A 60,948-nucleotide genomic window follows, 5' to 3' on the forward strand; every position below is an offset into this window, starting at 1 on the left:
TCCAGCAAGTCATCAAACTTCCGGAAGCGTAGTAAGTCTATGAACTCGAGGGAAGCCAATCTGTCAAACAGCACTTGAAGGAAAGCAGAAAGAAAAGCCTCACCAACTCCACCAGCCATGATTATCAAACCAGATACCAAAAACAAGGATAAAGAAAGACAATGCAAAGAGAAGTGGAGATGAAACAGTATATGATGCAAGTTACCTTACACCCAGCTGCTCATCATTGACCATTCATAAATATCACTTACACCCAGCTGCTCATCATTGACTATTCATAAATATCAAGGCGGTCCAAACTAGGAAACTCTTCCTTTTGTTTTTTGTTGATGTCATTTTTGGATGCATTCAAAGTAAAAAATTTATAGGGATATTATATAACAAATAAATAAAAATTTAATCTCATTATTTTTTTTATTATAAGTGTGTGTTTGGTAAAAATTATTTTTGTCAACTTATTTTACTATTTAGTTTATTTTTGCTACTATTCATGGGTCCCACTGCACTTTTTGATACTATTCATGGATCTCAATGTACTATTTCAGCTAACTTTTACTTTTGTCTACAATACTTTCAACAAAAAATTTTCAGTTTCAACAAAATAAGCGGATTTCAAACTAACCTAAGGCTGCCAAGAAGCAAAGAGCTCACGCTTCTCTTTAAATAATTGAAAGATACCAAAAACAGTGACAGTAATCCAAAACTAAAGATATTAATTGTTCAATGCAAAATGAAGCGGCCAAACAAGACTATGTCTTCCAATGGTGGTTCAAAAAGTCTCAAGCAAACACAAAGTCTCATGCTTCTGTTTTTGGAGTTCTTGCCAGTATATATATATATATATATATATATATATATATAAAAACAGTGTTGAGTCTGTGTAGTCAGGACTAATACAAACTAAAACATGCCCCCCATGGATTTAACACCTTACAAGATGTATATGCACATTTTAACAAATAAGTAGTGGACACTTTCCCCAAGTTCACTGCCCAAAAACAATTCTTGCCACTTCTAAACTACCAAAGACTTACAATTGAACATGCCACAAGTCAATTAGGAAATTCAATTTCACTTTAGGTGCTTCCCATTTTAAAAATTTTAATTGGTAATACCCCAACTTAAGGGAAAATACCCTTTTAATCACAAACACAAATCATCAATATCAATATCAAAATATCATATACTAAATCAAGAGACCTCATGCGGAAGAACATGAGATTATGCCATGTAGCCTCCCTTTGAAGAGTTTACTTCTTCCATATCTCTCTTCTCTTCATGTCTTTTAGCATACCTGAACAGCTACCTTAGAGTATTTTTCTGTTTGACCTTTCACCTTTTACCTAAATGTTTATTACTGTGCCATGTGGTCATTTCTCTCTCTCTCATTTAAAAAAGGTGAATATCCTTTTCTTTTCTTTTTCTTAGAATGTTTTTCATTTACTCAGCCTTGATATAAGATTTGGGCTTTTCGTCTCCACCTTCACATCTAACTCTTGCATTGCCTAACTTCTATTCCCAATCTTCTTATATAAGTACTAGAACTAGAATACAAATGCAAAAGCATTAATGTGAAGGAGGCAATGTTAAAAGTATATTGAACCTTGTGGGTTGTGATCACGTTGGGAATCACCAATTTGCTGGATGGCACTTCCTCTGGTGCTCTCTCTCTCTAGATGTTGACAAGCATATGGCTGTAACTAAAATTATATTGAAAGCTAATACTCATTTTGACAAGAAAATAGTTGTTTTCCTTCTTTCTTTCTATTTGTGTGTACATCGTTGAATCACAACAATCGAGGATTTGAAGCTTGCATTGAAGAAGAAAGTGAACGTCATAGATGGAGTATTCCAAGATCAGTCATGGTGATATCACATGGCAATTGTTCTTTATTTGGGTTAATTATGGAGTGCATGAATTGGCGCCTATAGTGTTATTTCTACATTCCTTGAAATTCTTGCTTGTGTTAAGATCAATTTACTCATTGTACAATTTAAAAAAAAAAAAAAAAAAAAAAAAAAAAAAAAAAAAAAAACATCAAGGATTATAGTGGTAACAATTTGGCTTTGAAAATTCATATGATTTCTTTTTCTTTTTTTATTTACAAATTATTAGGAATTTGTGACAATTCACTCTTGGAACCATGTATTTATATATGTGCAATATATTATAATTCATTTTGTTATCTTCTCTTAGAGCGTCCACAGCCCAAATACCAAATGTAAGCATATTTTAGCATTAAGACCCAAAATCCCCACTCCATCAGAACTTGTAAAATGTAACTATTGCAAAAAAAATTTCAATTGTGCTATAGTGCGATTTGCATTGTAGCTCAATTGTAAAACCAAAAATATTATTTTATTCTCTCAACTGTCTCCCGACTCTCCACTCTCTCAAGTCTATCTCCCACTGATTGAGCTCTCTCATCCCATCTCTCTCTCGCCATCACTACCAACGCCAAGCTTCTCGTCTTCCCCGTGGATCATGGCTCCGTCACAATTCGTGGGTGCATCAAGTCCAACATGGGTCGTGGCTCTCTCAAGTCCGGTGTGGGTCGTGGGTTGTGGGTCTCTCAAGTCCAGCGTGGGTTTGATGAGTTTATAGGTCTCTCAAGTCCAGTTGCGTTGGTTGGGTTTTGAATTGGTGTGGAGTTGGGAGCTGCCATGGTTTAGTTTGATTTTGATTTTGATTTTGTGGGTTGTCGTGATTTTTATTATTTTTTGTGCTTGAAAATGACTTTGGTTTTCAACTGGTAAAAATCAGTTTGGGTACTGAGTTTTGGGGATAAAAATCAGTTTGGGTATGTTCTTCGTGGTGGTGGTGGTAGCAGGTGGTTGCAGAGGTGATTTGGGTTTTGGGTTTTTGTTTTTATTTGGGTTTTGGGATATATTATTTTATTGTGTAGAAATATTATTTTAATATGTTGTATTGTAAAATAAAAGTTGGGATACTGAAGTATTGTATAATTGATAAAGTAGTTTTTAGGGATGGTAAAATAGGATAGGATGGTATTTTGGGTTGTGGATGCTCTTAAGTTCCATAGCACTGTATTTGGTCATTTGGTGTTCTTCCACTCTTAAACTATTTGTAATAATGATTTTGTCACAAAGGAAATGTGCAGCCATAAAAATAACTTCATACATATTATTTTAAGGATTTGGTTTATCTTCAGTATTTTTTAACTGGAAGTCTCTTTTTATTTTAAATACACAATAACAAGTGGTAATGAATTTTAATCTCCACCTTTTATTTTGTTAGTGAGTGATGTAGTAGTTTCTCATCAATATATATATAAAAGTAGAGACCTCATGTGAGAATGCATGAGGTCCTACCATGTGACGCTTTAAACTTCCATTTAGTTTTTAAACCTTTTTTCATTAAGTTTTTAAACTATTACCCAATAACTTATAGTAACTTATTTTTACCATTAGTTGTTGATATGGACTGAGGTTGACAATTAGACCAAACAAATGTAATTCTTTAAGAATAAATGACTACCTTCTCAAAATAGACAAAAAGCCCAAGTCCAGCTATTATGATTTATGACCCAAGTCTGAACTCTCCACCCATGTGTAGCTCAAAACCTTCAAGGTCTGATCCACCCCCACAATTGTGTACATCAAATGTTAAACCTCTATGTCTGCCTTTTATCCTTAAATAAAGTTAAAAGCTCTATGTAGCTAAATTTTGTATTATTAAGTGGATTATAAATATTTAAGGTAGTAATTAGTATTTAGTGTAAACTATGGAGTGGTTTATCTTTATCTTTTTCCTTTTTTTTTTTTCGTGGTACTTTACTTTAAAGAAATAAAGTACGGTGTAAATTTTTTTTGCACATTTTTTTATTGTAAATTTTATATTATTAAGTGGATTATAAATATTTAAGATAGTAATTAGTATTTAGAGTGTGGATTGTGGAGTGATTTATCTTTATCTTCTTTTTTTTCTTTCTTTTTGTATGGTACTTTAATTTCAAGAAATCAAGTACTAGGTAAATTTTTTTTTCTTTTGCAAATTTTATATTATTAAGTGGATTATAAATATTTAAGGTAGTAATTAGCATTTAGAGTGTGAACTGTGAAGTGATTTATCTTTATTTTCTTCTTTTTTCCTTTTTCTTTTTGTATGGTACTTTACTTTGAAGAAATCAAGTACTGAGTAAATTTTTTTTCACTTTTTTTTCTTTTGTAAATTTTATATTATTAAGTGGATTATAAATATTTAAGATAGTAATTAGTATTTAGAATGTGGACTGTGGAGTAATTTATCTTTATCTTTTTTTTTCTTTTTATGTATTACTTTACTTTCAAGAAATTAAGTATTGGGTAAATTTTTTTCACCCTTTTTTTTTCTTTTGTAAATTTTATATTATTAAGTGGATTATAAATATTTAAGATAGTAATTAGTATTTAAAGTGTGGACTGTGGAGTGATTTTTTTTTTTCTTCTTTTTTTTCTTCTTTTTGTATGGTACTTTACTTTCAAGAAATAAAGTGTTGAGAATTTTTTTTTTTTTTGTAAATTTTATATTATTAAGTGGATTATAAATATTTAAGATAGTTATTAGTATTTAGAGAGTGGACTGTGGAATGTTTATTTTTATCATTTATTTTTCTTTTTCTTTTTGTATGGTACTTTATTTTCAAGAAATCAAATACTAGGTAAAAAAAAATTTTCCACCTTTTTTTTATTTTATAAATTTTATATTATTAAGTGAATTATAAATATTTAATATAATTATTAGTATTTAGAGTGTGGACTGTGGAATGATTTTTCTTTTTCTTTTTTTTTTTTCTTTTTTCTTTTTCTATGATACTTTATTTTCAAGAAATCAAGTACTAGGTAAATTTTTTTTTCACTTTTTTTTTGCTTTTGTAAATTTTATATTATTAAGTGGATTATAAATATTTAAGATAGTAATTAATATTTAGAGTGTGGACTGTAGAGTGATTTATCTTTATCTTTTCTTTTTCTTTTTCTTTTTGTTTGGTACTTTATTTTCAAGAAATCAAGTACTGCGTAAATTTTTTTTTCATTTTTTTTTCTTTTGTAGATTTTATATTATTAAGTGGATTATAATTATTTAAGATAGTAATTAGTTTTTAGAGTGTGGACCGTGGAGTGATTTATCTTTCTTTTTTTTTTTGTATGGTACTTTACTTTCACGAAATCAAGTACTAGGTAAATTTTTTTTCACTTTTTTTTTTTTGTAAATTTTATATTATTAAATGAATTATAAATATTTAAGATAGTAATTAATTTTTAGAGTGCGGGCCATGGAGTGTTACATGCTATAAGGACTAAAAACATAAGTAATCATATTCATAGCTAGCTGTAATTTGAAATTTTACTTCCATATATGAATAGTCATCGACTTGAGGGTGAGTGTCTAATAGAGTCCCTGATTGATTAGTTGATGGGTCAAGTGAATGATCAGGCCGTGATATGTCATATGATTAATTAGGTGTTGATGAGTCATGTGATGGACCTCATGGTTGGGATTGATTTTCAACCTCAACTAAATCAAAACATTCCATTGTCATATTTACTCACATATGTCAAATAAAATTAATGTTTGAAAAAGCAAGAGCGCACTACACATAGAATACTGTTAAAAACTCTATGAATGAATGACAACTTTTTAAAAAGAGGGAAAATTTAATGTAGTTAAATGACTCAACTCTTGAAACTAAAAATCACTTAATTTATTAAAATTATTATATTTTACCAGTGGGTTATTATGGTGCATTATTTTTTGTTTTTACTAAAGGTTTTATAGGTGACCAACAAAAGTCCCCAATGGAACTATGATAATATTCATGGAAAAAAACTATTGGGTCCCAACTAAATTTTTGAGAGTAAATTAGTGTGAGAGGATAATGATCATAGTCTAAAAATTGTTGTTAGGTGTGCCAAATAGTTGTATTAGGCTCCTAGAATTGTTCACTGTAATTTTTGGTGTCCCAAAAAGACATTTTGGTTTTTTTTTTTTTACAAAAATTTTTAGTAATTAATCTAGATAAAAGAATAATTTTCACTAATATTAGATTAAATTAGTATATACCTATGAAATTCAAGAATCACATGCACATATTCAAAGTCAAACTAAGTCTCAATTCATTCATTACTCATTTTATTAATATAAATGCTAAGTCTCAACTGCTCATGAAATGCATAAAAAATCTAATCAAATAACTAATTAATATTATCTTATTTTTTATAATATATGTAGGGACACGACTTTTTTAGCAGCCCAATAATGATGTTGGGCTCGTACATGAAAGATCCCTCACAATATGATTTGTAGAGAGTGGGCTTGAAAGGCTTGCCTTCGATCACGGGGCGATGGTCCGGTCTTGATTTTAGAGGAATTCATGTAGGAAAGGGAGTTGGGTTTGAGCCTTTAAACCTTATAGCGTCGTATCCTGCGAGGTTGATCTCCTCGGACTTGGTCCGAGGATCATTAAGGTTTTACCCCGGTTACCCAATAGTGGGTTTTTTCTATGATGTGCATGAGTTGTTAAGATGTTTTCATCCATGAAGTCTTTCCCCCCCCCCCCCCTGGATGGGAGTCCCTCCTTTTTCTTTTATACTAGCCTGCGTTCGCTGTCCTTCGTCCACGTGTAGGGTCAGCCTTTACAAGACTGATATTTGTCCCGTCAGTCTAATCCCAGAATTGTTGGGGATGGTTGATAAAGCTGAATAATACGGCTCTGTTAGGTGCAGAGTCTTATCTGGGAAGGGTAGTAAGGGTAACTTTCCCAAGATATTTTAGATCTCCTTACAAATTTGTTCCTATACCTCTTTTTTACCCCTCTTCTCAAGGGAGCTTTGGGTCTGCCGAGGACTAAACCGTCCTCGGCTGCATCTCTGGGCCATTTTTTGCCTTATATTTTTGAGCCTGGGCCATAACCTTTTTCGGCTTGGGCCTTCGGACTCCCCATGAGCAAGTGGGCCTGACCCATAAATTATTGGGCCCCACAATAGCCCCTCAAAACCCTGCTGTCCAACATCATGGTTGAAGAGGGGGGTTTTGGTAATACCGAGCCTTCATTATGGCTCATTTAATTTAGCCCTTGACTGACGCCGACGACTCTTCACCTGCCCAGGGAGTGTACCGGTCTACAAGATGTTCCCCTTAATTTGCGCACAATGCGTTTATACCGTTTGGTTATCCGAAGCGCGTCTTTAATATCTTCCCTTTACGAGACCTCCCAGATTCAACGATTTTTGATGGCGTGGGGGAATGAAACGGATGTATTCTTGTTTGCAGATTTCCTTGGAGATCTAAACGCATTAAGTACTCTCCTCTTCGTCCCCTATATAAAGAGAAGAAACAAGAGTTGTTTCTCCCACAAATGAATCCCTCTAATCCCCCCAAAATTTGAAACCCTTAGATTCCTTCCAGAGTTTACTTTTACTCTCCGGTTATACCTTAACCTGAAATACACTCACCGTAGTAATAAGCAATGAAAAAACCATTCCCCTCCCAGAAACACCATGTTCTAACGAAGCTCGAAATGGCTCGGTCAGGGCAAGGATGGCGGAGACTCAAGATTTGTCTCGCCTTCCTTTCAGCCAAAATCCGAAGCAGGAACTCGTCACGTCACACTTTCGGCGTGACTAAGCCGAGGAAGCACATCATCAGTACCACCCGCTCTCTCATGAGCATATCTAACATGGCACCAGTGTGTTAGGAGTCAGGACTGGGGCAGGGACTAAGTGCCCCTGCTTCTTCCTCTCTTCGTTCACTAGCGCCTCCCTTTGCCTCTCTTTCTTCTTCTTTCCACCACCAGGTCCATCCTGGTGCTTTTCCTTCTCCCTCTTTTGCTCCTTTCTCTTTCTCTCCATCTCTTCCCTCTTCTTCTCCTCCTTCTTTTACTCATGTCCTCCATCTTCCTCATTCATCTCCTCCATCTTCCTCATTCATCTCCTCCATCCTCTTCTTCCTTCTCCTTCATCTTCTTCTTCCTTCTCCTTCATCTTTTTCTAAAGCAGGTTCTTCTCTCAATGTGAGCAATACTGAGGCAGAGATTGGAGAGACTTTGAAGACGAGTTTAAAAGACACCTGAATGTTTACTTATCTGTATTGCGGATGTTATCGCTGCTTCGGCAGTTCACCTTTTGTATAGGCTTGTTCAAGCCCCTCTTTGTACGTTGTAATAATTTTTCATATTAATAAAAATTGTTGTTATCTTACTTCGCATGTTCTGTCTCTATGTTTTTACAAATTTGCAAACGCTGCTCGGCATAATAGTATAGCATTTGAATCAATGATAACTAAGGCCAAAATACTTGCTAACAAAAAGATATCACTATAACTTTAATAGAATTGTTTGACACAGCAATGCCTACCTGTGAATAACGATACTTACCCAAAGCAATGCCAAGGTTAGAACTGGATGCTCTATGCGGTGTAGGAAGTAATCATCCGAAGACATATCACCCGCAAAAATGAACAGCCCCCTTAGGCTACCGAATAGTAGGGCGTCTCGCTATCATCCTAACACTTTTATTGGCCTTAACATTTTACAGTATTTGAGCCGAGGACTTTCCCCATCCGAGTAGTTGGCGTCCCAATAGGCTTGAGTCCGAAGACTTCGCAACGCCTTGGCTCTGACCAACACCTAGTTTTGTCATCCAAGTAGGTGGTCTCCCCATAGGCTTGAGTCCGAGGACCATGCAAGGCCTTGGTTCTGTCCAAAACTTATGTTTTTTCTTTTGAGTACTTGGTTTCCCCATAGGCTTGAGTCCGAGGACCATGCAAGGCCTTGGTTCTGTCCAAAACTTTTTTGAGTGCTTGGTTTCCCCATAGGCTTGAGTCCGAGGATCATGCAAGGCCTTGATTCTGTCCAAAAAATTTTTGAGTGCTTGGTTTCCCCATAGGCTTGAGTCCGAGGACCATGCAAGACCTTGGTTCTGTCCAAAACTTTTTTGAGTGCTTGGTTTCCCCATAGGCTTGAGTCCGAAGACCATGCAAGGCCTTGGTTCTGTCCAAAACTTTTTTTGAGTGCTTGGTTTCCCCATAGGCTTGAGTCCGAGGACCATGCAAGGCCTTGGTTCTGTCCAAAACTTTTTTGAGTGCTTGGTTTCCCCATAGGCTTGAGTCCGAGGACCATGCAAGGCCTTGGTTCTGTCCAAAACTTTTTTTGAGTGCTTGGTTTCCCCATAGGCTTGAGTCCGAGGACCATGCAAGGCCTTGGTTCTGTCCAAAACTTTTTTGAGTGCTTGGTTTCCCCATAGGCTTGAGTCCGAGGACCATGCAAGGCCTTGGTTCTGTCCAAAACTTTTTTGAGTGCTTGGTTTCCCCATAGGCTTGAGTCCGAGGACCATGCAAGGCCTTGGTTCTGTCCAAAACTTTTTGAGTGCTTGGTTTCCCCATAGGCTTGAGTCCGAGGACCATGCAAGGCCTTGGTTCTGACCAACACCTTTTTTGAGTTCAGTTTCTCCCTTTCCTCAGGTATTTCACGAGGTGCCGAGCAGGAGGTTGTCCTCGGCGACAGCTATTCCTCGGCGTGGGCCATAGCCCCTGGGCCTCCATGTAGAACGGGCCTGGGTCGCGAATTCACTAGGCCCACAAATTAAGAGGTATTTCTGTAATCTTTGGTCACGCGATACTCTTTGGCGTCCCAGTGTTCGAGGTGCGCCTTCATGAGACTCCTTTAATCTCATGGTTGCAGGTGGCGTTGGAAATTGAGCCAGAGCCATTTTGTCTGTAGCCTTCCTTGGGACGCTGCGTGAATTAAATGCCACCACCTTGTCTTTTTAAATAAATAGGAGAGAAAGTTGCTTTACCTACGCACAAATCCTGCAGTTTCCTCCCAAATCACAACTCCCATATCCGGTGCTATCCTCCCTTAGTATAACATGTTTGAGGCGAGGATTGGGGAAAGGAACTCTCTTCGCCACAGAGGCGTCGTGTCCTCCTGAGACTCAAAATAGTAAGGTACGGGCAAAGGAGGCATAAATTCAAGAGAATATTCCGTTTCGACAGAGGGGAAAGGGTGTTTCTCCCCCTTTTAGTCAAAATCCGAAGCAGGTTCTGTTCATGCCAGAATTTTGGTGTGTCAGAAGAAAGACTCTCCGCCATCATCGCCTCTGCCTGGTTGCAGGCAAATTTTTGGTGAAGGCTCCTCAACTTCCGGCTCCCTGCACCTTTCCTTCAGCGGTGTGAGGCTCAAGTTGGGTTTCATGCACCTTTTCTTCAGCTACGCTAACCTGAAGTTGGGCTCTCTCTGCACCTTTTCTTCGACGGTGTAGGCCCCAAGTTGGGTTCTTTTGCTGCCTGAGTTATGGGCATGTAAAAGCATTGAGGAAGAACAAGGTCTTGAAGCAGTAGCCAACCTCTCCTCTGTGCCATCACCTCGGCTTTATCTTATTCTTTTGTATCTTTCCTTTTGATTATGTGGTTAGCTTTAGAAGCCAACCTCTCGTCTGTACTGCCTCCTCGGCTTTGCCTTATTCTCTTGTATTTTCCTTTTCAATTATGTAGTAAGCTTTGACATAAGCTGATTCCAGCTTTTCATTGTACGCTGTACTATTTCTTTGTTTTAGTAAAAAGGGGAGTTTATTTACTTGTTCTGAATACTATTCTTTTTGCAACACTATTTTGTGAAAGGGTGTGCTCTATGTGTGTGTTTCTTCAATGATACTTAGAGCAGGAAACCTTGAAACATAATCCAACTAATTTTGATTTACCAACACTACCAGGCATTACGACAATAATTCATAGTAAGTTAGACTTAGGAACTAACCGAGGAAACAACTGAATATTCTGTGATAAGTGCGAGAATACCGTCCGAGAATGATAATCTCAAAATAATCCATCCGAGGAGTTGACTGAGTAGTAGGGAACCCCGATCGCTTTTCAGGCGACACATTGCACTATATTGCATCGATCCCTTTGGTGCTGAAGATTCGAAAGCAGACTTGAGAATCCTCGCAACTTAGGAACTACCCCAATTGCTAGTGGAGAGTTTTCCTCGGATAAATCCTAAGGTCCCTGTAATGTAGTTTTTCCTTATAAGTAGTTGGTTTCCCTAGAGGCTTGGGTCCGAGGATCATGCAAGGCCTTGGTTCTGTCCAAAACTTTTGAGTACTTGGTTTCCCCATAGGCTTGAGTCCGAGGACCATGCAAGGCCTTGGTTCTGTCCAAAACTTTTTTGAGTTCTTGGTTTCCCCATAGGCTTGAGTCCAAGGACCATGCAAGGCCTTGGTTCTGTCCAAAACTTGTAATTTTAAGTAGTTTTTTCTCTGTATTTATTTATTTTTCGAAGGTTAGCCCCTAGACCAGGGCGAGGAGAGTTGGCTTGAGACCGGAAGCCCCTAGAGTTGCCCGCGCCATTGGCACTGCAGGGCGTAGCCCCTAGCAGAAGTTTATGTCGAAGCAATAACAGCATGTCGCCGGAGATGGAGGAAACTTCGCGGACCTCTGCTTGATATAGCCCTGACTCCGCCGCCAGCCGCACCAACACGCAAGCCTTCCCACAAACGGCGCCAATTGTAGGGACACGACTTTTTTAGCAGCCCAATAATGATGTTGGGCTCGTACATGAAAGATCCCTCACAATATGATTTGTAGAGAGTGGGCTTGAAAGGCTTGCCTTCGATCACGGGGCGATGGTTCGGTCTTGATTTTAGAGGAATTCATGTAGGAAAGGGAGTTGGGTTTGAGCCTTTAAACCTTATAGCGTCGTATCCTGCGGGGTTGGTCTCCTCGGACTTGGTCCGAGGATCATTAAGGTTTTACCCCGGTTACCCAATAGTGGGTTTTTTCTATGATGTGCATGAGTTGTTAAGATGTTTTCATCCATGAAGTCTTTCCCCCCCCCCCCCCCCTAGATGGGAGTCCCTCCTTTTTCTTTTATACTAGCCTGCGTTCGCTGTCCTTCGTCCACGTGTAGGGTCAGCCTTTACAAGACTGATATTTGTCCCGTCAGTCTAATCCCAGAATTGTTAGGGATGGTTGATAAAGCTGAATAATACGGCTCTGTTAGGTGCAGAGTCTTATCTGGGAAGGGTAGTAAGGGTAACTTTCCCAAGATATTTTAGATCTCCTTACAGATTTGTTCCTATACCTCTTTTTTACCCCTCTTCTCAAGGGAGCTTTGGGTCTGCCGAGGACTAAACCGTCCTCGGCTGCATCTCTGGGCCATTTTTTGCCTTATATTTTTGAGTCTGGGCCATAACCTTTTTCGGCTTGGGCCTTCGGACTCCCCATGAGCAAGTGGGCCTGGCCCATAAATTATTGGGCCCCACAATATATATTGTATATTTTTATAAATTTAATAAGCTTATTTTATTTATATGTTAAATAATATTTTATTTATTTATTTAATAAATAACGCATAATACTTTATAAAAATCATGATGTTTACCTGGGGAGTAATGGTTAAAAACAACATGCGGTCACTCTTTAATCTTCACTCTCTTAGATTTGGAGAAAACTCTCAAAGAAAACTGTAAAAAAAATTACTGGAGATTAGATTTGGAGAAAATAGCAAACTCTCAAATGTAAAAAATACTAGAGATTAAGAAAACTGATGATGTGAGAGAGAAAGAAAGAGAGACTCACCCGTGGGTTGTTGGTATGATTCCTTGATTTCCTTTTGCAAGATTTTTTTTTTTTTTTTTTTTTTAAAGATTAGAAACTTCTTATTAAAACAAAAAGAGATTCCAGTTAAAAAATAACGGGAGGTAAGCCAAACCCTTATTTTAAAACATGAGATTCTATTACATGGTGCTTTATTAGAGTAATTTTGTATTTAACCTTTAATCTCATATTTGCACGTAACTTTGAATGTTTGGCATTCAGCCCTTAAAGCACGTAACGTTGAGGTATCCAATTGAGAAAAAACTCGAAAAGGATTACAACCAAAATTGGATTTTGTGTTGTTTTGTATTGTTTTGTTTTCTTATAAAATGCACACCACAGTCATTGAAGTGTACTTCCAAATTAAGAGGTTTCATATCCATTTAGCACCAAAAAAAAAAAAAATTGTAATGGATATATGTGTGCAACTTAAAATCTCACTTTTTATGACAAACTATTTGCTTCATCTAATTTCTAATTGTTATAACAATTATGCTATAGTCTATATTTTTTATCACCTTAATTTGTGCAAATTCAACAAAAACCTTTATGTTATCGCAACAATAATTCATATTATTACTCTAATACATGTTCAACATTTTTCATAACCTTCTTACATAGAAGCTTACAATATTATCCGTACATCGCGTGAGCAATTCGCTAGTATCTATAAATTAGAGAGGTCCTAACTTAGTCATACTTCAACAAATTATAAGTGTAAATTAAAATTCTTCTCCAATATGATACATTCAAACACAATTTTACTGGAAAAGGAAAAGGATAACTGCTTTGGTTCTAAGAGCATAGGTTTTAGATACAATATAGGCAAACAATGTCAAAGGCGTGCAACCTTAATCATGACAAAAGTTTTAAAAAATAAATTAGATTAAATTAAAGGCAATCACACAATTGCAAAGCTGGGGAAAATTTAAATCAAATCTAGTCAAAGCTTAACAAAATGAAGATACTGAACCAGATAAACAAGTAGATAACACTACCAAGTACCAAGCTACATTATTCGAGGTCGATGAAAAAAAAATCATCTCTCATGCAGGAAAATTTTGTCCAACCATTAAAGGAAACACTAGTAGTACATGTTAATTGGATTTGTTCCAGATTCTAAAACAATGGTAAAGGCATCAAGGAGTTCTCTATACAACTTCTCAGGATCACGCACGAGCATGTGCAGAGCATGCACAAACTACTGAACAAGTGTAATGAGACATTCTTACAATCTCCAAAGAAAACTAAAGTTTTTCTGAAGCCATTCCATTGATCATCTCCAGATCCATCTTGCAGTTCTCTCTCAAATCCTTTAGCGTATTAAAACTGGCGTGCTGCCCAGAAAATTGACATATTCAACACATTTGAGATAAGAAAAGAAAACTGAAATTTCATGACATGAATAAAGGATGATCTTGAGACTTAGTCCGATCATAAGGAGCCATTAATGCTTGCAAATTGCAATGAAGCATTGGTTAGAGCAATGACTCACAGAACACATTCACATAGAGGGTTGAACACTAAGCCATAGGAAATAAAAGTTGCACTCACAAGCTGGTTGCTTTCATGAACAAAAATATCCTCCATTCGAATAAAGAGTGACTTCCACTGACTCGTGAGATCAGATTCTAAATTCAATGATTTACTGTTTCCTTGGCCATGAGTGCCAGTCTCCTTCAGCCTTTGAACCAAGATGCTTGCTTCTTTCTGACTCTTCTTCAACACTGGCACAAAATTAGGTGATACTAATGAGGGAAACAATATCACTATGAGAAGAAAACAAACCAAACATGTAAAAGTTCTAGACAAGTAATCTATCAAACACCATCCACAAACTTACCAGATATTCTACCCTTGATATCCTGGTAATGGAGGTCCGACCAAATATAACTAGCTGGTTCACAAATCGTAAAATCGACATACCCATTTTAGAATTCAATGCAGTATAAGGAGTTAAATTCCATTAACACAAGCAATGAAACATAGTTAGGTGTTATGAGCTTATGATTACCTGTCAAGCAAAATGAACAAGAGCAACCTTTGAGAATATTGTCACCAGCATTTAGATTAGCACAACCATCACCCTTAAGTCCAGTACATCTTTCCAATTTATGGATCTTAGAACCATGTGACTTAGGCAATCTAGACGACTCAATAGACCCATAATTGCTTGAGGTCAAATTACCAAGACCAAGATCCTTCTCATTATCTTTGAAAACACGCGTTACTAATCCTTCGCTTACTTGTGTAACACCAGAAGTGAGTCTCACTTCCTCATCTCGACACTTCCCTCCAACCACACGACAATCTTTCTTGCACGGTTCAGAAAACACAGGCATCGAAACACTAGACACACAACTATCTCTTGATGCATCACCAACCTCCACACTACTTTCACGTATTCTGTCATCTTTAACAAGATGGACAATACCATCAAAAATATTCAATGTCTCCTTACTTTTATCAGGTAAGTTTACAACAGCAGAGGCAACATTCTCCAGTGAAGTACCAACCTCACTACAAGTAGGGGACAAATCCTTTTCACTAACATCTACAACTCCAAACTTACTTTCACATTTGTTTTTGACTGAATTTTCAACTCCTAAACACACTTTTTTCGCAATCCGCAAATTCCCATCTTCACCATACACATTTCCACCATACCCATCACCAGATTTAAGCCCCAAATCACCTGAATCAAACAAAAACCCCCTTTTATGATTGGTCACATCGGCTAAAGCCGGACGGGTTTTGCCAAACCCATCTGTGAAATTATCTCCACTCATCATGAAACTCAAATCTTAAGCTCTATAGCAGAATAAAAAATAAAAAAACCCACTTCTCCAAATTTGACAAAAATTCAACAAAATCTAAACACACCCTTTGGTCCAAAACTTCAAGAATCCTCAATTCACTACACAACAACAACAACAAAAAACATCACCATTCAAATTCAACATAGATTCACCCAAAAAAAAAAAAAAAACACTAGTAGCACAAAATGACATATAATATTTGAACCCAGCAATAATGATTAACAAAATTTGATGAAATGGGTGTGAGAAAATACTGACCTTGAGAGCTGAGATGGGATGAGATTTGTGGAAAATTTTGAGTGTTTGGAAGTGAAAAATTACAGAGGAAATGTGGGTTTTGTTTGGTTCATGTGAATGTCAACATGGAATGGTCTTAAAAATGCAGCGGCTAATGGTATTGAATTTTTTGGTTAAGGCGGGAATCATTTTGTTTAAAATAATGCATCACCATTTTTTGCACATGGCATGCTGCAGTAAATAATGATATGATTGCTTATTTTGGTGGAATAGAATTTAAAAATGATATGCCATTATTATATACGTACTTAAATTTATACAAATTAAATACCAAATCTGAAATAAATTCTCCTTGTTTCAAAAAAAATAAATAAATTCTCCTCGTTTCCAGCTAAACAGAGAAGATCCTGTTTTTGCGGCGTGATTCCTTTAGGCTTTAGGTGTTTTTCTTTTTTATTTTTTGGGTCCGGATAACGGATGCTATTTATTAATAGATCATTTTATAAAAAGTTTTAAAAATCATGTTAATAAATGTTTTTAGGATAATAATTAACAATTCATTTTAGAGAATAAAAAAAATTATCAAAATATTAATTTTTTTTTCTTTTTTTATAAAAATTTTCTTAAATTGAAATGTAAACTATTGCTCTAAGGGCATCCGTTAATATTTCCCAAATTTTAATATTATTTTCATAAAAAATATTTAAAAAAATATCCAAAAAGTTTTTTTTTTCCCTCAAAAAAAGTTTCTAAAATTCCAAAAATATTTCCAAAATCAATGTCTTTAGGAAATCTGCTAAATTTTCTTCTTTTTTTCAAGTTTTCTCCCACAAAGGAGACAAATTTAAAATTTTCTTAGGTAAGTAATTCGAGAGAGCACTAACCAAACATTTATTAATAATGTCAAAATCTTATAAGAAAATTTAGGAATACAATTATAACAATACAAGAAAAAGTACTAGCCACATTTGGGCTAAATCTCAAAAGAATTAGTCACAATTAAAACTCTTTGTAGTTGTTAATAAAGTCCAGATCTACCCAATAAATACCTGATATGAGACTCATCATACACCCATACAACACACACAATCAATCAAATTGAGACATCACAACAATGTTTGCCACATTTTTTGAATAGATTGTGGGTGGTGGATGGGTGTTCATGTATTAGTGATTATCTACTACTTACAACCAACTACTTCAACATATTATACAAATTGTTTGTGACAAATGATGATATAATCTTAAAAGACGTAAAATATTATACTTGAACACAAGCCTTTTATTAAATTAGTGACATGATATCCCTTTTATAAAAAGAAATTTCACCATCCCCAAGAAAAAAAGGCTTTGTTGTTGCTAGCTTCTCTATTGGCTTATCCCCCACTATTTCACTAGCAGACTTTGATCTATGTTATTTTGAGGACATATCTAGTATTCAGAGTTTACCGCAATTTGGTACTGCTTTCACAACCCACGCCGAAATAGTGCCTTACCCCTAGATGTCCTATCAACTGTTGTGCCTCAGTGCATTTCAAGAAGAACTAGCTAGAGGCTGGGGATCTAGGTCACTGTACGAGAACCTATTATCCTAGCTCTTATTACCTAGTTATTATTGAGGTTCTATTATCCTTTTCCATCGAAATAGTCTAGGGCTCGAGAAAAAAGTTAACAAATGCCCTGAAAGCATTGATTCAATAAATGCATTTAAAAACATTTATAGAAAAAGAAAAAAAAAGTAACTGATTTTTTTTGGACAATTTTTTTATTTTCCATAAAAATGATATCAAAACTTTTTTAAAATGGTCCTTTAACAAATGTCTCCAAGGCACCCAGATCCTTTATAAAAAGGCTACCAACATGTTTTGACATATTTAATACATAAGTAATATTGCATTGAAATGAATCAATGAAGATCTCACATACTATATAATAGCCTATGACATTTTATCTAAATTTACAAACAAATAATCAGCTAGATAAGACCAAGTAGCTAAAGTGACGCAGAAAGAAAATAAGTCGTGGATTTTTTTTTCTTTTTCTTTTTTTTGGGGAGGGGGGGAGGTAAAGAATTTCATCTTTTTATGTGCGTTTATCATCATAGACATTTTTTTTTTTAAATTACTCACTTATTTCTTTAAAAATTAATTATATTAAATTAAAAAAAAAAAAAAAAGTCTTTTGATTAAACAAGTTCTTTTTTTTTTTTTTTAAATACAAGATAGAAATTCTACTCTATCCTAATCTAGTTGTCTATTTAGATTGAAGAGGATGGAAGAAGAGTAGAGTAAAGTAGATTTGGCTCAAAATTAGCCTATTTTCAGTCAATTCTACCATACTCCGTTCTACTCACCCTCCTTCCCCCCTTAATTCAAACAGACCCAAAGTGTATATGTGTGTAAAGTTCCCTCATGAAAATTTGAATCCCGACTCTTACTCTTCACAGCCCACAAGCATTTATACTTGTGGAGTGACCATCACACCAAAGATGTGCGATAGTTAAACAAGTTAAATAAGATGGACTATAACAAATCTCATCAATCCAACACAAATAATTAATTTGGTCTATTTGGGTTGATGCAAGTTAGACATGTCAACCCATTTATAAATTCCCTCTAAGTAGCTAATTTTATGTTAGGTTCAGGACTCGTAAAAATTACACCCAAAAGAAACCAGAGTTTTCAAAAGTAGCGTAGCAAAAAGTTTCTAAAAGAGTCCAATACCATTTTAGTTGTAATAGATCAAAAACTTGAATTAGTTACTTTTCCCATGAGATTTTATTAAACAAGATGACAAGTAGTTTGCATAAAAGTATTATGTCCATAGCATAGGCTTTCAAGCATTGATCTTGGCAAGTAAACAACTTAATGACCAATCGCCATGACTAAATACCCCAACTTGGTAGTGGAGCTACTCAACTTGCATAGAGAGAGCTTTCTAGCCTCAAGGTGGTAGTCCCAATATAATGATGTATATGGTTTGGATTGGACATTTATTTACTATAACTTATAAGGTAACACATGATCTAACATACATCCTCAACCTTCCATCAAGCCATGCAACCAAAAAAAAGTTGCTAGTTTTGAAGTTGGGATTTGTAAACGTCGGAGCCAGAGGTGGCTCGAGTTATTGGAGACAGCCTCATTGAGAATGAGTAGGGTACAGCAGGAATCAGATACTTATCATGGACACATGGGGACCAACTATCATCTCCACCCACTCCCATGTGCTTGTGATCAAGATGAACCTGTAACACCATAAAACAATGTAACATGGTGATGACAAAAACAATGACAGAATCAGGGAAAAAGGAGGAAAGCAGTAGAACAAGTAGCAATCAATTGCAGCTTGAAATAGACATGCAAACTTGTAAACCCGAGCTGGAGAAGAATTTTTCTCTTTTCTTTTCTTTTCTTTTCTTTCATTATGTATGCATGTAACTACAAAATTACAGTGGTAATGGGAAATCTGGAAATTTTTTTTGGGGGTAAAAATCAAATAACTTCCTTCTTGAAATTTGTTAGGTATCGAAATCCATATTGTTGTATCTTGTACGGGAATGAAGGCAGGCTCATGGTAGTAAGTAATTGTAGCTTCCCCTATGACTTTTCCTTTAAGTGGAAGACCATCTATATGTAGATGCAGCTTGAAAATTCTAATAATGCTTTACAATTATTTTTTTTTTACAAATATTAAAAATATTTATGGCAACAAATCCAATGCATAAATTGTCGGCTTACAAATCTTTCAACCCAGTCCATCTCCTCTACGTAATTTATAGAATGATGGTGAATAGCATTATTGCTAATGATAATGCTAATAAGTATAGTCTAGGAGTTTCAAACTTCAAGTCCATGGGGCATAACACACGCACATTTGCCCAAAAAAAAAAAAAAAATCATAGCAAGACCGCTAGAAGAATCAGTAGAAATTACCTCAATGTCATCTCCTTTAATAAGCTCTTCGATGCGTGTTGCCCGGTCAAGCTCTGCTGTAGTGTAGTAACTTGCACTCATTTGCATAGGAGGAGAGCTGCCATAGATGGAAGCATAAATCCCACATCCATCCTTCCTTTGAAATGTCACCCATCTAACATCTGCCCTACCTGAAGATTCCCCAGGAACAATATAAGGAACATGCATGTCACCCACTTCCTTCTCATAGACCCCAACATGTGCGGCTGCTTTTCTATCTGGATAACATTCAAATGGACCTCTTCCATACCACTTTATCTGGTCCAATGACTTCTCCAAATGGAATTCTAGACCCACACGTGGCAAAGGTGGAAGATTTGAAGAATTTGGTTTCACATTGCATTCAACAATGACATCCCCAGAACCATAGATTTGGTAAATCATATCAATTTTGAACAATGCATTTGATTTGTCAAACTCCGGGACAGAACCCTTCTCATCCCTTGGAACAGCAATAAAACTCACTTCTATTTTCACAAGGTTGTCTGTCATATTCTGTGTAGAACAATTTTCTGTAATATAGAGGAGACTATCCAAACGAGCAGTTTTCCACTTGGATAAATAACTTTTTGCCTCTCCTCCTTTATCATTATCAGTAGGTGCTCGCCAAAAGCATGGGAATATCCCCTTATTCATCACAGTCACTCCTTCAACCTATCATTAAAAACCATATCTTTAGAGTTGCAGCTGTCATTTATCATAAGTTAATATTCTTCTGTGTATCAGGACATGAGTACATATCAAACAACTTCTGCTTGAGAAGTTAGATATTTAAAATATCATATGAAGAGGATGTAAACTGAGACAAATGTTACCAAAAATAAAGGAAGAGAGAGAGAGTTCAGAATTATTATAAGGACATATAGAGGGAAGCTTACATCCCTCTTCAAAATATAATTTTGAAAAAGAAAATCTATCAAATGAAATCCTAATATCCTTAACAGACACTCCATCTGAAGTTAAACCAAAGGATATCCAAATAATTTTTCTATAAAAAATCTCAATTATGGCATGCTTCATTTCATCTTCCACAAGCATGTTTATTAAAGTTCTCAAAAACTTGAAATTCATAAGGAAAAATTTGTATTTTTTTTCAAAATTTTATATTTTTCCATCGTATCCTCTTTTTTTTTTTTAATAAATAAATCAAAGAAAAAAAAGATATGAATATAACAAAAAGTATGTTATACAGTTTCAGGAAAACATGATATTTGTAGAGAAGTTTCAATTTACAGTTTTTAAACAAGAAGTCCAAGACAAGTTGGTCATTCTCCTTTCCTAATAATGAAACTTCACAACATTATATTCCAACTATAGAGAGAATCTGGCTAAAGAAATCAACGTGAAGGTCTATCAGCAGAGAAGGTACAGCAGGAGGCACAAAGACTAACTTTATAATTTAAGGAAGCACTATAAAATACCAAGACTTTAGTCAATTCAACTAAACTGAAATTCCCAATTAAATTAGAGACAACTCTATAGATCCTGATAAACTAATAGACTTTGATCATATGTATCTTTTTCTGCCATTCTATACTATTTAAGCACATAGTGTCACCTCTCTATTTAAAACCCTTCTTCATTACTTTTATTTATCTATACAAATCACTTTTATTAGTTGCAGAGAAAATCACATCAAAACATTCCCATGCCCATTTCCTTCATTTAACAAGTAAATTACATTAAAAGAAAACCTTTGTCTTTCAAATGAATCAAAAACAGAATACCATCCACTTCTATAAATTCAATGGTATAGACTACCTTCCAGCTTTCAATTATTCCTGTTTTAGCATTCAATTCTATCTCCCAAACGTTGTGTTGGCTCACTCTTATTTTGTCCCCAAGAATTTCTCCTCGGAAGGTAGCATCTGTAGCTTTAATGACCTGGTAACCAAAGTCATTTGTAACCTCTTAGTCATGTAGTAAAATAAAAAAGTTAGTAAGATCATAAAAGTGATTAAACTGTTCATAGTATCAATGTAGGAACGAAGGAAGAGAAACTACATGAGGAACAATCTCTCTTTTGGCAGGCAACTGTACTTGGGTAGAGGAAATGACATGACCAGCCTCAACCCAGCGTGTAGAGTGCAAAAGCTTAGCAGATATTGTAAGAAAAAATTCTTCTGCAAATGAGGAAGCCCATAGAGAATACCATGGACCTGACTCCCATTCAATATCAAAACTGCTCTGTGGTCCTATTGAGGGAAGACGTAGAACTCCAGTTCCAAGTTCGCATCCGTCCCCATGAGCAGCCCAGCTAAACTCCAATCCTTCTGTTGTTTCATAAAAATTAGTGTTTGTTATCTGCAAAGTAAAATTCCAACCAAACATAAGCAAAAGATTCAACAAAAGACATGTGGAATGTGAATGGAGTATGTAAGTACCTTAAGTATTCTTTCCTTTAACGAAACCTTGATTGGTTGATGGACATACTTGACTTCTGAAATAATAATTAAAGCCATGAGTAATAGGGCAAACAGATAAATGACACAGGTGTTATGTTGCAGAACTTCAAACATGTTTCAAATTCAAAGACACAAAACATTGAGTTACCATGTAGTGCAGGATGAGGAGTTCGATCTGGCCAAGTAAGGCCATTTAAGCAGAAGTTCAAATCATTAGGAATATCCCCAAAGTCACCTCCATATGCCCACTGCTTTCTACCATCTTCTCTATCCTTCAACAACCCCTGTATACAAAGTGCAAATCCTTAACCCTCAACTATATATCCATCTTGTGAAACAACACCAGGAGAGGGAAAAGAAAAAGGTGAGCGTGTGTGGGGGGGGAGGGGGGGGAGTGCGGGTGCAGGGGTGGGTTCAATAATCACTTCAATTCCTAGCCCATGGACACATGAGATCAACCACGTCATTGTCTACATTTTGTTTCTGGCTCTGCAAAGTGATTTTACCATCTTATTTTCACTTTGTACTGTGAGTCTGTAACCTTCAGATTTGTTTCAGCTGTGGGAACTTTTTTACATGAGTTGATGGGTCCAAATTAACGTTACAACTTATAAGCCAACATGTAGCATGAGCACAGACATCTGAATTGCTCATAATTGTTGCAATTGCCTGTTCATTTCTTTCTATAAAATTCAAACTTTTGACATGTATATTTATTTCTATATGACAAGCAAAATAGTTTACTGGTCATTCAATATATTCATAAGGACTTGAAGATTCTTGACCTGATCAACCCAATCCCAGATAAAGCCTCCTTGTAGACCAAATGTGCTATCTATTGCTTCCCAATATTCATGTAGATTCCCGCTGCTGTTTCCCATTGCATGCGAATACCTGCCATTCATTCATAATAAGTATCCTCAAGTACAAAAGGCCATGACCACTAGAACATTTTTTTTAAAGAAAAAGAAAAGAAAGTCATGGAATCATTAAGAAATATTGAACTTTAAAAAAAAGTAACATATTTAAGAACATAGATAACATACTCGCACAGTATCAAAGGACGTGTTTCACTTGGATCTTTTGCAATCTTCAGAATGTCCCAAACACGCATATACATGGGGCATACAATATCTGTAGATGAGGTTCTAGATCCACCTCCTTCATAGTGTACTACCCGTGAGGGATCCCTTCCCCGAATCCAACCTGAATTAAAGTTTACACACTGAAAGTGAATGAAAAGGAAAAGGTGTCTGTGGTAGTAACTTCAATAATATTGTCAAAACTTTGAAACAAAATCAGAAATTATGAATAACATCTTCTGCATTGCATAAAGCCCAGGTTTAAAGTAACTTATAGACATGTTTCCCCCAAATATGGTGAAAGAAATTTGATGTAGAATTTCAGAGAGAACAATTTTATATAAAATTCTATATAATGATTAAATGTTAAAAAATTAGAGTGCACACCTCTCTCCCTGAAAGCATCGCTGTTCCATAATTAAGTTTAATCTTAACTTCTCACAACATTTTCACCAATTTATGTGAGAAATTCATTAAGCTCAAATCATCATATCAAGCAAAAACAACTTCTGATACTGTCAAACTGATTTTAATAGCCAGCCTATTCTCAAAGATTTATTGTCTCTTCTATGTGAGATGTGCTAAGCAGAAATTCAAATTCTCAATCATTTGTATTCAATAAAAAGCTTCTCTGAAACGCAAACCATGGTTCTAATATGAGTTTACCACAAAAGTAAATGATATTTTTTAGAAACCACACCATTAACCAAGTTTTGTACAGAAATCTTATTTAAAAAAATTTATGATATCAAACATGTCTAGAAATTAAAAACAAGCTAATGATATGTATGATTTAAAATAACGAGACAGAAATCTTTTGCCAAGTTGCTTCCAAGCACATGCAAATAGCACACCCAAAACAAGGATATATACCAGCTAAAGCAGAATGATTAGGGCCGTATCCAGATTCATTTCCTAAGGACCAAGAAATAATGCATGCATGATTTTTGTCTCTCTCCACCATGCCAATTACACGATCCATCATGGCAGCAGCCCAACTTGGTTCAGAAGTAGGATGCTTCAAATGTAGGGATAGATCAAAACCATGTGTCTCAATATTTGCTTCATCTATCATGTACATGCCAAATAAACTACACAACTCGTACCAACGGGGATGTTGAGGATAATGGCTGTTTCTCACAGCATTGATATTGTTTTGCTTCATTAGAACCAAATCCTGCAAGCAGAATGGTAATGAATGTCTTAATGATACCTAAACCAGTACCATCATCATAATCCAAGACATCAACTTGGAAAGCAGAGATAAAGCCAGGAGAAAAAAAGCAGTCACCTTAACCATGCAGGATTCTACATTTGTCTTCCCCAGACGTGGGTGATGTTCATGCCTGTTAACACCTCTTATTATAATGGGATGCCCATTAACAAGTAACTGTTTAGGGGCTTTAGATACTTGTCTTATGCCCACAAGGCTCGATTCACAGTCCACTACACGGCCAGATGCATCTTTCAGGACAACAACCAGTGTGTACAGATTTGGCTGGGAATAAATGCAAACAATTGCGTAAGATATCCAAATGCAAATTCATTGGTAAATACGGAATTGTGTCAAAACTGTTAAGAAAAAAATGAAATGGAAGGCTTCACATAATCTTGGACAAAACAAAGAGGAATTAGCAACTAACATAGAATGGAAAACCAAAATATATATATATATATATATATATATCCAATCCCCTAAAGTACAACTCTTCAGCTTTCTAATAAGTCATGAAAATTTTCAACTCTTTAACAACTTAACATTTCACACTTTCAATCATAGGTCATGAAAATCAAACTATTCAACTTCAAAGAAAAAAACACATAATCAATGTGAAATGAGAAGCAAATTAAGTTCATAGTCAAATAATTAAATATTAGTAATCTCTATGAGTTCCACTTTTCAAGGCAATGGTATCAAAAGAGACTGAAACTTTGTTAAAAATTCTTAACTGAAAACAGTGACGGTCTGTAAACGGTGCTTCCTATAGTGTTTTTTTTATATCAATATCCATTAAACAAGTAACAACCTTTCAAGGCTAAGAAAGCAAAAGCTTTTTCAAACTAATTGAAGGCCTATTGTCTAAAACACTCATATAATTACACTAAATTTTCTAATTGAGCTGGATATTAGGAACATGGAATTAATTTTTTTTACTAATCAAAAGGAGTATATATAGTACACAAGAAAATAACAGCAGAATGTAGGTACAATATTTTCAAACAGATATCAATCACATTCTAAACTATCTTGATATATTCATCTTTTCATCATATTTTAATTTGAAGAAATTATTGTGCTTCATTCCATCTTCCTCTGTTCCTTATGAAGATGTCCCTTTATTTTGTTGGAGCCATGGGGGATGTGGGTGGGTGGTGGGGGGGGTGGGTGGGTGGTGGGGAAAGAATATTATAAAATATTATTTAGGCAAGTGTAACAGCACATTATGTAGATACTGCCAGGCAAACTGGTCACCTGGCACCTAGCTAACCAGACTTCCATTCAGCCCAGTCAAGACCAAGTAACCCACCAGGGTTTAGCTTAACCCATTTGATTGAGGTGGATGAACTGGTCAAGTCAGGGAACACCAAAAGTTAAAATTGGCGTCCACTGTTGCTTGAACCTATGTAAGGAAACACATTGACCATTAGGCCAAAAGGCAGTATTTATCAACAAAAGTACATCCAGCTTAGGTCTAAAATTGAAAAGGAATCAAATTAAGTAAGCTCCCTCACTTGCTCTGCAGACCAAAGCCTTGGACTTTCAAGTCTACCACCAAGCAGATAACCGTGAAATCCCAGCCTTGTTGTAGAGGGACTGAGCTTTATATTAGCAACATGAGATGCAAGCAGATCAGCATGTCCATCAAAGTTGTACCAGCTCCCAGTGTCATATAATGCAGCTTCAATAGTGTAGTTCTCAAGAACTCTGTCTTTTGATGCTTCACAAGAGTTGTCTATTTTCACTTCAACCTGGATGATAAGTGCAAGAAAAAGAAACTTGAAATGTCTCCCATAATTGGATTTTGTAATGAGGAAAACATAATCTTAACATATTGCAACTATTGATCATACCTAAATTTTGATAAAATATTTGAAGAATATTTAAAAGTAGACAAAAATAGATTTGTGCATGCAAAATCCTTTTTTTATTGGTAAGTTAGTTGTGCACCTAGTGGATTTTAAAGGATGACATGAACCCTAAAAGGAACAATATCATTAATATATTAAACATCATTTGGAAAGGGCAATAACTAATTTTTTGTAACCATTTATGGTGAATTTTGCATGGACAAGAAATAACACCTGTGAGGGAGAGGAACCTGTGCAAAGATTAAGCAGACAGCAGCAATGCCAGGAAAGTTTCACCTTAAAAAGCCAAATTTCCGCTTTGATGTGTGAGTGTGACACAGAAACCTTGGCACCTAGAGGGTGAAACTTACTGGCAGACTTTTGAGTTGGTTATATCTTATGAAAGATGGACATGGGTGAATGAAAACCAAGTCTTATTATGTGTAAATGGATATTTCAGATATATAAAAACAAGCAAACTGCACATAATAGTAGGTAAACTAAGAGAGCAGATATGCTATCAACTGTATATTTACTCACCAACAACAGAGAGTGGAGATCAAGAAGATAAATTTAATATTCTCCACTCAACATAGAACAAAGTTAAACTCTGGCAATTTATCAGTTTCTAATTTTAAAATTTTAATCCTTACCTGTATATCTGCATAAGAAAAATCTTCCGCCAGGTTTGATTTGAAAAAATAGTCAGCAATGAATACCTGCATACCATATACTTCTTAAGTTAACTCTTGTGCAACTCTAAAATGTTGGAATAAATTGCCCAAAATAGATATAAAAAATGATAATGCATTTGTTCAGTTAAAACGTCAGAAGCAAAGTGATGTTAAAAAATAATATTGAACTTCCAAGGGCGGCAATATTCAATTAATTATTACTTTTAGATATAGACAATATCTAAAAGACCTACTGCTTTAACACCAATATAAAATATTTGATGAAGTATCTAGTGGTTCCCTGGCCAATTCAAAAGGAAGAAAATGGCACAATTTTTTAAGACAAAGTAGACAACTTATCTGAGATAATCAATTAAGGTTAAGTATATTTCTTTTTCTTTCTTTTTTTTTTCTTTTTTTGTGCACAGTGTTCCTTGATTTAGTGATATGCAGAAGGAGAAATTATATAACACGTAGACACATCTAATCTATAGTTTGCATTCTTGTTTTCTAATTAAATCTGCTTTGTGGCCTTCTTGCTATGTTATTACCCTGAGATAGTTTCTGATACCTTCTTGATTTCTCTTATCTCCTCAATCATAACAGAATTGCAATAAAATAAAAAGATGGTACATCCATCTGTAACATCATACTGTAAAGTCTGTAATGTTTCAATGCCTCTCATGTTAAGGGAAATGAGCAGAGGAAATAAATTGTTTCATGAAAGTGGCAGGGTGCTCTTGGTACAGTGTACTAACTACTCAATTCATCATGTGCATCCCCTGCCAATATACAAAGAACTCCAACTACTAACCATTAATTTATTTTAGCTATAATAGAACAACACATGGAAGCAAGGTTGATCAGAACACAAACCTGTGGCTTGGCTAGAAGAAGCACATCACGATGAATACCAGATAACCACCAATGATCCTGATCTTCAAGGTAGGAGCCATCACTCCATCTAAATACTTGAACAGCTAGAACATTCTTCTCATCCGAATCACAAGGGTAACAATAATCAGTGATTTCAAACTCGGCAGGTAGTCTACTATCCTGACTGACCTAACACAATTATAAAAAACATGTTAATGGATACAAGATATATATCAAACATCACATCCCATACAACTGGACACGAGACACATTGTTTCACTATGATACAATTTAGAGCAGTACATAGTCTACGACCGCTATATTTTATTAGCTTAAATATGTGGAATTATATTTATTAAACATTTCACATTAAGTATGCAGGGGTATTAGCTTGCTATTAAGAGATAAATTAGTAGTAAAAATTACTGACTAAAAATTTTTAGAAGCATATTTGTTTTTCTTAAAAAACATAAAATGTGGGATGCCTTGGTATGACCATTTCTCAAACAAAATATATACCATAAAACTTTAAGATATATATATATATATATATATTTTTTTTTTTTCATGTATAACACATAACTAATCAAGACAATTTACTGATAATAAAATTAAAAAAAAAAAAAAAAAAAACTAATTAAGACAATTTAATTTTAAAAATAAACTAAAATTTGTAAATTGATGATGTGCAATGTTAAGGCTCCATTAGAAATACATATCAAATGTCACTGAAACAGGATATGTTCACTGAGAAAACTACATAAAATGGTTGAGAAAATATAGGAAATCCAAATGACAGAAACTAAATGGAGTAAACTTAATTTAATTTACAAAAATTTCATTAGAAATATGCTTAATTACCTATATCCTACAGGAACCCCATTTACCCACGCACAGAAGGCAGAATCAACAGCTTCAAAGTGCAACAAAATCCTACGACCTGTCAAATATAAATAGTATATCAGAGTTCATATGAAAACCAAGTAAACATGAATAAAACATTTGAACAGATAAGCTTCCATTTAATATACTTTGATTAAGAAGCCAAAAACCAACGAAGAGAAGAAAATAAATAAAAGGATCAGAATGCATCAACAGACACAGTAAAGAGCTAAAATTCTACTAATGTCCATATAGATCATACCCTTCCATTCTTTAGGAACATTGAAGTATGTTCTGTAGCAACCCGTGGGATTGTCCACAGGAACAGATGGAGGATCCATTGGAAATGGATATACTACATTTGTATAAATAGGCTGATCAAATCCATGCATCTGCCAACTTGAAGGAACTGTTTCAATTAAAGAAAAAAAAATTATGAGACATGTTTGAAAGAGGATCACTTGTAAGCATTAGATATGTCACAATGTTTAGGATGATTCAAACATCAAACAATTAAGAACTTGATACATTTTTTCAATGACAGTGTTTGCATAACTCAAAATACTGTAAAAAATTGAAAATCATGAAATAATAAGCATCCCAAATCTCCCTCAAGCTTCTCTATCAACAAAGGAAAAAAGAAAGGCTAAGACTATTTAATATTGTAGAAGAAATGCAAAATATTAGATGCTACATTTAGCATCCATGAAAGTTATCAGAAAGCTCATTTAAACTCAGATTTCAATTTTGTATCAATCATAGCTTCAAAATAATTCAAGAAAAATTAAATAGGTTATCTTATTTAATTAATTTAGTGTTTCGCACAATGCCAAATATCATCCTGAAGTTACAAGGGTCATAACTACAAGTCAAAAAGCAGTGCTGGAAAGAGCACATCAAGACACAATGCATGTCTTTCTAGTTTCTAAACAGACCTACTAAAATTTACATAGGTGCCCTAGATTGACTAGGAGTGTCACATTGAAATTCAAAAGACTATGCAAATTAGGAACACATAACCACAAGCTGACAAGCATTAGTAGGAAATTTTCATATTAGCATGATGGCAATTGAAGATTTCAAAATGAAAAAGAAATCAAATAGAAAATGGAGAAATAAATGAAAATATATAAACAATTACACATAAGTCTGTGTGTGTGTGTGAGTCATCTATATGTATGCAAATACCTGGCAGACTTTTCCACTCAGAGTCTGGAAATGAACCGCCATAGAAATTCACAGGAACACTGTTAGGATTGGGAGCCAACAAAAATTTCCAGTCGCCAGACAAAGACTTAACGAATGGTAAGCCTTTGACCCAAAACGTAGCACTCTCAAGGGCTCCAAGAACAGCATCATCATTCCAAACAGCAGAATTAGCCACCAAAGCATCAACTTTGTTGCGTTCATACCAGAATTTAAGAGATCCTATTAATAGAACAAAATGTCAGATTCCCTACATCTGAGAAATAAAAAGAAAGAAACTAATACAAAGAGGAATTTAAAAAATGATGGAACCAAGGTGCTTATTATGTGAAGAGATATCCAATTAGAATTGGTGTAAGAAAAATAGACAATACTCATAGACCACTTAAAAATTATATCAGAACTTGTGTTATAATAAATACCACAATCATATTATCTGCTCCAGCCTCAAGCACCCCAAACCACTCCAACATTTCACACTTTTTGAATCAGTTTGACCATAAAGATCCTTGTTTTATTTCTCTCTTTATTTTTAATATTTTTACAACCTGGTGTGACTTTTTCATAGACCACAAAAAGAATTCCATCAGGACCCATGCTGTTAAAAAAGACCACAAACAGTTTACATGCTCCAGTCTCATTTTTTATCAAGATTGTTTGTTTTTCCTCTTTACAGTTTAGATGAGTTTGTAATCAAAGAAAATGAATCAGTTCTACCATGTACCAAAGATAAAATGCGGGTTCCAGTTAGCTTAAATGGTAAAATCTTCAAACCACAACTACACCTAAAACGAATTGATGACTCAGCCCGATGATAAAAGGCAATCATTCCCATGGTATCTATTAAAAAAAATGTACAAAAGATAAAATCTTGATTTTTAAGAGAAACCCATATGTTAAAACCTCATAATTCAGCTACCCACGTAACAAAAAACAACATGGGAAAGCAAAACAATAACAAAACAAAAACACGGCTCATAAAGAAACAGTATTGAACTATTGTTACAAGTACAAACATTGAAAATGAAGACAGAGGGAACCAGTCTGACCTTCAATGGAATCATGGCAATGCAAAGTAACATGAGAGTCTCTCTTCCTCCACTTGATGAAAGATTGGTCCTCCCAAACCTTATAGTTCCCATTTTCTAAGGGAAGCGCCATCAAAGACTGCCCAACCAAAGAGGCCATTGGGTTCATTTCACACACTCTGTTTGTGAATACAATCACTCACAGATAAAGCTCACAATTCAAATACAAATATACAAGAGAGAGAGAGAGAGAGAGAGAGAGAGAGAGAGGGAGAGAGAGAATGTTAGTGAACTGAACTGGCTTTGTTGTGGATCAGAACGTGGAGTTGATGATTAGATGATTACAACCTTGAACTATCATGTGACTTATGAACATTCAATGTTTTCTTCGATGTTTCCATTGGCCAGTAGTTTGAACCTCGTGGACTTTTCCATTGGACAGTGGTTTGATGCTGTAACGTGCGTGTACCTTTAACGTTTTCTTTTTTTAGTAAAAAAACATTATAATGTGCTTTTCTGCTTGGATATGTTTTATTAAAAAAGGGGGAAAAAATAAATAAATAAAGAGAAATGATAACGAGTGCCCTTAGGGTACTGGTTAATAATCCATATAAAGAAAGATTTTATGGGAAATGAAAAACCATAAAAGTGGTATCAAAACTTTCCTAAAGTGAATTATTAATAAGTGCCCTAAGGGCACTTGTTAGCAAAACCCATAAAAAAAAAGGTTTTTGGATATGAGTAAGATACTCATCATCTATGTGACTGATATTAAGAGAAATATTATGTTTATAATATTTTCACAACAAATTTTAAGTAGTCCGATGTTAATTGTAGATGAAAAAGTAGTTTCTGACTTTCAGTAATAAATTCAAATTAGAATCAATAATAACTTACCATCTAAGATTTGTTGTGAAAATATTATAGGCGAAACACTTCTCATAATGAGTAGGTATTAAACTCATTAACTGATCTAACCCAACACAACACTTTAAATTAGTTTTCATGAGTAGATAGATTCTCTTAAAAACACACAAATTGGAGTTGACAAAACTTTCAATCTAACTAACCCATACCACCTTATTAATACTTAAAAAAAAATGTATATTTGAAATCATTTAGTTTAATTTATTTAGGATTTTAATATAACATTACAAGTTAAAGCCTAATGTGTATGTATTGATGTACCATTGAACTCGTCTTTGTAGGTTTGGATAAGTTAAGAGCATACAGCTGTTGGTTATTATGTGACAGATAAGATAAGTAGAATTTGCTATTTTTTTTTTTTTTTTGGGTAAGATAGTATTTGCCAATTTAAAAGTGTTTCCAAAATGGTTTTGGTCATTCAAGTTTTGTCTCCCTCTCATCCCTCCCTTTTCTCTCATTTTTATCAAGTAGGGCTTGAGGCAGGGAACCGGAGATTTTAAAGTCCTCGATACACATCCCGCCCCGCCCAAAAAGGGGACAAAGCACCCATGAATAAGCATTGCCCCGCCCATAAACTCGTTTCAAAGTGCTTGTTACACATGCAAAACCTTCTCAAATACTATAAGCCAATTTTGAATCATGCTAGTTACTATATACAACAAATAGCATTGCTTGTCAAAATAAACAAGACCCCTATGCTGTCTTCACTCCAGTGTCTTGCAAAACACTCCCAACATTTATAAAGCTAGGATCGCACACCATGTCCATTTCCTCAATCATGCATTACAATTGATCTCACTAAGATAGGCAGCAGACTAATCAAACTGGAAAAACACAACAAAATAAATGAAAATAAGGAAGAAGAAAGTAGAAATTGGAGAAGTTTTGATGAGAATACAACACTTCCATCTATTTCGCATCAAAAACAACAAGAATAAATAGCCTGTGATTTCCCAAAACCACTGTATAGGTTTACAAACTACCAAATACGCTAACTACAGGGTAAATATGGACCGCTCTTGTATGAAAAATGAGCAACTGAGATGGAAGCACGCTTCAGTTTGATTTTGTTGTGGATAAGCTGGAAGTAAACTAAAAACATCTGCCCAGTATATATACAAATCAGAATAGCAGATGATGGGAATTGTTTGTATCTAGTTACATCAGGGAGGCAAGCTAAAAGATTTACAATTAACATAAATTAGAACCCCCATACTCGGCCTTACTGCCTATTTTCATTCTCAGTTTCCTCTGGAGTGTTGTTGTTCTTCTCCTGATTCCCTCCAGAAGAACCAGTTTCTTCTGGATTGGTGTGTCTCTCCCGGTTGCCTCCAGGAGGACCAGAACGGGGTTTTCTGAAATATTTACCAATGAATGTTTCGGCAACATCTGGATACTTTCCCTTGATGAAGCTATCCAAGCATTTGCGGTAGGAAAAGTCTTCTTTACGACCATCAGTTGAGACAACGTAGAAGCACCGGCTTTCTTGGAAACTGCTGTGCCTGCTAACCTACATGTCGAGCTCAACATTATAGCAAACATCAATTATCATGCAACACAAATGCTAAATTACCAATTGAAGGAAAAAAAAAAAAAAAAAAAAAAAAAAAAAAGGTGGTGGGGTGGGTACTCCATTCTCAAGACCTACCAAAGACCTAAAATTTTCTTCCCAATTATTAAATAGAGAAACACTGCAAATTAGTCAAGTCAAAATCCATGTTTGCAAAGTCATCTGTTCTGGACTACAGGATTCATCCAACACTGCAGCATTGAAGTAAAACAGTCCACAAGCACAAATAAGATTTTCCAACTACACGATAGATGTGTCACCCCATTTCAATAATCAGCAAATTATATACATTTTCTGTTTAGAACAATGAGACACATCACTTCACCAGTTTGGAAGAACTCATCATGGAAACTCAGTTATGGTATGTAAGATCATGAAGTATCAACTATTTTAGATCCATTTATTAAGTAGTACTTTAGTACAAACTTATCAACCAATTAAAGAAAAAGAGTAAGGATCACATGAAATCATTAGAGAAAATTTTGCAAGAAAATTATCCCCATGGTCTTGGGACATTTTTACAAAAAGTAAAAGTTAGACCAAAGAGGAAGGTCAGCAATAAATAAATAAATAAAGGCACTGAGCAAAATATTAAATTTTGTAAACAATTATGTTTAATTAATGTAAATTTGAGACATTGCATTCCTGAATGGTGTGGGAAAAAGTGACCAGTAGTTTTCTGCAGTAACAAGATAATTATTCCTCGAATGTAACTCAAACTGCAAAACTATTACTCTTGTATATTGAATCATGGTCATGAGGTGGAGACTGGAGAGCATAGCTTTCCCCTATGTTTGTCCATCAATGCATTAAGAAGCCAATTGCACTGATTTTTACATTCAATGCACATATTTGGTGTGCAAAAGGATTTCACTGTATACATGGCAGCTTGAAATCATTGGAAAAAAAAATAGGCAAGGATATTCTGTTTGGAAAACTTAGCCAGATCAAAAGATCTGTTTTTATTATAAATAATCTCTTTTGAAAAGGCAAAACAAACAATAAACTCTCACATATCCAACAATAAACATCCAAAAATGTCCTGAATCCAATGTATTATATAATGAGGATGGTATAATTAAGGACAAAATAGTAAGAACATTGTTGTGAAGCATACCATGAAATGATCGATTCCAGCACCCATTTTCACTGCTTTATCTGGGTGATGGTTAAAAACATTATCAAGTACATAGGAATGATCCTCGGCTGACAGCGGGTCTCCATCATTGTACCTTCAGAAAATAACTTAAAATCAGAAGATGTCCATATGATGGGAATGGATCATATTTCAGGAAATGACCAAGTTAAGAAAAGAAATTAGATAGAGATCAAAGAGTAGAAAAATGAGGCATCAATGAAAGCTTCTGGATTTTATTTCTGGTTTAAAGATCCCATAATGAAGACCATAATTGCCAGTGCACATTTACCTATGGGGTAAGTGATACCACAAAAGTGGCTCCCAAGTGGGTGTGTGCCTAGCCGGTATCCTAAATGCGCAAAAGGTATAATACTAAATATATATATATATATAGATATAGATATAGATATAGATATAGATATCAATAAAAACATAAAGTACAGTCAGCCTTTTAGCCTTGGGAAAAAGGGCTAAGCATGGAAATAGAGCACAAATGCAGGATACACGGTACATGATAAACAGCACACATTGCACCAAGCAACTTCAAAAAGTTATGCATTTAAATGATTAGAATGGTACCATGTTAGTTGCCTATAGCTTAAAAGAATAATGTACTGAGTAGTGCCTCTAATTCAATTGTAAAAGTTTATGATACACATTTGTCAATAAAATTTTAAGCATGCCTCATTTGCCATCGTCCTCAACCTGGACTCTATTCAACTCCAAAGGAGAGATTTCCCTGAATATACTGGTCCATTCTAATTGGACACAGAACATTTTATATGACAATTAAATGCCACTGTCCTTTGGTTACAGTTTTATTCATATAACTTGAAATGCAAGTGTAACAATCATCCCATATTATTGAGTTGCTTAGCAACAAAGACAACAACGACTAGCACACATTGTTTAGAGCTATACAAGTATAAACCATGGAAGACATACCCAGTCCGATGCATTATTTTTCTGATAGTTTGCATAATCTGTTCAATTTCCACAAGAACATCTTGTTCCTCAGAAGTGAACATATCTAATCGTTGTCTGGTTGCAGTAAATATTCCACCTGCACCAGCATCATCATGAGTCCTTCCAGGTCCAGGTGATTTTGCAGGACGGTTCTTAGATTTCCATTCTCCATTATTTGTACCCCAACCTTTTGAACCTTCGAATCGGTTTTTCTTGAAGTGCGGTTCCATGCTTCCTCTTCCCCACTGATTATTATGTCTGTCACTCTCATTGCCACTACCAGCATTTGGTGAACCCCAACCATGCTTTGACTCATTCTGAGAGCCCCAACCTTGTGAAGATTCTGGTGACTTCACCTGCCCCCATGGATTACTATTGGCAGGTGAGTCAACATCCACAGTTAGGGATGAGTGTTCACCCCTACTCAAGTCTTCAGCAGTTGAAGCCCAACCAGATGTTGACTGAACTGTCTCCTGTGTCAACTTCTTATTGGCAGGTGACTCAACATCCAGAGACTGGGATGGGTGTTCATCCCTAGTCCAGTCCCCACTAGATGTTGACTGAACTCTCTCCTGTGTCCGCTTCTTATCCCAATCGAAAGGCTCTGTGCTTCGGTCACGTAGAGGCTTCCCATCATTTCTGCGAGGCTGAGATTCATCACCAGCTCCAGCCTTTTTCCCCCAAGGAGTTGCAGCATCCCAGCTGCGAGCTCTGGGAGAGTTCTCTTGAACTTTTGCAGAGACAAATGAATCTCGTGATTTATTGCCACCCATCCCCCAACCAGAAGAAACGTTTTCTGAGGAGATGACATCACTTGTTTCAGCTTTCTTGGTCCCCCAAAGAGATGACTCACTTTTTTCTGCAGTTTTTTTCTCCCAAGGCACTGAAACATCAGATCTGAAAGAATCATCTTTTTCTGAGATGACAACACCAGCTTCAGCTTTCTTGGTCCCCCAGCCAGATGATTCACTTTTTGCTGCAGTTCCTTTCTCCCGAGATGCTGCAACATCCCAACCATCAGATCTGAAAGAATCTTCTTGGGCTTTTGTGGAGATGATGTCGCTTTGTTCAGATTTAAGGGTCCCCCAATCAGATGAAACACTATCACCTGTTGTTCTTTTCTCACTAGTCCCCCAAGCTGGCACAGAATCCCAACCACCTGACCCAGCAGAATCCTCCTGGGGTTTCAAAGATGGGACATCTTGTTTTACAGCTTTGTCCCTTCCCCAATCATTTGTTGTTTTTTTATTGCCAGTCCCCCAAGCCGGCACAGCATCCCAACCTCCTGACCCAGCAGAATCCTCCTGGGGTTTCAAAGACGGGGCATCTTGTTTTACAGCTTTGTCCCTTCCCCAATCATTTGCTGTTTTTTTATCACTAGTTCCCCAAGCTGGCACTGCATCCCAACCACCTGACCCAGCAGAATCCTCCTGGGGTTTCAAAGACGGGGCATCTTGTTTTCCAGCTTTGTCCCTTCCCCAATCATTTGTTGTTTTTTTATCGCTAGTCCCCCAAGCCGGCACAGAATCCCAACCACCTGACCCAGCAGAATCCTCCGGGGGTTTCAAAGACGGGGCATCTTGGTTTTCAGTTTTGTCCCTTCCCCAACCAGACCATACATCACCCTTTCCTGTAGTTCCCGCATTTTTATCAACATCCCATCCTCCACTAGAGCCTGAATTGAAAGCCGAAACCTTTTCCCAAGTTGATTCACCTGGCAGATTATCTAGACAATTCTCAAATTCAGCACTGTCTTCAAAGGATGGCTTATCAAAACTTGAGTTATGTTCTGGGGAGGGTTCCCACTCTGCATATTCATCTTCCAGCACAAGATCATCAACATCTACACCCAGGCAATCAGTATTTGATTCTTCTCCATTTGCACTTCCTCTCACCATATGTAGGAAGTTATAAACATCTATTCCACCCTCTTGATTCAATCCTCCCTGGAAAAGAAAACAATATCAAACAAATCTAGCAATACCCCATAAAGTAAGTTAAAAACAGTTGTAAAGACATTTGGAGAACTTTAAAATCATTAATACCTCCTTCTTGTCCCAGAGCACATCAAATCTAGAACCTGTACCCACTGCCACATGTTTACCCCAGGAACATGATGCAACAATGCTCGACAGAGAATCCACGTGACACTTCTCAGAAGCTCTTTCAAAACATCTTCTTGGTGTCTGAATCACATATGGGGCAAGGTGAAACAAAAAAATAATAACAGATTATCTTACAGGGAAGCATAAGTGTAGTTTTTAAATTCTCAACTTGGATCGAAAATTATTTACTGGTTTTTCAAATCTTAGTTTAGATTGTTGTTAAGTTGCATTATTTTGTGCTCCAAACTCCAACAAAAGATCCACATCGCTTCAAAAATCAGTAGTAGGCTTAGCTGGGACCAGGATATAAAATCAGGATCTTATCTTATGTGAGATCCAACCAATTCAAATTTTGTATGAACTTAGGGATGTTTTCTTGCAACAGGGTTGTCATTTGCATTTGGTCGTTAGGTCCAATATAAAATCAGTTCGAAAAGAAAGAGGCAAGGCCAAAGATGCATTAAAACATGCCTCAACACAAATTTCCTGGGCCATCAGCTCTCTTACTCACTGCTGTTACATCCCATTAGAGCAATTAGCCCCTTTTTCAATGCCAAAGGAGTACAGAGGCAGACTAGGAGCAGAAGTTAACATCAGAACACCAGTGGCATCAAAACTCTCTCTCTCTCTCACAATGAAATTCCCAGTTTCCTTTTCCCTCAGCTATTTACTATTCTTTCTTGCTTCTTCTCCATTCTTTGCTTATTATTTTTTTCATTAGTTTCTCACTCTTGGCTTTCTGCATCACCTACCTATTACACAAATTTAAACATTGCTGAAAACCTGCAATCTTCCTTATTTGTCTACAGGGTTGCAATCTTGGGATGGCTAAATTAATATATTTTTTATCACTTATTTATTGTTGCAAACTTGGGATGTCTATATCTTTTGTAACTGAACAATTTTTTTTTATTTAGCTTGGATACATATTTATGTTCTTTTTGCAAGGAGTCAAACCTTGATCATTACATTTTTAAATTGTGAGGGCTCCACCTTTAGAGCTATAATCAAAAGGTCTAACCTCTACCTTTTTTTTGTTGACAAGTAACGTAAGAAATATTATTAGCCAAAGCCACTCCAAGTACACTAGAAATGTACTACAGAAAAAAAGGTTAAGTAACCTCTATCTTTTTTTCTTTTAGTTAATTAGCATAATTTATAAAATATTACAATTTTACGATCAGATCCTATATTCCAATCCAAAGAAACCACTTTGATCCAGTGATACTCAGTAGGATCCCAATTTTGGCAAATGCTTGCATTTGAACTATACATATTTCAAATAATTCAAAACGAAAGCTATTACTTACAAAAAGTGTTGCTTCAGTAAATGGTGCTTGGACATTCAATGAGCGAGACAGTGCCTTATAACCAGCAGTATTGAAGCCAACCAAATTTCCAGCACATGTCATACTATTTGCCAAGAGAAGGAGATGCTCTTTCAGAACACCCTTTGCCACCATTGTCACCGATCTGGCCAGGCGCTGCACAATGAGCAACAACATTAGTTGTTTCTCTTAGGGTAAAAAGGAGAGGAAAATAGAAAAAATAAAAATAAAAAGGCATTCCATTGAGCTGATTAGCATCGAAACCTAATGTGGAACAGTTCATAAGGTGGTATAGGAAGTCTAAAAATACCTGAACTGCCTGATCAAAAGCACAAGAGATCCCAAGCAACTCCTGAGTTTGCTTGATTGCGTATGGTATGGAGCGCCTCGTGTCAATTAAATGAAGCACTGGAAGACATGAGTCCATAATGATCCTCCAAGCATCACCGGTACGCTTCACAACAGATTTCTCCAGAGTGACGTCCACTGCCAGTTCGCCCTTGTGAGACTTACAAGGGCTTCTTATCCATGTTGTTGAATCTGGATTAATCCAGATTATGCTTGCCATGCAAATCCGGGGGTCACCTGCCCATTCAAAAGGAAGAGTACATCTCATTTCATATTCTAGATTCTATGGAATTCTTAAAATATCAAGACACACCATATATGACCAGTGAAATAAATACTTAGGCTGGACCTAATAAATCAAAGGTAAAGGTACATTATACAGTTTGGTATACAGGGCAACATCAATAGTTGTGGAACATATATGGAACCCTGGACTAAGTTAAAATGCTAAAAACTTTTTCCATATTTGAGACTTCAGGATCACACTTTCAGAAGGTTTCCTTCTCAAAAATTTGCTTAAGTATCACCAATTGATATTAAGTATCTTAGACTTTATTTTCTTTGGATCCAAGTTAGTATTTTTTTTAGGGTTTAGTTTACTATTCAAACTAGGAGTCATAATACTGCTAGTACAAGAAGAGGTCCTTATAAAAATTATGCACAATGTATTCAAAGGAGATGGAATTGATTAACAAAATTTGAGTATTTTGAGCATAGACACATGTTGGCCTTTGTGGTTTCTCTTCCTACTCCTTTTCTCTTCTTTCATTGCTTTCCTTGGCATTGTTCACAGGTACTGTTCATACAGCCTATGAAGACCCTAAAATTCTCTTACTCTTATTCTTTACAATCCCAAATCAAGCTCTTTCTCTTACCTATCAAAACCCTATATTCCCACATACTTTATTCTACTGCATAGTCATCAAATAACTCATCAAACCACCTTTATATTTCTATCACAATCCTAAAACCCCTCTTCAAAAATTCTAAAAGTAGATCTACAAGTTCTCCTAACCCCAAGCCCACCACAAACACACGTAGACACGTACCTCAGTTTGTCCTACATCATTTAATCAGTTATGTATACATTGACTAAGAGGGAAAATGTCTCAAGAATGTTGTTTTTAGAAAAGAAACACAAAAAACAAAATAAAAATCAGGACAGCACAAAACTAATTCTATATATATATATACACACACACATACACACAGAACTCTAAAAAAGGCTACGATCTTAATGGAGTTTAGTCACCCTCATTTGCAGAGCACTTTGACATGAGGGAATAGAAAAACGTTTGAAAAATATGAATAAAACTGTTCTTACATCTGTTTCAGAGAATCCCTTCCAAACTAAAGAAAAAACTCTAAAGCATTCAATTCAAAGAATTGAAAAGTAGCTTAAGAGCCTATTTAACCAAATTCAAGCATGACATTGACAATTAAAACTTTTCAACCCTCACAATTCCCCAAGCACAGTGAAATTTTAAATAATGAAGAAAGCAGGAGTGAGTGAAGCAGAAGAAAAGCCATTTTGTATTTGTTTGTTATCCAGCACAGTTATTGCATATCAGCAGGAGAGAAAAATCATTTTTATTGACTAATATATATATAATTAGTTTTAAAACAAAATCATGATAATGAATCTGTATTAAGAAAGAAAAACAGAACACAGGTTGCATGCACCTTAGCCTAACAATGACCAATTTTGAGGTAAAATCACATACTCTACCATGTTCATATACAGGTACATAGCAGAATTCATGGAACTTAAAAAAAAAAAAAAATCATGTAATACCAAACAGCTGTAATGAATTATACCTTTGATGATCGTCTCTAGAAGAACCGGAAAAATCATGTCAGCAAGGATATGTGAAGTATTCTCCAAATGAATATCACACATATCCTGCAACCAGAACATCAAGCACGGCATACCAGCGATTTCGTTTGCACAAGACTGCTGGAAGTAGCAACATTCACTGCCAAGAAAGACCATAAAGCAAAAGGTAACTTTTCACTCCTAAGAGTTTCAGTATTGTGCTAAATTGCAGTAAGCATGTGGGTTAGAAGGGAATAAAATTGCACACACAAGGGCAAAAACTAAACCAAACATTTCATTAGTTTATACCATGTAAACAACAAAAATGTACCTATCAAAAAAAAAAAAAAAAAACAACAACAACAACAAAAATGCTAGACCTAATATTACAAATTTACAACTAAGAGAGATAACATGCTTAGAGAGATTTTGAAACTTCTTTTCAAGCCAGATATTCATAGTTATACTCATGGTGTCTATTCATAGAGAGATAACATGCTTATGGTGTCTATTACCATACTCATATATAAGGTTTTAAGATATTCCCACACTTTATATTCTTTTTTGTTCCTTAAAAAGACCATTGAAAGCAATTACAATATATGACAACAAAGCCATCAAAGAAAAAGGTGTCTCAGATAAACATTTCATTGTGATTCTTCTGCTGTTATAGAAGGATTCAACAATGATTGATAACAAATCACAACAGCAATGAAAGAGTAGCTTCATGGGCTGTGATGTCATGTTAAAATGCAATAATGTGGACATATTATTTATTTATTTACTTATCCAAAAAGATAATGTGGACAAGACCCAGAATAAGAAATGAGACAACAATTTATTAGTCTACTAGTGAAAAAGATTCACAACAAAGATATACTATATTTGACAAATACAAAATGTTCAATCCCAAGTGTGGACATTCTGACCGCTAAATTGTTAGGATGCCAACAATGACAAAGATTAGTAGGTAGTTCTTTTTTTGGGGTTAAGGAAATGAACTTTAATTTAATAGGCCCAGTAAGGGGCACATGCCATGAAACATGGTAAGTATACATGTGAAACACCCTATAAAAAGAACTAATTTCTAAGATTTAAAATCTCCAGTCCCTTGCTAATCTGTTCAGGATCCATAGCCAACCCTAAAATTTTGAATCTAAGGCTTTGTTGGTGTTGTAGGTATATAGGGGGCAGAGGGGGCGGTGGGGTACAAACCCAAGGCACCAGACACCACAGAGGATGCTAATACCACCGGGTAATGCTTGAACCTTAACCAATCATAAAAAATAAATAAATAAAAAAAGTAAGAGGTTCAAATCAAAAACTGATTTTTCACAACCTTCAGAAGTCAAGAAGTTACTCTCCCTCCACACATACCACATATGAACCTTATAAAAAAAAAGTATTGGTGTATGCACTGATTCTACTTTGGAGCCAAAACAAAACTATCATGCTGACCTATAAAAGTTTAGATTTTAATCAAATTGTAACCATCAACCATAATGCTAATCTTCATCCTCCATTACAACACATCAACAGGAAGCACAAGTCATAGTCTGGTAGATTTGGATTCTTTGAAACTTCAAGAGATGGCCAAAGGCCAATACTTACAGGTTTACATTTTGGTATGACAAACATAAAATTCTTTGCAATAATTTTATATTACTGCACGGTATAAATAAATCCAAAAATATTTTTTTTTTTTTTGATAAATAAGAAAGAAGTATATTCAAGAACTACCTCATGAAAACACAAGGCAGAGCAAAGATTACAGAGGAAGAAACAAACAGAAAAAAAGAAACGAAACACAAAAACAAACAGAAACCAGCAAAGAGCTAATTACAAAGGAGAGAACAAAGAAACAAAGGGAGAGAATCACTAGAGGTGAGTCCCCAAGCCCTAGACCAATCAAAGAGAGTGCCACTAAAATAAGCAAGCAACTGGTTATCGGATTTGTCCCTGTCCTCAAAAGTACGCCAATTTCGCTCCCTCCAAATACACCACATTAGGCACAGTGGAGCTAGATTCCAAATGCTAGAAGAGTGTTTTCCAAGCCAATTCCACCAGCCGAAAAGCGTATCTGCAACTGACCTTGGCAAAACCCAAGAAATCCCAAAAGATCTATAAACCAAACTCCACAACTTATAAGCTTTTTCACAATGGAGAAGCAAATGATTCACCGTCTCCCCATTACAACGACACATAATGCACCAGTCAACAAAATCAAAGCCTCTACATCGCAGAATGTCCCCTGTAAGAATCTTCTCCCAAGTTGCCGTCCAAACAAAGAAAGAGACGTGCGTAGGAGCCTTAACCTTCCAAATACCTTTCCAAGGAAAGAAAATAGGCAAGGGACTTCGAAGCCTATCGTAGAAAGAGCGGATGTTAAAATCCCCTTTCTTCGACAACTTCCAAATCATACGGTCGCCTTGCTCAGATTGAGGTAAATTAGAACCCAAGGTATGAAGGAATTCATCCACCTCTCCCATCTCCCAATCATTTGGATCCCTAAGTAACAAAACCTTCCAGCTTCTCCGAGTCTCGGTCCCCAACCGTTCGAGAGAAGAGGCCACAGATGCCTCTCTATTAGTGGCAATCCGGTACACTACCGGGAAGGATAGATGGAGTGGAAGATCCCCACACCACTGATCTGTCCAAAACTTCACTCTATTCCCTGCCCCTACCTCAAACCGGATATGCTTGCTAAAAACCTCCCAACCTTTTCGGATACTTCTCCATAAACCACAACCATGAACACCCCTACCTAGCTTGGAAGCCCATCCCCCCCACTCTTCCCCAAACTTCAAAGCTACAACCCTCCTCCAAAGACGAGTCTCCTCAACCCCAAACCGCCATAACCATTTTCCTAGTAAGGCTCTATTAAAGGTAGTTAATTTCCTTATCCCCAAACCACCATTAGCCTTAGGAGCACACACCTTATCCCACCCCACCAAATGCATCTTTGAATCCCCCCATAGGAAATTCCTCTGAATCTTCTCAATCTTTTTAGCCACATGCGAAGGGATGGTAAAAAGAGATAAATAGTAAGTAGGAAGGCTAGAAAGCGAACTCTTAAGAAGAGTCAGACGACCACCTTTTGACAAATACAGCTTCTTCCATCCGGCCAACTTCCGATTAATTTTCTCCAAGATAGGATTCCAAATAGAAGGGGACTTATGGGAAGCCCCCAACGGCATACCAAGGTAGGTCATAGGCAAAGACCCAATCCGACAACCCAAAATCTCTGCCAAGGAATGAACATTATTAACCTCCCCTATAGGAACCATCTCACTCTTCAAGACATTAACCTTCAAACCTGTCACAGCTTGAAAGCAAAGGAGAAGCATCCGCACATGGAGGATCTGTTCCATTTCCGCATCACAGAACAGAATAGTATCATCCGCAAACAGAAGATGCGAGACACATTCCCCTTCACCCCGCCTTCCATCAGCCTTAAAACCCCTGATTAAGCCAGCACCTTCAACTCTTTTCAGCATTCTACTCAAGACCTCCATCATGACCAAGAACAACAATGGAGATAGCGGATCCCCTTGTCTCAGACCCCTCGTGCTCCCAAAAAAGGCAACTGGAGCCCCATTAATCAAAATAGAAAACTGGACAGTAGAAATACAAGTGCGAATCCACCTACACCACTTCTCCCCAAAACCCATTCTCTTCAAAAGATCTAGAAGGGCCTCCCAATTCACATGATCGTAAGCTTTCTCAATGTCTAGCTTGCAAATGACCCCCGGGATCTTACTCTTCACTCGACTATCAACACACTCATTGGCAATGAGAACTGAGTCAAGAATTTGTCTACCTCCCACAAAACTATTTTGAGACTCAGAAATCAATTGATCTAAGACCAGTTTCAAGCGGTTTGCCAGAACCTTGGACAAGATCTTGTACAAGCTCCCCACCAAGCTAATAGGCCTGAAGTCTCGAATATTGGAAGCATCATTCTTCTTAGGAATCAGGGCTATAAAGGTAGCGTTCAAAGATTTCTCAAACTTACTATGATTATAGAACTCCTCAAAAACTGCTAGAACATCACTTTCCACCACTCTCCAACAATGATGGAAAAAAGCCATAGAAAAACCATCTGGACCTGGAGCTTTATCTCCGGCCAACTCATTAACAGCTAGAAGAATCTCCTCCCTCTCAAATCTCCTTTCAAGCCGACCCCTCTCTGACTCCTCTATCTGATCAAACTCCAAACCTTCCACAAAAGGCCTCCACTCCTCTGTCTCCTTATACAGATTTTTATAAAAGTTTACTACCTGAGCAGCCACCTCAGATTCCTCCTCATAAATCACCCCATCCACCTCCAAAGTACTCAGATGATTAAACCTTCTACGGGAGTTAGCCACCTTATGGAAGAATTTAGTATTATTATCTCCTTCCTTTATCCATAACATCCTAGATTTTTGTCTCCATGAGATTTCTTCCAAGGAGAGAAGATTCTCTACTTCAGATCTCACCACAGCTCTCTCTCTAGATTCTGCGTCAGAGAGGCCAAACTCCCCTTCCTTGGCATCTAATAATTTCAAAGCCTCTAATAGTTGAGTCTTTTTGCGTCCGACATGACCAAACTCCAAACGATTCCATTGAATGATATCTTCTTTCAAAGCCTTCAGCTTTTTGGCAAAGACAAAACTAGGAGTACCAGAGAATGAATGTCGATTCCACCAAGAATGCACTCTATCAGTAAACCCAGCCGTCTTTAACCACATATTCTCAAACCTAAACGGGCTTTTCCCTCTCGCCATTCCCCCAACCTCCACTAGAATAGGGAAATGGTCTGAAACAGGGCGAGGTAAAATCCGTTGGATCACATCCGGGTAACGCTCCTCCCAATCAGGAGATACCAAGACTCTGTCTATCCTAGACATCGAAGGCTGCTCTGATCCGCTAGACCACGTATAGCGCCCTCCCTCCAGAGGCAAGTCTATCAAATTAAGATCCTCAATGAACTCCGAAAAAAGTTCCATTGCCGGAGTAAGACGAGAATTACCCAACCGTTCACTAGGGAAACGAACAATATTAAAATCCCCAATGCAGCACCAAGGGACGTTCCAATACTGCTGAACACCAACCAACTCGTCCCACATTAGCCCCCTCGCATTGTTATCAACTGGGCCATAGACCCCAGAACACGCCCAACTAAAACCGTCCCCCACCCCTTGCCACCGAACAGACACAGAAAAAGAACCCACCAAAAGCTCCAACCTCTCTAAAACCCTACTATCCCACATCATCAACACCCCACCGGCTGTCTGGATAGCATCCAAAGCCACCCAATCCACAAAAGGACAACTCCACAAGCTGCCAACCATCTGTCTGTCCAGGCCAGAAAGCTTAGTTTCCTGAAGGCATATTACATCACACTTCCACTCACGCAAAAGATTTTTCACTATCGAACGTTTTTTACAGTCATTCAGCCCCCTAACATTCCAAGAAAGAATTTTTAAATTCATAAAGTCAAGAAACCCCCAGCTGATAAGTTAGCTCAGCAGCCAACACACTACCTACCATCATAATTAACCGAAGATTGCAAATTCCTCAGCTCTCTCTTCCCTTTATCCTTATAGATGACAACTTTTCTAGAAACTGAAACTTTCCTGTTCAACACCTTGGCAGCCTCCGTCTCCCTCTCAATTTTTTGTAACAAGGCAATACATAGCTCCTCATGTCGGCTCAAAGGCAGCCCCACCAGTTTACTAAACCCGGGAAGTCTGCTCTTCACCCATCTAGAAACATCCAACATATTCACACACTCCACTGTCTCATCACCACAATTCAAGTCAGTTGGCGAAGGTAATCCAAAGGGAGTGATTGCCAACAGAGGCATAGAAAAACTGTCCTCTCCACCCAAACCCATACTGTTCAATCCTTCCTCCGCCAAAGCACTCACCCCAGGGACACCACACAGTGCCTTGGTGGGTAACACCGCTAAGCTGGATTGTTCAAGATCAAGGACAGCTTCCGGCCTAACGTTGGCACAACTGACCCAGCCACCTTCAACCCCATCTTTGTCACCCAAAACCACAAGCCCAGCCCGAGATAAGCTCAAAAAGAAATCTGCTAGAAAACTTTCAACCGATGACCGCAAAAACACCTTAACTGACTTACCCGGTGACACCAAGGGTTCACCGGGGCTATTTCCGACGGAGAAGGGGCCGGTGACCTTACCCGGTGGTAACAAAGGTCCAGCTGAGCTGATTTCGGCAGAGGAGAGGCCATCGGCCTTACTCAGAGGCAACCTGGGCTCGCCGGAGCTGGTTCCGGCAAAGGAGAGGCCATCGGCCTTACCCAGAGGCAACCTGGGCTCGCCGGAGCTTGTTCCGGTGGAGAAAGGGCCGTCGACCTCCGCCGGAAGCTTTGCGCACTGGTCCAGCTCTTCTGGCTCAGGATCGAGTGACTGGAGATGGACCATGGAGTGCGTCGAAGACACCTGAGCCTGGGCTGATATCCTTTCTCCTACCAAAGAGCTCTCGCCCACTTCAAATGTGCTTGGGCCTGAAAGAACTGAGTAAAAGTGGCCCACACCTGTGTCGGTCAACACTGGGCCAGTTCCTAGGCCCATCACAGGCTTTACAACATTCTGGTTAGTTCCCCGTGAAACCCATAAAAGGGCCTTTGATGCATCTTTTTTGCAATCCCATCCCACTGCCCGTGAGTCCCCTTTGATCTTCATGTCTCCTTCTTTCTTTCTAACCCAGGAAACCCGCCTCCTCCCTATCACGTCAACTACCACGACAAGACTTCTGTCAGTCCAGTAAGATCTCCTGAAATCACTCCTCTTCCCCTTTCCATAAGCTTTAGAATTCAAATTCAGACTTGGGAAACGTATCCTAGTGTCTGTCAAATTTTGCTCACCTACCTCTACCACCTCATTAATGCAATGCTCCCTCCTCACCCCTCCCACCACCTCCAATTTATCAGACTTACCCACCGGAAAATCCCCTGTTTTTGCACCTGTAAGTCTCAGATTCATCCCTGTCTTCTCCTCTCCTAACTGTGATTTTTTCCCCTTGACTGTAAATCCTAGTTGGTTTGACTGCTTTCTATCCTCTGTTCTACCGTGAATGCCTTGCACAACTTCAGCAAAAGTGCAAGAGTTTTGAGCCTCCAAGTTAAACCTCCGCATCTGAGGAATGAACTTAGGAAGACCTTCTCCACCCACTGCATATTGAGAAGGATTCAGCAGCTTTCTAAGTTCCAGGCCAAAAGCCCTCCAACCAAATCTCTCTTTACCTTCCGGTATAATAAGCGACCTCCTAGACCCACCGGCTTTGAGTTCAGTCAACAGCAAGAACTGACCAAAAGAGTTGGAACTCCTTTGGAGAGTAAATGCAATGTCACCTTCTCTAAAAGTGAAAAACTGTTTGGAACTCTCACCAACAACAAGATGTTCAATGTTAAACATCAGCCATTGTGCTGCATTCTTGCCCATAAAAACTGATCTCATACAGAATTTGCCCCTCTCAAAAATCCTTAACAAGAAATAACGACCCCCTTCCTCTACTACTAATTGAAAAAATTTGGACTCAATGAAGAAGCTACGTACCCCCCCCATAACAAGCACTGAAATTTTGTATAGATTGGAGAAGATGTTAAGAACAGGAATGATTTTGGGAATTTTGGTAGGTTCCCAAAAATATTAAAAATTTATCAATTAAAAAATGTAACTTGAAGGAAGGAGGGGGAAAGGAAAGGGTCGAAGTAAGCAAAAGCTGTTTAAGCCCACCCCCCCTCTCTCTCCCGTGGGCGCCCCACACCATGTAAGCAGTTTTCCTAGTCATCTCAAAAAGCACATTGCAGAAAAAAATAAACCTTAAATTTAATGACCATATGGCAAATTTATTATGTGATTACAAGTTAATTGAGACTAACCTGAAAGACAGAGCCGTCCTTTTAAAAACACGAGTAACTTTCTTCTTCTTCCGGAATGAATTAATAGTCTCTTGGCACTTTTGAAGAACCTCATGCATACTAATGTTCATATCTTGCAACATTTTCTGTTCAACAAATCTCAAGTTACTCACCAAAAGAATAATTGCTAAACAGCAAGCAACAGCAACTTCAATTGTAAAATATACTCCAGAGTAATAAACAAGTTAAAAAGCAAATGCACCAACCTCATTTAGATGGACATGACCAATCAGGCCTGCATCAATCTCTAAACCTTCTGATACAGTTCGATGCCCCTTATATCTGCATGTAAGAAGCACAACTATCAGGATTAAATTGAACAGGAAAAAAAAAATTGGAGTATGACAAATTGTGAGAGAGAGGGGAAATTGCATTGTATGTTGGTACTAAAAAGAGAACCATATTGTCATAGAAAAAAGAGAGCAAATCAAATAAAATGGGATCTGTCATACACAGGATAGTGAACAAGCAATTTCTCCCACTATGTTCTCACTGAAATTTAACCATAAAGACAATTAGCAAGCAAAGAACTCAATCACACATCTTTTTTGAGGATGACCATCTCTTGCAATTTTCATTTTTTCTACAGACATTTAGAACCTGCTCAAACAAAGCTACTCAGTGGAAGAATTGATTTGTAATATACACTTATCACAATCTCTATTTTACATCCAAAGCAATATTTATATATTTGATACGATGCATGGACAGTAAAGTGACCATTATGGGGCAAAGCAAGCTTTTAGAACTTCTTTTCACTAGATAGAGGTTAGAAAAGAATGACTAAAGAAGAAGAAGAGGGAAAAGTATGACACAGAAACATTGCTCAGTGAGAATCCAAGCTCTTTAAAATTCACATAGTGAGACGCATCTTAGATAATGATTGTAAAGCTTAACTTGACAAATATTCCTCCAAAGTGGCCTTTCTAATTCCGGACTTGTTTCCTACCAAAAGGATCACTTGCTGACTTGGTTTAAGCATGTGAGCAGAAACAAGGGAAGATATGAAACTATCTGCAAATTATATTTTTTTTTTTGATAGGTAAGAAAAAATATATTCAAAAAACTACTAGATGCCAAATAGCACCAGCATAACAAAAGTACAAAAAAGAAAAGCAGAAAACAAGAACAAAAAACATTAATTACAAAGAAAGAGAGCTAAGGAAAAGAGGAAGAGAGTCACTAGATGTGAGTCCCCAAGCCCTAGCCCAGTCAAACAGGGAACTAGAAAAGAGAGCAAGCATTTGGTCCTCAGATCTATCCAAACCCTCAAACGTCCGCCGATTGCATTCCTTCCAAATACACCACATCAAACACAACGGAACTAAGTTCCAAATGTAAGATGAATGCTTTCCCAACCAATTCCACCAACTAAAAAGAAAATCTGACACTGTACATGAGAGGACCCATGAAATCCCAAAAAGCCGAAAAACAAAACACCACAGCCGATAAGCCTTTCCACAATGTAACAACAAATGATCCACTGTCTCACCACAGCAACGACACATAATGCACCAGTCAACAAAATCAAAGCCTCTAAGCCGTAAGTTATCACCCGTGAGGATCCTATCCCATGCGGCTGTCCAAATAAAGAAAGAGACACGCCGGGGAGCCTTAACCTTCCAAATACCTTTCCATGGAAAAACAGCGGAAGAAGAGCCATGTAACTTATGATAAAAAGAGCAGATAGTAAAATCCCCATTTTTTGTCAACTTCCATCTCAACCGATCACCATCAGTCCCTGAAGGTAAATTGGCTGCCAAGAGCCAAAGGAAATCAACCACCACATCTGCCTCCCAATCATTAGGACCTCGATTGAAACGAACATCCCAAGTTCTCCCATCCCCTGCTCCTTGACATATCAAAGATGATTCTATAAAAGCCTCTCTGTTTGCAGCAAAATTGTACAAGATTGGAAAAGCCAGTTGGAGAGAAAGATCTCCACACCACCTATCTGTCCAAAATTTCACTCTATCCCCCACCCCAACCTTATACTGGACATTTTTGTTGAAAATTTCCAAGCCTTTTCTAATACTTCTCCACAAACCGCAACCATGAGCACCCCTTCCCAACTTAGAGGTCCACCCCCCCCCCCCCCCAATCTTCCCCAAATTTCAAAGCTACCACCCTCCTCCAAAGCCTATTCTCCTCAATCCCAAAACGCCAGAGCCACTTTCCTAGCAAGGCTTTATTGAAAGTGATTAATTTTCTAATACCCAGGCCACCATAAGCAATAGGCAAACACACCTTATCCCACCCCAATAAATGAGTCTTAGGGTCTCCCCACAGGAAATCCCTTTGGAGCTTCTCAATTTTGTTTGCCACATGTGTAGGGATTGATGCAGGAAAGAGAACTTAAATCTACTGCTGATTGATAATAGCCTAATCCTAGAGTCCTATCTCATCTTCCAAATAACAAATAAATTTAACCATCTAATTTCATTTAGAGTTACATGCTAGTTACTCCACCTTTTAAAATGCCAAAGGAATAATAATAAACAAAACAAAACATAACATAACATAACATAGATGCATAAAAGACTAGTCTTGTAACAGCGAAGGGGCTGACGAAATGGACAAGTGTGCATACATTCCTTTGGGATTAAATTCTCTTAAATCACACAGACAGTAAGGCAAAGAGTGGAAACAAAATGAATGCCGAACAAATGCCTAATTGGTTAACCAAGGCCATGCTCACCTTTAATGGACGCAATAGACCCTCCAGATCATTTGACTCAATAAAGGTCAACAAAACTTGATCACAGATATACAAGAACTTAGGCAAATAAAGGAGCAGATCCAGATATCAATTACAGCACATGTGAGACAACCAAGGGTCAACAAAACTTCATCACAGATATAGAACAAGTTAGGCAAATGATGGAGCAGATCCAGATATCAATTACAGCACATGTGAGACAACCAAGGGTCACATGACTTTCAAAACTTATAGCTTCTACTTCACAAAATTTGTATTATAGGGAATGACATAAATGATCATCTTTTCTTGGATCCAACTTTAAGACCAATACACTTACATATAATACAAAAATAACATATCAACTAACAACATAATCAACAATGAGCATAGATTTGAGCCATATTGTACATGCATAGGAAAATGCATAGATATGTAACAGAAGATAAATAAGTAACAAAAGGCACCAAATGTAATGGCAAAACATACTCAATCAGGAACTCAACCGCAGAATCTTTAAGGCTGACTTTCTTCAATTGATTCTTTACTAAATATGCTGCTTTTTCTCGGCAATACTTTCTCCCACAACCACATTCATTCAAATACAATATTACTCGGCGGTCAATGAGTTCATTTTTAAAATTGACTTTGCAAAGCAGTATTTCCTGAAGAGGGAAAAGTAAATAAAAACATGAGTGTACAATTATGGGAGACAACTATGCACTTGCTATAGAAGAAGCAAAGAAAAGATGAATAATATCATATGCAGCAGCCAAAAATTTAATACCTTCATCAGCTCCCATGAGGAATTGCTGCTTGGAGTAGCATCAAGAACTGCCTTATAAGCAGGATTCGACATTGCCGTTGCAGCTAAGACACCAACAGGTTCCCCAGCAGGAAATAAATTCTGAGGCTTAGATTTATCCTTTACTCCATACTCAAATTGGATTATAGAATTGCTACTAACATTTCTGACAGTGCCATCATAACAAATAACAACATCTCGAAGGATGGCCATTAAGTTTTTAAATAAAGTACCAGGTTCAGTCAGTCCTCTCGATGAGCGAACAATAATTTCTCTTGTAGATATTGAATGAACCATCTCCTCATATGGATCTAACCCATGAAAAAAACAGCTTTGAATCAATCCATATTCTGCAGAAGGGTAGTCAACTCTAACAGAAGAATATTTTCCATTAAAAAGGGAGGCCACGTCTTCAATCAATGTCTTGGAATAGAATTTTCCCTTATCAGAAAGTTGCAGGCCCAGGAACCCAATTTGTTGCACTACCTTGTTAATAGCTGAATCACTTTTAGAGTCAATTAACTCACCCAATGAAGATGACTTTAGAATAAAATTTGTAACTGGCGCTTTCACAACTTTGATGTGATTCTCCAGTTGCAACTCCACCGTCTCATTGTATGTAGACCTTAGGTCATACAGCAAAGGAGAAATATCCCGAATATTCTTTTGAATATCTTGTATGGCCTCCCCGGATATGGAAAAATCATCCAAGCCAACACTGAAACCATCTACAAATATGTTTTCCATCAACAAGGGCTGTAGAGAATTAAAAAATTTTAATACTTCTTCAGGACCCTTCTCAGAGAAAATAGCAGTAACAATTTCATTCACCAAAGATGATATTACATCTCTATTGAAGTCAAATTTTAATACGTCACTTTGACTAATCAAGTATCTTTCTCCAACACAGTCAAAATGAGCAGGCAAAGCAGTCTGTAACATTTGTACAGCAGTCCAATGAGGGGCACCAGAATGAGCCTTCAACAAAGCAGGACGAGGCAAAGAAGATGAAGCAAACATGGCCAATTGCTGAGCTGCAGCTCTGGGTAAGAAATATGTCTTAAACATTGTCTTTAGAGACAACAATGAGTCTGTGGTCAGTTGCAAGTTGAGGTTGCCGCTGTGAGAGCTAAGCAACTGTTTATCCACAGAAAAAAGCTCCAAAACTTCTGCTTTTGCGGCAAGAGACTGAGGATAAAATAAGTGAATGCAGTCACCATCAAAATCGGCACCTAAGGGCCCACAAATAAGCGGGTTTATCTTCACCGTATGATCATCATGAACATACACCGCTAGAGCTTGCAAGGAATGCTTGTGAGTAGTTGGCGGCCTATTGATGAAGACAAAATCCCCATCCATTATCCTCCGATGAACCACTTGACCAGGCCTCAGGAAAGTATGCCCCTTCGAGCCCTCCCTCAGTGAATATGTTGATAACCCATCTCTAAATGTGAGGCATAACTTGTTATCTACCAGCTCTTGTAGATAGTTCATGTTGTGCACATTAACCTTCTCCTCAAATGTAATTCTTTGTGCAATCTCAAATGGGATACCAATCTCATTGACCCTTGTATAAGCATCACCAGTAACCACAGTGCGAGAAGAGAAGCCTGAACCCTTTCTGATGAACAATGTTCTTATTTTCTCAAGCCATGCTTTTGTTGAAGAATCATTGGACTCCTTGCTAACACCGAATCGTGTATCTATATCACGAGATGCTTTTGCAGTACCCCTAACTTGCAGATACTGATTAACTGCTACTTGCAAATCATTAGCTTCAACTTCATGAGATTGAAAATTTGGTGTACCAGATCTTGAACTTTTGATAATTTCGACTTGCCTGAGAACTTTCTTGAGCATAGATATAGAAGGATCCTGGAATAAAACAAGACACAGATGCTTGTAGACTGAGAATTCAACCTCAGACAAAATAGGTGACAAAAAAAAAAAGCCCACTGCTAAGATTTGCTTCTTTTTTAAATTTAAAAAAGAGATAAATGTCTTTAAATTAGCACAACATGGGCTGCAACTCTAGAACACAGGAATCAAGATGTATACAAGAGAAACACCCAAAACAAAATTAAGAACTAAAATTTAAAAGAACTAGGAACTCCAAGAAGTTTGTGGAATAGAGTGACCAAGTAGCCGTCATCCAATCATAGGGAGACCTTAAAAACAAAAGCTTCAATCTCACTAGTAGTAACCCTCCTCAAAATTGAGCAAAATCCTCTGTCCAAATACTAAGACATTAAACACAAAAGAATTGCAAGATTTGCTTATAATTTGGCTTACCGAAGACATGACACTAACACCATCAGAAATTTCTGGCACAGACAAACAGTTTGGCGGGACAGGCAAGTATTGCAGGATATATCCATCTTGAGGGAAATACCCCTTCGCAGAAAGCTTTTTTCTAGTCTCTGCAGGAATTCTTTTGAGCATTTCCATTACCTGTTAGTTATTTACACATGTACAAGAGGCAATATCAAGTTGCAGCACAAGTCTAGTTAACAGATATCACAATCAACAGAAAATCACAGCATTTTCTAATATTCATATGATTTACACGACATGCTTTCTCTTCTCATATCTAATACCTCTACTAAACAACACATTTGTCCCAATCACTAATAATTGAAAACATCATTTAATTGGTGGGATACTTCAAAATATATTCTAAAGTTCAGCCAACTTATACATCCATCAAGATAAATGAGTGAAAATTTTATTCCAAGCCAATCCTCAAAGCCAAAACATTTCACAAAAGCATTAGGCAGACCATGGCCTAAACATGGCATAAATTTAAGTCAAACTAATAACCTAAGAAAATAAGGTGTTAATATCGCCAAATTACCATGATTAGAAATGTGAGCCAAAACTACAAATAGTATTGGCACGAACATGCAATTCATAGATTGCAGTCTAAGACAATAAGATGATCAAATCATCAAATTGCTGTCATCAAAACAAAAGAGTAGTTATTTACGTCATTCAAAAACAATGTTACTAGTACAATACATGCAATAAAAATAAGTCATAAGATGATCACGTCTCCAAATTTCTGAGATAAGAACAGATGAGTACCAATAGATGTGTGCAAAAAAACACAAGCAGTACTAGAACACTGCAACATGGAGAAGGGTGTAAAACTCAAGGCAGAACAGAAATTTTCACCACAAATACAAAAACGATAAAACAATAGCAGATAAGAAGTCAGTTTAAATATATAAGACCTCCTCCTACATTTATCAACTAGGCTCCAAAAAAATACATTCTAGTGTCACTGTAACAAGCAAAAATCAAACACAACTAAGAGTAGGAACCAAACCTCACAAGGAAGCAGAGTTCGACTTAAGTCATCACCATAGCGAAAACCATATCTTTCCAAAAATTTCCAGAAATCCTCTCCTCTTGTCCTTTGTGGCAGCTTCAGTTCCAAGTAACAAGCACCGTCCTTTTTAACCTCTTTAATAGAAACTTGTGAAGCTTCCTAAACAAGGAAAAAAATAGATTTAAATGCACAGAACAATATTATCAGAAAAATTTTCAAATCTATACAAATAAGCACCGCTAGAAAGACCAAATTTTAAACAATCTTAGGACAAAAAAGTGGTCTACAAGAAAGGTTGTTACAAGGTAAGGAGACAGTTCTAACTTCTAAGTTTAAGAAGCTACAGACAGAATCAAAAACCAACCGCAATCCCTTTATAAACCCCAAATTAGCTTTATCTATCAATTTTTAGTACTTTCATTCATCTCATAGCTTACCGATTGATGGGGATGAATATAAAATAAAATAAGAAAAGAGAATGGGAATATAAGAAATTTATACATGGCTTACTTCAATCATTCATATTAATAACCAAGCCATGGTGTCTTGAAGTACAAGCAACATAGCTCAACAAAGGAAAATATAGTACCATCATTGGATACTCACCTCACAACATGAAGCTAACAATCTTTCTGCAAGACCAGGAGTATTCTTGGCCGGAAACTGAATTGTACAATCAAGCATATAAAAGTACAAGGTCAGAAATTGTAAAATCTCAAACAAAAGGTGCATCATAACTGGTTTACAAAATAACAAAGGATTGAAAATCAAGATACAGAGTAAATATCAATTCTTTCTTGACAAGATATTAACAAACAAGAGAGTCATAGGTTCCAAAGCAGGGGTGTCATGAAATATGTTGAAAATGTCAAAACATTGCACAAAAATTAATGTTTCCCAGCTTGTATATTTAGAGATAATAAAATTAAGGGATACAAAATAATTATAAGAAACAAATAAAATTTTTTTTTGGGTAAAATGCAAAACTAACCCTCTAAATTTCTTCAGATTTCATTTCAGTTCTTTAAGTTTGCTTTTGTTCATTTCAGTCATCTAACTTTCAAGTTTATTCAATTAAGCCTTTTCCATCAACTTTTGTTATATGTTGTGGTTAATTTTTCAATTTTATAAATTTTTCTTCAAATTTTTTAAATTAAAAAAGCTCAATTAATAATTGAAAAATATTTTTCAGATTTTTATTTTCAAAAAATTTTAACAAAGGTTAACAGAAAAGCCTTAATTGAATAAATCTAAAACTTAGAGGACTGAAATGAAATCTGAAGAAAATTAATGGGTTAGTTTTGCATTTTAGCCCCTTTTTTTTTTATAGGTAACGTAAAAGATTTTATTAGAAAAAGAAACAGGCCAAGTACACAGGAAATGTACTATAGGGACATCAACATCAAGAACCCAAATTACAATGATCAAACAAAACAGGTAGGGAAAAACAAGAAAAGGTAGGCAAAACTAAACACCATGCAAGAAGAGTAAGAAAGAAAAAAAATACTTAAATTCAAGAGTGGACCATTCAAATCCCTCGAAGCTTCTAGTAAAATTGTAGTTACTTAAAAAGATGATACTATAATTACAAAGAAAGAAAGAATATTCAAAATAGATTTTAATAGGCAAGGCTTCTTGACAGAAGCACTTCATTTCTTAGCAGAAAAGTGAAAATAAAACAATCAGCTCCTTTATATTCCCTTAATCAACAAAGAGAAAAGACTCAGAGAACAAGTAAAATTAAATTTGCGTGAAGTCTCTGCTTCACATACAGAATCAGGAGATAAAAAGGAGCCCTCAAGTCATACCTTGGTTTTTTTAATTTTTAAGCATTTTAGGCACAATAAGCTCAGCATTTTCTTCAGTTCACTAACATGGCTGGGATGATATATTGGTATAGGCATCTCAATATATCCAAAATGCCCTGAAAGGAACATAATGAACAAGACTCAGTTACTTTTTATAACACATGCAAATGAATGATTATCAGCATGCCATACATTTTAACATTTAACAATATCCTATCATTTTTACACAAGATAACAAGATAGACAAACGCTTACACACCTTCACACTTCCCAGCTTCAGAGGTGCCACAGGATTCACATTTCCCAAATTCCAGGGGCAGGCCAAGAAAGGGATTTGCAAGTTGGCTGGCATGGCTAATGGGACAGTCACTGATGGATGCTGTACACTATGAAAACATTGTAACAACAAATGAGAAATTGACCCAGTAATTTGGTAAATGGTTCAAAGTCTAATTCTACTTACAATTTCTTGACGAGTGGCCAAGCCAAATCTTATCCCCAAAACCTCTGCATCTAAAAAACTAGTAGAGGCAATTTCTTCCATCTATTTCAGGATCTGTGAAGCCAACATTGTTTATGGAAGCAGATGTCAAAAGGTAAACAAAATGAGATCACTCGTGGACAGTAAACAAGACAATAACAAAAATAAAATTGAAAGAAAAAAAGAATAATCTTCCAGGAACTTTCAGTGATGTTGAGTAAGTATATAATAGCAATATTTGTTTAGCTCAGCACCAGTTTACAAATTTCCTAGCTTTATAAAAATAAAAAATAAAAAAAAATAACTTAAAAATTCTCATTACTTATCAAAATGTCATCCTATTATATAGTTTATAGTTGTGAAATAAATAAAAAGGAATGGCAAGATTACACTTTCACAAGTGAAATCCAAGTATCAGTACAGTATACCAAAAAAAACCAAAAAAGCCTGAAACAACATTTTAGCAAAACTGAACAGAATAAATGAATAATTAAATATAAGCAAGCAAAAAAGGGAATAAATTTAGTCAACGTAAAGGCTTGGTTTTGGCTTCTGAGAAAATGGATGAAAATTCCTTTCATCTAGTGCCCTTTTTCCCCCCTAATTTTTAGGCAAAAACCAAAACCCAACAACAAAAAAAAAAAAAAAAAAAAAAAGGAAGAAAAAAAAATCACCACTTTCTTTTCCCTCCATTTTCTCAGCAGCCAAACACTTCAAAAAAAAAAAATCAACATGCATGCAAGGAAGAACAAAATTACCTGTCTTGAGTCGTTGGTATATACTTGAAGCTGAGATTTTCCTCACTAAACCCTAAATTAAAACCAGACAAAAAGTCAGAAACACACAACAAAATGGTTATACATGGGTTTAGAGAGTGACAGTCAAACAAAGAGGTAAGAGAAACTAAAAAGCCTCCGTTTGGTTCCCGAGAAAACCCAACAGGGAGAAAAAAATAAGGAAATGAACACAAACCCATCAATGTGCTAACTTTTCCACTCCCCAACACACAACAACAAAACACAATGCCCCAAAAAATTCCGTCATTTTTCGTCTAGACTTTCTCAGCAACCAAACAGAGGAAAAAAAGTGAAAACCCAGAAATGCAAATGAGCTGAAAAATGAAAAACTCACCACAGATTTTCACTCTCTCTTCCCTTAGAATTTCTGGGCTTTCATCAAAAACCCTAAATTTTACCCCCCCAAAATGCCAACAGAGAGAGACATATTAGGGGTTAGAGAGAGAGAGAGAGTGAGAGTGTGAGCTGAGAGAGAGTCAAGAAGAAATTGTGAGAAACAGAAAAAATGTTTGGCCTTTTTGTATTTGTAGTACAAAACAATAACAAAAGCAAATATTTTGGGGGAGTGGCTGTTTCCAATAGGCTGTGTTTGGATTTGCGTGCTCTTTTTTGAACAAGCAGAGAGAGAGAGAGAGAGAGAGGAATTACTAATTGAGTGATTAGCTTTTTGCATGAATGAAATTAGTATTTAGGTGTTTTGAACAAATTAGATTGAGATTTGAGATTGGTTTTTTTTTTTTTTTTTGGTGGAGAAAAATAGGTTTGTGATGGATTAATTAGGTGTTAAACTTTTTGCTTATTAGTATTATTTTAGGTCCAATTTCATAATTTGTTTGTTGACTTGTGTGACTGTGAATAGTCAACGAAACGTTATCAGTTTATACAATTGTAGTGAACAAAAAGTGTACAAAGAGAGAGAGAGAGAATAGGGGGAATTACTAATTAGCTTTTGCATGAACAGAATTATTACTAATTAGGAGTTTTAAACAAATTAGATTGAAATTTGAGATTGATATATTTTTATTTCGTGAAGAATAGATTTGAGACGGAATAATTAGGAGGTTAAACTATTTTTTATTAATATTATTTAAGGTCTAAAAAGGTATAATTTCACAATTTGTTTGCTGACTTGTGTAACTGTGAGTAGTCAATGAAACGTCATCAGTTTATAGAATCTATATAACTGTAGTGAACAAAAAGTGTGCTCTTTTGGTTTTGGAAGAGAAAGAGGAATGACTAATTAAATTTTACATGAATGAAATTAATACTAATTAGGACTTTTAAACAAATTAAATTGAGATTTTTAGACTAATATTTTTTTTTAGAAGAATAGATTTGAGATTGAGAGTGGTTAATTAGGGGGTGAAACTTTTTTTTTCTATTAATGTCATTTCAAGTCCAATTTTAAAATTTATTTGCTGACTTATGTGGCTGTGAGTAGTCCACAAAATGTCACTAGTTCATACAATTGTAATGAACAGTTCACCGATCACAATTTCACAAATCCATAAGTTATGAACTTCGGATACGTGGGTAAGGGTGTAATTTTCTTTAAACTTTGGTGGGGGATTTAACTTTTGGGGGCCATATTGAAAAGTTACAGTCGGTTTGGGGTTTTGGGAAGGCTGGAAAAGACCAAATTGGGTTCTTTAACCCGTTGGATTTATGTGAGGTTTATTTTCGGTTGATCATGAATCAAGGGCAGAATAGGTACTTTGAGGACGTTTTTATATGGGGGGAAAGGGATAAACTATACATCAACAGCCAAATCAGAGCATATTATAGTCTGAACTTTGAGTTAAACATGATTAATATGGGTTGGCAACTTAGCATATAATGGCATTTGGCAGGCTGGTTTGACAAAGCAATGAAAGCACTCGGAGCATTTAGCTTAAAGAGTCAACTTGCTAAAAGTATAATTGTACCATAACAAACTAGGTAAGAGTATTTTCTCAAAAAAAAGCAAGAGTAAGTACAGCAATATCTTACAAATTTGCCAAAATAATAAGAAGTATATAATAGGTTGCAGTTAAGTCAACTCCTAAAATTCT

General features: G+C 36.4%; 4 protein-coding genes across 6 annotated transcripts in view; all 4 read right to left on the minus strand.

Moving 5' to 3' along the window:
- Positions 1-237, minus strand: part of LOC126723615 (putative disease resistance protein At3g14460) — a 4,959-nt gene extending 4,722 nt beyond the window's left edge. Inside the window, exon 1 of the mRNA XM_050427202.1 lies at positions 1-237. This exon is cut by the window's left edge and continues 4,452 nt beyond it. Within this exon, the coding sequence (XP_050283159.1) occupies positions 1-119 (119 nt within the window). The 5' untranslated portion in view covers positions 120-237.
- Positions 238-13,557: 13,320 nt separating this feature from the next.
- LOC126723617 (uncharacterized) lies at positions 13,558-15,905 on the minus strand. Its single transcript, XM_050427203.1, has 5 exons — positions 15,670-15,905; positions 14,607-15,509; positions 14,436-14,489; positions 14,147-14,319; positions 13,558-13,929 (listed from the first exon to the last, which is right to left on the minus strand). The coding sequence occupies exons 2-5, from the start codon at positions 15,382-15,384 to the stop codon at positions 13,840-13,842; spliced, it is 1,095 nt and encodes a 364-aa protein (XP_050283160.1). The 5' UTR covers positions 15,385-15,509; positions 15,670-15,905; the 3' UTR covers positions 13,558-13,839.
- A 2,492-nt stretch (positions 15,906-18,397) lies between these two features.
- Positions 18,398-31,256, minus strand: LOC126723618 (uncharacterized). The gene is made up of 17 exons (XM_050427204.1): positions 30,866-31,256; positions 29,799-30,038; positions 28,873-29,019; positions 28,590-28,668; positions 27,729-27,912; positions 26,832-26,897; positions 25,843-26,079; positions 24,401-24,607; positions 23,983-24,286; positions 23,074-23,233; positions 22,813-22,921; positions 22,176-22,311; positions 22,007-22,062; positions 21,627-21,926; positions 21,384-21,506; positions 19,584-20,276; positions 18,398-18,895 (listed from the first exon to the last, which is right to left on the minus strand). The coding sequence occupies exons 1-17, from the start codon at positions 31,011-31,013 to the stop codon at positions 18,725-18,727; spliced, it is 3,360 nt and encodes a 1,119-aa protein (XP_050283161.1). The 5' UTR covers positions 31,014-31,256; the 3' UTR covers positions 18,398-18,724.
- Positions 31,257-32,654: 1,398 nt separating this feature from the next.
- LOC126723619 (DNA-directed RNA polymerase V subunit 1) lies at positions 32,655-59,450 on the minus strand. 3 transcript variants are annotated; one of them, XM_050427208.1, is made up of 20 exons: positions 59,232-59,450; positions 58,859-58,910; positions 58,083-58,175; positions 57,879-58,005; positions 57,620-57,735; positions 56,418-56,474; positions 55,809-55,970; positions 54,773-54,931; positions 52,463-54,355; positions 52,165-52,340; positions 49,184-49,259; positions 48,939-49,063; positions 41,045-41,202; positions 39,189-39,463; positions 38,861-39,034; positions 37,491-37,631; positions 36,857-37,391; positions 35,425-36,604; positions 34,459-34,573; positions 32,655-33,281 (listed from the first exon to the last, which is right to left on the minus strand). In XM_050427208.1, the coding sequence occupies exons 3-20, from the start codon at positions 58,161-58,163 to the stop codon at positions 32,994-32,996; spliced, it is 5,838 nt and encodes a 1,945-aa protein (XP_050283165.1). In that variant the 5' UTR covers positions 58,164-58,175; positions 58,859-58,910; positions 59,232-59,450; the 3' UTR covers positions 32,655-32,993. The 3 variants fall into 3 exon arrangements, with proteins under 3 accessions (XP_050283165.1, XP_050283162.1, XP_050283164.1); XM_050427205.1 differs by having other exon boundaries at positions 35,425-37,391; positions 59,232-59,448; XM_050427207.1 differs by lacking the exon at positions 59,232-59,450 and adding an exon at positions 59,073-59,225 and having other exon boundaries at positions 35,425-37,391.
- Between the last annotated feature and the right edge of the window lie 1,498 nt (positions 59,451-60,948).

The sequence above is a fragment of the Quercus robur genome, chromosome 4 (genome assembly GCF_932294415.1).
Source record: "Quercus robur chromosome 4, dhQueRobu3.1, whole genome shotgun sequence".
Lineage (NCBI taxonomy): Eukaryota > Viridiplantae > Streptophyta > Magnoliopsida > Fagales > Fagaceae > Quercus > Quercus robur.

Bases quoted from the DNA above. Each gene is read 5' to 3' on its own strand.
- LOC126723617 (XM_050427203.1), bottom strand. From the start codon at position 15,384: ATGATGAGTGGAGATAATTTCACAGATGGGTTTGGCAAAACCCGTCCG. The intron at 14,490-14,606 runs GTAATCATAAGC...TTTGTGAACCAG, and splicing joins TTGTTCATTTTGCTTGACAG to CTAGTTATATTTGGTCGGAC. The intron at 13,930-14,146 runs GTGAGTGCAACT...TTTTCTGGGCAG, and splicing joins TTCATGAAAGCAACCAGCTT to CACGCCAGTTTTAATACGCT.
- LOC126723618 (XM_050427204.1), bottom strand. From the start codon at position 31,013: ATGAACCCAATGGCCTCTTTGGTTGGGCAGTCTTTGATGGCGCTTCCC. The intron at 27,913-28,589 runs GTAATTAAGCAT...GTGTTAGGTCAG, and splicing joins GGGGTTCCTGTAGGATATAG to TCAGGATAGTAGACTACCTG. The intron at 26,898-27,728 runs GTTTGTGTTCTG...TATGGTATGCAG, and splicing joins TTCTTCTAGCCAAGCCACAG to GTATTCATTGCTGACTATTT.
- LOC126723619 (XM_050427205.1), bottom strand. From the start codon at position 58,163: ATGGAAGAAATTGCCTCTACTAGTTTTTTAGATGCAGAGGTTTTGGGG. The intron at 49,260-52,164 runs GTATGTTTTGCC...TCTTACATGCAG, and splicing joins GCGGTTGAGTTCCTGATTGA to ATATAAGGGGCATCGAACTG. The intron at 49,064-49,183 runs GTTGGTGCATTT...TTTGTTGAACAG, and splicing joins GTCATGTCCATCTAAATGAG to AAAATGTTGCAAGATATGAA.